Source organism: Phyllobates terribilis, unplaced genomic scaffold, assembly GCF_046119375.1.
Source record: "Phyllobates terribilis strain yellow unplaced genomic scaffold, ASM4611937v1 Scaffold_9__5_contigs__length_417890890, whole genome shotgun sequence".
Lineage (NCBI taxonomy): Eukaryota > Metazoa > Chordata > Amphibia > Anura > Dendrobatidae > Phyllobates > Phyllobates terribilis.
This window is the reverse complement of record NW_027362769.1, coordinates 227467410-227539498: the sequence shown is the minus strand read 5'-3', so window position 1 is coordinate 227539498 and position 72089 is coordinate 227467410.

The following is a 72089-nucleotide window of genomic DNA, read 5'->3' as shown; positions in this document are numbered from 1 at the left end:
TAAATGAGAAATCTTAGCGCATAAATTGGCCAATTCATGTGTACCTGACAGCCGCGGTAAGGCGTTTCTCGATGTCAGGACCTACCAATGTGAATACCTCTCTAAGAGACCTCCGTCTGCTTATGTGTGGGAAAGACAGATCCTGATGCATTTAAAACCACCTGCGGCATGGGGGTGGGGGTGGAGTGCTCAGTCAACGCTAAATCTAGTAACAAAGAGAATGACGGCACTTCCACTACAAAAACTAGGTGTGAACAGGTGCTTACTAAGAGCAGCTACCTCCATGTATAATGAACAAATAAAGTAGCACACTGTAACACTGAGTATATAGATGTGAAATATGAAATATGAATAGCATAACTGCTGTAAAAAATAGAAATAAATGAAAAATTTTTTGAAAAATTTTTTTAGCGCATGAAATATGAAGTATGGAAAATGAATAGCATTACTGCTGTAAATAAATGAGAAATCTTAGCGCATAAATTGGCCAATTCATGTGTACCTGACAGCCGCGGTAAGGCGTTTCTCGATGTCAGGACCTACCAATGTGAATACCTCTCTAAGAGACCTCCGTCTGCTTATGTGTGGGAAAGACAGATCCTGATGCATTTAAAACCACCTGCGGCATGGGGGTGGGGGTGGAGTGCTCAGTCAACGCTAAATCTAGTAACAAAGAGAATGACGGCACTTCCACTACAAAAACTAGGTGTGAACAGGTGCTTACTAAGAGCAGCTACCTCCATGTATAATGAACAAATAAAGTAGCACACTGTAACACTGAGTATATAGATGTGAAATATGAAATATGAATAGCATAACTGCTGTAAAAAATAGAAATAAATGAAAAATTTTTTGAAAAATTTTTTTAGCGCATGAAATATGAAGTATGGAAAATGAATAGCATTACTGCTGTAAATAAATGAGAAATCTTAGCGCATAAATTGGCCAATTCATGTGTACCTGACAGCCGCGGTAAGGCGTTTCTCGATGTCAGGACCTACCAATGTGAATACCTCTCTAAGAGACCTCCGTCTGCTTATGTGTGGGAAAGACAGATCCTGATGCATTTAAAACCACCTGCGGCATGGGGGTGGGGGTGGAGTGCTCAGTCAACGCTAAATCTAGTAACAAAGAGAATGACGGCACTTCCACTACAAAAACTAGGTGTGAACAGGTGCTTACTAAGAGCAGCTACCTCCATGTATAATGAACAAATAAAGTAGCACACTGTAACACTGAGTATATAGATGTGAAATATGAAATATGAATAGCATAACTGCTGTAAAAAATAGAAATAAATGAAAAATTTTTTGAAAAATTTTTTTAGCGCATGAAATATGAATATAATACCGCGGCTGTCAGGTACACATGAATTGGCCAATTTATGCGCTAAGATTTCTCATTTATTTACAGCAGTAATGCTATTCATTTTCCATACTTCATATTTCATGCGCTAAAAAAATTTTTCAAAAAATGTTTCATTTATTTCTATTTTTTACAGCAGTTATGCTATTCATATTTCATATTTCACATCTATATACTCAGTGTTACAGTGTGCTACTTTATTTGTTCATTATACATGGAGGTAGCTGCTCTTAGTAAGCACCTGATCACACCTAGTTTTTGTAGTGGAAGTGCCGTCATTCTCTTTGTTACTTGAAATTTTTGGTAGGCTTTGCACTCACTGCATGCCCTATAACTGTGTAGTCGAACCACTCCTTTTGGTACAGAAACATATCCTACAAGACATGGGTGGTTGACTGGCCTGATATTGATGTGAATGGTCCCTGTTCCATCTGCTCTTTCTCCTTTGCCACCACCTCATCCATCATTCATCACCTGAAGCTTTGTTTTAACGGGAGTCATAGAACTGGGATAGTAGCAGGAAAACATCCAGCAATCCTCAGAGGAGGTAGGATATGCGCCAAAACGCTGACCACCTTAGGCCTAGCCGCTACTACATACATGCGCTTGCATTCCAAGAAAACAAAGCAGATGCTAACTTCTGTCATCATCTTCATGCTCCTCACCTTGGCACTCTCAACTCCCCTGACGGAGAAGCCAGGGCCCACCAGAGAAGTCTGGTTGTTTGGTGGGCTCGTCCAATGCTGCCCTAAAGCAGGCCAGGCTAAGAAAAGTGTGGGGGAAGTTCCCAGGAGAAATACGGTCAGCTGGGGACCATTTATGGATATCCGGCCGCCCCCAGGCGGCTGGGAACCGTGTGTGGACACCCGGCCGCAGGGTGGCTAGGGACCGAGTATTGACACCCGGCCGCTCTCTAGCGGCTGGGGACCGAACGTGGACACCCGGCCGCCGGGCGGCTGGGGACTGAGTATGGATACCTCGCTGCCGAAGCAGCCATGAGGTAGTGGCCAGCTTCGGCCTCCTCAAAACTAAAAGGCCCCATTTCAAGTGCAAGCTAGCAGTATGGTATTGCAGCCTGGGGGTGGGTGGGTGGCAGGTTGCACACTTACGCTTGCATTCCAAGAAAACAAAGCAGATGCTAACTTCTATCATCATCATGCTCCTCACCTTGGCACTCTCAACTCCCCTGATGGAGAAGCCAGGGCCCACCAGACGAGTCTGGTTCTCTCGTGGGCTCGTCCAATGCTGCCCTAAAGCAGGCCAGGCTAAGAAAACTGTGGGGGAAGTTCCCAGGAGAAATAGGGGCGGCTGGGGACTGAGTATGGATACCTCGCTGCCGAAGCAGCCATGAGGTAGTGGCCAGCTTCGGCCTCCTCCAAACTAAAAGGCCCCATTTCAAGTACAAGCTAGCAGTATGGTATTGCAGCCTGGGGGTGGGTGGGTGGCAGGCTGCATACTTGCGCTTGCATTGCAAGGAATGGGGCTGGTACAATTGAACACTGCCCTGGGACAAGGACTTGCACGGGGATAGTTGCAAGTCTGTATCTTCTGATGCGGCAAGGATCACTTCTGATGGACACACTTTTAGGCAGTGACCTGGGTGTCAGAGATGCTTCCAGGGGTCTTCCCCATGCTGTTCCCATGTTTTTCAGCACTGTATGCATGTGTCACACAGCACATGGCCAGATAAGATTGTAAAATGTTAAAATGGCATTTCCCGGTGAATGCATTTGTCACGGTTGAAAGCAATACAAAAGTGCAAAAACGCATAAAAAATGCTACTTGTGAACATAGCCCAAGGTGTGGAGGAGTATTTTTGTTTTTGGTTATTTATTTTACCTTATACACAAGTCTTAACCCTGGAAAGGAAGTTCCTTAACATATTTCACAGGAAAGCACTTTCAATTTCGTTTTTGAACGTTTTATTGTGAGCCCGTAAAAGTGGCTTAATACCTCTGACCACGTTGTTGACAGCAGTGACCTGGGGGTCAGAAATGCTTCCTGGGGCGATGCCCATGCTGTCCCCATGTCTTTTGAGCACTGTCACTATCGTTTTGGGCACTTTTTAGGCTTTATACAGAGTGCCGGGGGTGCCGCCGCAAAAATGCTCTGGTCTCCCATAGACTAATATTGGGCTCGTTGCTCGGATCGGGCACCCGAGTATCACGGTGAGCTCGGCCCGAGCTTCAAGCACCCAAGCATTTTAGTGCTCGCTCAACACTACTCATCAGTAAACAAGACTATTTTAAAATTACTCTTCACGCATGTCTGGGCCCACTGCAACCATTTCTGGTTTTGAGGAATGTTTAGACGTGGCCCACTGCAACTTGAACATGAACTTCACAGGAACCTCACACTTTCTCTAACTCTTACTAACTAAAATCAGGAAATGCTTCCCTTTTTGATTGACCTTTATCTTTCCCATGCTGGGCTGATCCCAAACATTTAACTGTATCCTATACTGTACACTAATAAAGTCCACCACGTCCTTTTCTATCCTAATGTTGCTATCTATCACTAACTAAAAACTAAACTATGTTCTATACTTTTCCTACCCCTGGGCTGAGAGTACCAGGTTACCTTAGGGATTACCAATACAGTACCCACACAGCAGCACTAGTACTGATGACCCTCTATGCATTTTGCATTTTACCATAAAAAACACAATAAAACCCACATCAATATTCTGTCTTCAGGTGTAGGTATATGACAGTCTCTGTCACACCCTTACAACAGTATGATGAATTGACTTAAGTTTTCATGAAATAGCTAATGTTTTCATACCTTGTCCAAGATTTTGCACCATTTGACTCTTTTCAGCAACAAAGAAATCCTTTTTCTTTCCCACAGTGCTTAAAAACTGTGACCTTCTTAATATTGTGGAACATCCTTCTTAAGTAGTTTTCTTTTAATTGGACTCACCTGGCAAACTAATTATCACAGGTGTAGCAGATTGATTTCAGTGATACAAAGAGCCCTGAGGCACAAGACCATCCATGAGTTTGCATAAAAAAATTAAATATTTACAACACTTAAGTTCAATTTGCATAATAATTTGGAACGTGGTGTAGAGCCAACATCATGACAGACGTCAGAGCATCAATTCACCTTCCAAATAATTTTGGAAATTTATCTAGACACCCTTTTGCTTTGTATGTCTATTTAAATAGTAAACACATTATTTTCACTCGTGGAACCATACCCCTTTAAAGGGTCTTTTTAGATATTTCCAATTCCTTTTCATATAATATAACAAGATTTTTTATAAGCAAAACCTACAAAAGACAAAAATATATCTCATACCCTACCACCATTATATATACAGTACAGACCAAAAGTTTGGACACACCTTCTCATTTAAAGATTTTTCTGTATTTTCATGACTATGAAAATTGTACATTCACACTGAAGGCATCAAAACTATGAATTAACACATGTGGAATTATATACTTAACAAAAAAGTGTGAAACTACTGAAAATATGTCTTATATTTTAGGTTCTTCAAAGTAGCCAACTTTTGCTTTGATGACTGCTTTGCACACTCTTGGCATTCTCTTGATGAGCTTCAAGAGCTAGCCACCGGAAATGGTCTTCCAACAATCTTGAAGGAGTTCCCAGAGATGCTTAGCACTTGTTGGCCCTTTTGCCTTCACTCTGCGGTCCAGCTCACCCCAAACCATCTCAATTGGGTTCAGGTCTGGTGACTGTGGAGGCCATGTCATCTGGTGTAGCACCCCATCACTCTCCTGCTTGGTCAAATAGCCCTTGCACAGCCTGGAGGTGTGTTTGGGGTCATTGTCCTGTTGAAAAATAAATTATGGTCGAACTTAACGCAAATCGGATGAAATAGCATGCCGCTGCAAGATGCTGTGGTAGCCATGCTGGTTCAGTATGCCTTCAATTTTGAATAAGTCCCCAACAGTGTCACCAGCAAAGCACCCCCACACCATCACACCTCCTCCTCCATGCTTCACGGTGGGAACCAGGCATGTAGAGTCCATCTGTTCACCTTTTCTGCGTCGCACAAAGACACGGTGGTTGGGACCAAAGATCTCAAATTTGGACTCGTCAGACCAAAGCACAGAATTCCACTGGTCTAATGTCCATTCCTTGTGTTCTTTAGCCCAAAAAAGTCTATTCTGCTTGTTGCCTGTCCTTAGCAGTGGTTTCCTATCAGCTATTTTACCATGAAGGCCTGCTGCACAAAGTCTCCTCTTAACAGTTGTTGTAGAGATGTGTCTGCTGCTAGAACTCTGTGTGGCATTGACCTGGTCTCTAATCTGAGCTGCTGTTAACCTGCGATTTCTGAGGCTGGTGACTCGGATAAACTTATCCTCAGAAGCAGAGGTGACTCTTGGTCTTCCTTTCCTGGGGCGGTCCTCATATGAGCCAGTTTCTTTGTAGCGCTTGATGGTTTTTACAACTGCACTTGGGGACACTTTCAAAGTTTGCCCAATTTTTCGGACTGACTGACCTTCATTTCTTAAAGTAATGATGGTCACTCATTTTTCTTTACTTAGAATTTGTATTATGGCAAGAAAAAAGCAGCTAACAGTCTATTCAGTAGGACTATCAGCTGTGTATCCACCAGACTTCTGCACAACACAACTGATGGTCCCAACCCCATTTATAAGGCAAGAAATCCCACTTATTAAACCTGACAGGGCACACCTGTGAAGTGAAAACCATTTCCGGTGACTACCTTTTGAAGCTCATCAAGAGAATGCCAAGAGTGTGCAAAGCAGTTATCAAAGCAAAAGGTGGCTACTTTGAAGAACCTAGAATATAAGACATATTTTCAGTTGTTTCACACTTTTTTGTTAAGTATATAATTCCACATGTGTTAATTCATAGTTTTGATGCCTTCAGTGTGAATGTACAATTTTCATAGTCATGAAAATACAGAAAAATCTTTAAATGAGAAGGTGTGTCCAAACTTTTGGTCTGTACTGTAAATGTAAAGCAAAGTTGCATAATAAATATAGGGTACTTAGTGAACTATTTTTGATCAAAAAAAGTATACAAGCCGTCCCACCAGCGGCAAGGTGACCCTAAATTGGGACGGTACCTATACTGCCTATATTAAAAACCTTACTGTATATCAAAGTTGAAGTAATGCATATAAAAGGGTAGACAAATAGGACCGGGTCCCAACTCCAGACCACCTAGGCCCGTGGTAAGCTACATATATACTAATCAGCTCAACAAAGGGGATGCCACACCCTTAAATTGCACAGAATGCAAACAAGACAAAAAACCAAGCAATGTGAACTGAGGTCTAAGATGGTAGACATGCAAGAAATAGGAGCATGTTCACACTAGCAAAAAGAAGCAAAACCTACAAAAGACAAAAATATATCTCATACCCTACCACCATTATATATAAATGTAAAGCAAAGTTGCATAATAAATATAGGGTACTTAGTGAACTATTTTTGATCAAAAAAAGTATACAAGCCGTCCCACCAGCGGCAAGGTGACCCTAAATTGGGACGGTACCTATACTGCCTATATTAAAAACCTTACTGTATATCAAAGTTGAAGTAATGCATATAAAAGGGTAGACAAATAGGACCGGGTCCCAACTCCAGACCACCTAGGCCCGTGGTAAGCTACATATATACTAATCAGCTCAACAAAGGGGATGCCACACCCTTAAATTGCACAGAATGCAAACAAGACAAAAAACCAAGCAATGTGAACTGAGGTCTAAGATGGTAGACATGCAAGAAATAGGAGCATGTTCACACTAGCAAAAAGAAGCAAAACCTACAAAAGACAAAAATATATCTCATACCCTACCACCATTATATATAAATGTAAAGCAAAGTTGCATAATAAATATAGGGTACTTAGTGAACTATTTTTGATCAAAAAAAGTATACAAGCCGTCCCACCAGCGGCAAGGTGACCCTAAATTGGGACGGTACCTATACTGCCTATATTAAAAACCTTACTGTATATCAAAGTTGAAGTAATGCATATAAAAGGGTAGACAAATAGGACCGGGTCCCAACTCCAGACCACCTAGGCCCGTGGTAAGCTACATATATACTAATCAGCTCAACAAAGGGGATGCCACACCCTTAAATTGCACAGAATGCAAACAAGACAAAAAACCAAGCAATGTGAACTGAGGTCTAAGATGGTAGACATGCAAGAAATAGGAGCATGTTCACACTAGCAAAAAGAAGCAAAACCTACAAAAGACAAAAATATATCTCATACCCTACCACCATTATATATAAATGTAAAGCAAAGTTGCATAATAAATATAGGGTACTTAGTGAACTATTTTTGATCAAAAAAAGTATACAAGCCGTCCCACCAGCGGCAAGGTGACCCTAAATTGGGACGGTACCTATACTGCCTATATTAAAAACCTTACTGTATATCAAAGTTGAAGTAATGCATATAAAAGGGTAGACAAATAGGACCGGGTCCCAACTCCAGACCACCTAGGCCCGTGGTAAGCTACATATATACTAATCAGCTCAACAAAGGGGATGCCACACCCTTAAATTGCACAGAATGCAAACAAGACAAAAAACCAAGCAATGTGAACTGAGGTCTAAGATGGTAGACATGCAAGAAATAGGAGCATGTTCACACTAGCAAAAAGAAGCAAAACCTACAAAAGACAAAAATATATCTCATACCCTACCACCATTATATATAAATGTAAAGCAAAGTTGCATAATAAATATAGGGTACTTAGTGAACTATTTTTGATCAAAAAAAGTATACAAGCCGTCCCACCAGCGGCAAGGTGACCCTAAATTGGGACGGTACCTATACTGCCTATATTAAAAACCTTACTGTATATCAAAGTTGAGGTAATGCATATAAAAGGGTAGACAAATAGGACCGGGTCCCAACTCCAGACCACCTAGGCCCGTGGTAAGCTACATATATACTAATCAGCTCAACAAAGGGGATGCCACACCCTTAAATTGCACAGAATGCAAACAAGACAAAAAACCAAGCAATGTGAACTGAGGTCTAAGATGGTAGACATGCAAGAAATAGGAGCATGTTCACACTAGCAAAAAGAAGCAAAACCTACAAAAGACAAAAATATATCTCATACCCTACCACCATTATATATAAATGTAAAGCAAAGTTGCATAATAAATATAGGGTACTTAGTGAACTATTTTTGATCAAAAAAAGTATACAAGCCGTCCCACCAGCGGCAAGGTGACCCTAAATTGCGACGGTACCTATACTGCCTATATTAAAAACCTTACTGTATATCAAAGTTGAAGTAATGCATATAAAAGGGTAGACAAATAGGACCGGGTCCCAACTCCAGACCACCTAGGCCCGTGGTAAGCTACATATATACTAATCAGCTCAACAAAGGGGATGCCACACCCTTAAATTGCACAGAATGCAAACAAGACAAAAAACCAAGCAATGTGAACTGAGGTCTAAGATGGTAGACATGCAAGAAATAGGAGCATGTTCACACTAGCAAAAAGAAGCAAAACCTACAAAAGACAAAAATATATCTCATACCCTACCACCATTATATATAAATGTAAAGCAAAGTTGCATAATAAATATAGGGTACTTAGTGAACTATTTTTGATCAAAAAAAGTATACAAGCCGTCCCACCAGCGGCAAGGTGACCCTAAATTGGGACGGTACCTATACTGCCTATATTAAAAACCTTACTGTATATCAAAGTTGAAGTAATGCATATAAAAGGGTAGACAAATAGGACCGGTTCCCAACTCCAGACCACCTAGGCCTGTGGTAAGCTACATATATACTAATCAGCTCAACAAAGGGGATGCCACATCCTTAAATTGCACAGAATGCAAACAAGACAAAAAACCAAGCAATGTGAACTGAGGTCTAAGATGGTAGACATGCAAGAAATAGGAGCATGTTCACACTAGCAAAAAGAAGCAAAACCTACAAAAGACAAAAATATATCTCATACCCTACCACCATTATATATAAATGTAAAGCAAAGTTGCATAATAAATATAGGGTACTTAGTGAACTATTTTTGATCAAAAAAAGTATACAAGCCGTCCCACCAGCGGCAAGGTGACCCTAAATTGGGACGGTACCTATACTGCCTATATTAAAAACCTTACTGTATATCAAAGTTGAAGTAATGCATATAAAAGGGTAGACAAATAGGACCGGGTCCCAACTCCAGACCACCTAGGCCCGTGGTAAGCTACATATATACTAATCAGCTCAACAAAGGGGATGCCACACCCTTAAATTGCACAGAATGCAAACAAGACAAAAAACCAAGCAATGTGAACTGAGGTCTAAGATGGTAGACATGCAAGAAATAGGAGCATGTTCACACTAGCAAAAAGAAGCAAAACCTACAAAAGACAAAAATATATCTCATACCCTACCACCATTATATATAAATGTAAAGCAAAGTTGCATAATAAATATAGGGTACTTAGTGAACTATTTTTGATCAAAAAAAGTATACAAGCCGTCCCACCAGCGGCAAGGTGACCCTAAATTGGGACGGTACCTATACTGCCTATATTAAAAACCTTACTGTATATCAAAGTTGAAGTAATGCATATAAAAGGGTAGACAAATAGGACCGGGTCCCAACTCCAGACCACCTAGGCCCGTGGTAAGCTACATATATACTAATCAGCTCAACAAAGGGGATGCCACACCCTTAAATTGCACAGAATGCAAACAAGACAAAAAACCAAGCAATGTGAACTGAGGTCTAAGATGGTAGACATGCAAGAAATAGGAGCATGTTCACACTAGCAAAAAGAAGCAAAACCTACAAAAGACAAAAATATATCTCATACCCTACCACCATTATATATAAATGTAAAGCAAAGTTGCATAATAAATATAGGGTACTTAGTGAACTATTTTTGATCAAAAAAAGTATACAAGCCGTCCCACCAGCGGCAAGGTGACCCTAAATTGGGACGGTACCTATACTGCCTATATTAAAAACCTTACTGTATATCAAAGTTGAAGTAATGCATATAAAAGGGTAGACAAATAGGACCGGGTCCCAACTCCAGACCACCTAGGCCCGTGGTAAGCTACATATATACTAATCAGCTCAACAAAGGGGATGCCACACCCTTAAATTGCACAGAATGCAAACAAGACAAAAAACCAAGCAATGTGAACTGAGGTCTAAGATGGTAGACATGCAAGAAATAGGAGCATGTTCACACTAGCAAAAAGAAGCAAAACCTACAAAAGACAAAAATATATCTCATACCCTACCACCATTATATATAAATGTAAAACAAAGTTGCATAATAAATATAGGGTACTTAGTGAACTGGTGGGACGGCTTGTATACTTTTTTTGATCAAAAATAGTTCACTAAGTACCCTATATTTATTATGCAACTTTGCTTTACATTTATATATAATGGTGGTAGGGTATGAGATATATTTTTGTCTTTTGTAGGTTTTGCTTCTTTTTGCTAGTGTGAACATGCTCCTATTTCTTGCATGTCTACCATCTTAGACCTCAGTTCACATTGCTTGGTTTTTTGTCTTGTTTGCATTCTGTGCAATTTAAGGGTGTGGCATCCCCTTTGTTGAGCTGATTAGTATATATGTAGCTTACCACGGGCCTAGGTGGTCTGGAGTTGGGACCCGGTCCTATTTGTCTACCCTTTTATATGCATTACTTCAACTTTGATATACAGTAAGGTTTTTAATATAGGCAGTATAGGTACCGTCCCAATTTAGGGTCACCTTGCCGCTGGTGGGACGGCTTGTATACTTTTTTTGATCAAAAATAGTTCACTAAGTACCCTATATTTATTATGCAACTTTGCTTTACATTTATATATAATGGTGGTAGGGTATGAGATATATTTTTGTCTTTTGTAGGTTTTGCTTCTTTTTGCTAGTGTGAACATGCTCCTATTTCTTGCATGTCTACCATCTTAGACCTCAGTTCACATTGCTTGGTTTTTTGTCTTGTTTGCATTCTGTGCAATTTAAGGGTGTGGCATCCCCTTTGTTGAGCTGATTAGTATATATGTAGCTTACCACGGGCCTAGGTGGTCTGGAGTTGGGACCCGGTCCTATTTGTCTACCCTTTTATATGCATTACTTCAACTTTGATATACAGTAAGGTTTTTAATATAGGCAGTATAGGTACCGTCCCAATTTAGGGTCACCTTGCCGCTGGTGGGACGGCTTGTATACTTTTTTTGATCAAAAATAGTTCACTAAGTACCCTATATTTATTATGCAACTTTGCTTTACATTTATATATAATGGTGGTAGGGTATGAGATATATTTTTGTCTTTTGTAGGTTTTGCTTCTTTTTGCTAGTGTGAACATGCTCCTATTTCTTGCATGTCTACCATCTTAGACCTCAGTTCACATTGCTTGGTTTTTTGTCTTGTTTGCATTCTGTGCAATTTAAGGGTGTGGCATCCCCTTTGTTGAGCTGATTAGTATATATGTAGCTTACCACGGGCCTAGGTGGTCTGGAGTTGGGACCCGGTCCTATTTGTCTACCCTTTTATATGCATTACTTCAACTTTGATATACAGTAAGGTTTTTAATATAGGCAGTATAGGTACCGTCCCAATTTAGGGTCACCTTGCCGCTGGTGGGACGGCTTGTATACTTTTTTTGATCAAAAATAGTTCACTAAGTACCCTATATTTATTATGCAACTTTGCTTTACATTTATATATAATGGTGGTAGGGTATGAGATATATTTTTGTCTTTTGTAGGTTTTGCTTCTTTTTGCTAGTGTGAACATGCTCCTATTTCTTGCATGTCTACCATCTTAGACCTCAGTTCACATTGCTTGGTTTTTTGTCTTGTTTGCATTCTGTGCAATTTAAGGGTGTGGCATCCCCTTTGTTGAGCTGATTAGTATATATGTAGCTTACCACGGGCCTAGGTGGTCTGGAGTTGGGACCCGGTCCTATTTGTCTACCCTTTTATATGCATTACTTCAACTTTGATATACAGTAAGGTTTTTAATATAGGCAGTATAGGTACCGTCCCAATTTAGGGTCACCTTGCCGCTGGTGGGACGGCTTGTATACTTTTTTTGATCAAAAATAGTTCACTAAGTACCCTATATTTATTATGCAACTTTGCTTTACATTTATATATAATGGTGGTAGGGTATGAGATATATTTTTGTCTTTTGTAGGTTTTGCTTCTTTTTGCTAGTGTGAACATGCTCCTATTTCTTGCATGTCTACCATCTTAGACCTCAGTTCACATTGCTTGGTTTTTTGTCTTGTTTGCATTCTGTGCAATTTAAGGATGTGGCATCCCCTTTGTTGAGCTGATTAGTATATATGTAGCTTACCACAGGCCTAGGTGGTCTGGAGTTGGGACCCGGTCCTATTTGTCTACCCTTTTATATGCATTACTTCAACTTTGATATACAGTAAGGTTTTTAATATAGGCAGTATAGGTACCGTCGCAATTTAGGGTCACCTTGCCGCTGGTGGGACGGCTTGTATACTTTTTTTGATCAAAAATAGTTCACTAAGTACCCTATATTTATTATGCAACTTTGCTTTACATTTATATATAATGGTGGTAGGGTATGAGATATATTTTTGTCTTTTGTAGGTTTTGCTTCTTTTTGCTAGTGTGAACATGCTCCTATTTCTTGCATGTCTACCATCTTAGACCTCAGTTCACATTGCTTGGTTTTTTGTCTTGTTTGCATTCTGTGCAATTTAAGGGTGTGGCATCCCCTTTGTTGAGCTGATTAGTATATATGTAGCTTACCACGGGCCTAGGTGGTCTGGAGTTGGGACCCGGTCCTATTTGTCTACCCTTTTATATGCATTACCTCAACTTTGATATACAGTAAGGTTTTTAATATAGGCAGTATAGGTACCGTCCCAATTTAGGGTCACCTTGCCGCTGGTGGGACGGCTTGTATACTTTTTTTGATCAAAAATAGTTCACTAAGTACCCTATATTTATTATGCAACTTTGCTTTACATTTATATATAATGGTGGTAGGGTATGAGATATATTTTTGTCTTTTGTAGGTTTTGCTTCTTTTTGCTAGTGTGAACATGCTCCTATTTCTTGCATGTCTACCATCTTAGACCTCAGTTCACATTGCAAGATTTTTTATAAGCAGCGTTTTGCCACGTCTAGGTGGCTCATCAACAAGTCCAAATAGGCCGATCATAGGAATCAGATGCATAATTCTTGCAGCACTAACATGGGTCTTCATGAATTATAAAAATTATTGTCAGTAATTTTAAAATACTCTACAATCCCAAATCATATAAAACATTGTTCTAGCTGCTAATAGACACCTCTAATACCCTGTCCTAATTTGAAGTAAAGAATGGTGCTTTATTTTTAATATAAGTTCATCGGATAAAAGATCTAGCATACTGTAAGGTATGGAGGAATCCTTGCCATGCCCATGCCAATCTAAACTGAAAAGTTAAAGAAAACCTGTCACCAGGTGAGAAGTGCACAGTTTTTGTTGTTAAACTATTTTTATAATATTCAATTGTTTTGTTTTTAAATTCCGCTGTGCAGTTTCAGAGATTTAGACTTTTTTATTTAGTGCTGATTTTTATGGTCTTTACCAAAGGGGCAGGGGTTTTCACAAGTATCTCTATGGGTGTGTTTTTAGGCTGCCCCGCTTTATTACCCCGTGAATCATAAAGAGAAAACATCATAAAAATTAGCACATAAAAAAGGGTCCATATCTCTGGAACCATATGGTGGATTTAAAAACAAACAAATAAACAAAAAGCTGATTTTCAGGGGATCAGAAGGAACAAAATGAGAGCAAAAGCTGACAACTTATGACCCGGTGACAGCTCCTCTGTAATAACAATCCTATAGTGGTTAGAAAATGACTATCCTTGTTCTTTTAAGATAAAATCAGGTGAGTGACAAACTATAGAAAGGTGTAATATATGGTTGGGGATCAGGTAAGTTTCCATATTTACTATATAATATGATTTTTCTGTATTTGGTTGCTGTCTCTGTGATGTCACCTGCATTGTGATGTCATCCACATTGTGATGTCACCCGCATTGCGATGTCACTGCTGCGAGATCTCAAGGTTCTTTGCCACCAAGGTTCTTCAGTCACTTTCTGCACAGCGAGTGATTTGGTTGGTTGGATCTTACAACTTACTGCATTTTTTGGATTACATTTTGGATAAAAAAAAATGTTCTGGCTGGAAAGGTATATCCTTAGGTCAGCCATTGACATTTCTTCTGAGTATATTTGGATGAAGCTGAAAAGCCTCATTAATAACCAGGAATATAGAGACAAAGCAAAGCGGCACCGAGAAGAATATATCAGAAAGAAGAATGAATTCCTGGAAGTCCTCAGTGATGTGGCCTGCATGGACAGCGACGTGGAAGCAGTTCTTCATGTACTGTTATATCTGCTAAATTACCAATATCATCACCATCCACCAATGTGAGGAGGACGTCTTCTCCATGTGCCCTAAACAACTGTGAGAAATCCCACCTATCGTTATGACCGGACCTTGATAGGCACAATTATCACAGTTGTCATTACCATCATCATCATCATCTCCATTATCAGATATCTGCCTAACAAAAACATCTCCATCTATCAGCAAGTATGCCGAGTATCGGTTCCTCTTCACACCATATATGAGGCGTGAGGCTGAGATGTCAGCGAGTCCCCAGCACGGATGTGGCTGAGATGCCAGCGAGTCCCCAGCTCTGATGTGGCTGAGATGCCAGCGAGTCCCCAGCACGGATGTGGCTGAGATGATACCAGCGAGTCCCCAGCACGGATGTGGCTGAGATGCCAGCGAGTCCCCAGCACAGATGTGGCTGAGATGCCAGCGAGTCCCCAGCACAGATGTAGCTGAGATGCCAGCGACTCCCTAGTACGGATGTGGCTGAGATACCAGGCAGAGGTGATACTGTGAATTACCTGCAATGATAAAATACCAGTTACCTGCTGGAAATACATTTCCTTTCCTGGTCTTATGGCTCATCCCATACTCCCATACATTACCGGGAAGACCTCGCCATGCAGTGGAATATTCTTCCCCAGGATCCTTATCCGGGCCGTCTATGGGTTTCACAATGATTTAGTTGTGTTTGGAATAAATATAATAATGATAAATTCCAGTCCGGCTTATTGCGTCATTTCTATTGTCGTCACATATCATAGGGATGACGTGATGTAAATCTTTTACTCGACCTATTTTATTCAGTTTCCTAACTGGGTAACTAATAATAATTTCATGAATGATTATTTTCTGTAAAATGTATTAATGAAATGACAACTAGGTATCATCATGGATCTTTATTTACAGAACTTCGCATTCTTTGAAGTTTTCCATTCAGTGCCAACATCAGACTGTATATGAAATTAAGGCGAGCAGGCAGTAGCGTATCTACCAGGGGCAGCAGAGGGGGCTCACCTGAAGTGACCGCAGCCCTTAACTGTACATGGTCTCACTGCATTAACGCTCTCCGTTCTGTAGGCCACAGGTCACTTTAGGTTTCTGGTCTACAAAATAGCAAGGTGACGCATTGGACGAGGGCAAAATGACGTGATGACGTTATTGTGCAGGGACTCTGACATCCTGTGCGTGCCTTGGCGTGTAGTCTCTGCCAGTGCTGCACTCAATATTGCTGTACTTTTTGCATTAAACTACTTGAAATTAATCACCACACCACTGTTAAAGAAGTTGTCCACTACTTCGACAACTCCTTGTCACCCCCCATGCTTGGCCCCAATAAAATAATAAAGCTTATACCTCACGTGCTGGCGCCGTTCCCGCGGTGTAGGCACTCGCTCTCCCTGGGGCTCCCGTGCTGTTGTTATGACACGTGACCCCGGTGCCCAATAACACCTTCGTCACTGTCTCCACCTCCTGTCAAATTGAACATGAAGTGGAAGTCAGAGAGCAGCTGCAGCCCGGACTTCCTGTTCATGTTCGACTTGTCCGAAGGTGGGGACATTGACGCCAGCTCTGATTGAGTGCCGGGTTCACGTGTCACAACAACAGCACGAGAGCTCCGGGGCCGTGAATGCCGACACCACTGGAACACTGCCGGAACGGGAAGTGAGTATAAGGTTTTTTATTTTATTGGGGCCAAACATTTCGATCAAGAAGGGGTTGTCCTAGGAGTGGACAAACCCTTTAATTTGTGTTCATCTTATGACATGACAAGTTATTGTAAGTGGTGCCATACTCACTTTGTGCTCCTGTGCAGTGCCTGCTTCTGCTGCACCCAGTATTTTTGCACCTGTACAATGTCTGCTTTTGCAGCACCAAAATATTACTTTGTTTTGTTTGAAGGGAAAATTAGAACCTAAACTTTACAAGCAATGGAGATGAGAAATTATAAATTATTAGCTATGTTTTTTCAGTGGTGATGCCACAATTCCACGATGCGGCCAATTTAACATGCTAAAACTGGTGAAAGTTCCTTTTTAACAAGAATGTTTGTGTCATTCTGGGAAGACTCTTTTAACTGTTTATAAAACCTTATCCGTTTTTATGGGATGAAAGTAGTTCCTGTTGGAAAAAAAAAACCTTATAAACAAGCAGGAACACATAGGGTCCGATTTATCACGATCGGCATTGTCTAGATGAGAGGGCGCCTGTTGATGAATCTGGAGCGTCAGACGAGTGTCGTGCGTCTCTGTGCCCTTCGCCAAAGGCTTACTCCAATCAGGGACTAGAGTGAGATTTTTGGAATATGGATGTAACATGCCGGTGCGCAGGGCCGATTACATGGTCGGTGGTGGCTGTGCCCGACTCCTGGCGCTGCGGAGACACTTTATTAATATCGACACACGGCTGCAGGTGTGTGGGGGTTAAACATTGCTTCTATTGTCCACTCTCTGAATAGTGTACATGGTGTGGTCAACGTTCCTCTTGGTGTTTGGTGATGGGGTAGGAAGAGGTTGGAGAGAGAGAGATTAAGCCAGGAGACTTTGGTAACGGTAAAACAGATGGTAAGCTTTTACGTGTTCACAGCCCAGGGGGTTTAACAGCCAAAGAGGGTACAGTACAGGAAACACGTGCTGATGCCAACAGTTCCACTTTACAGACAGCATTTGGCAGTGGAGGCAGAGTGATGATTACAAATGAGGAGCGATATCAGTAAGTCCCTCCAGGTGTCTATGACTGGTCCAGTACTGACGTCATAGAGTTCTCATTCCACCCTTTAAGGGTCTTTAAGCAACATTTTGCACATTTTTTTTAAAGCTTTTATGCCAGAATTTTGTCAAGAAAATTTTGATGAATCGGGCCCCCAGTTTCTTATTAAATAATCATAAGACAGTGTGATTGTTTAAATATGAGAGTACAGTCTATAGTTATTTCATTTATTAGTTTTTAATAAGATATATTCATAGTATTTGACAGGGTATTTGAATTTTCCAATCAAGACCAGCAGTTCTGTGTTATAGAAAACAGCAAGTTACTCTTTACCATATTAAGTAAAAACATGACATGTACATTTGCATTGATAATTCTGAGAATAATATCACAGTATAGAAATAATTATTTCATAACCCTCTTTTTATATTTATAGAATTCTTTATTATTAATTTTGACATCTAGAGGAACATGCTTAAGGTGGAGTAGCTATAGCTTGGAAAGGCTGCTAACAATACATTCAAAGAGCCTACAAGGCTGTTAGTTCAGATCAGGAGACCTGTGGCTTTTTGGACATAACACCACCGTTACAGGCTTGTGTGAAGCTAGCCTATGCCTCTAAAAGTTTCGCTTAACTTTTCAGCACCAAATGACCAAAAATATTAGAAAAAATGTTTCCACATTTAGGTTGTCATCTTTTCATCTTTTTCTCTAAGACACATTGGAGTGTTGACTGATGTATTTTATTTGTTTCAGAGAAAACTTTGTGGAATGGTGACTTGAATCACAGTAATATTTTACTTTTCCAAAGTATGAACCCTGCAGCAAGTGTTATATGACTAGTAACTGCCAAGAGAAAAAAAAAACAACTTAAGTTCTCAGAAACACGTAGGGCTTGTGGTTTTTGAGAAGTAACATGAACTGAACTGTGTAAAAATAGTGGGCCTGTAATCCTACCAACACCTGCCTTATACCAACAAAATCTTCTTGTAGGGCATTAAGTTTAATAAGTAAAAATATATAGGTAGATGATTTGGCACTCAAATACAACAAAAGTTATATTTTATCTTACCAGGCCATCAATAATGTTTGAAGAGTCTATGTGGAAATTTTGAAGTCTCACATTTGCCCATCATGATGGACAATCAACACACGAGTTTGATTAATAGTAATGCAGCCATTTGTTTGCTGAGGGTAGGTGGAGTTCTGGCTGTGATGCATGTCGCAACGCGTGACTACTCCGATTTACATATTTTTGGGAAACCTGTTTTGTTACATGTTTGACTGTATTCTTGAAATACGACTTTAAACACTTTCACCATCTATCTAATACACCTTTATCAAATAAATGATGGTATGGATCATCCAAACATTTTTTTTCTACTAATGGAGTGTGCTTATAGCCACTGCTCACAGTATAGTGAACGATGATTGTAGCCGCGCTGCCATGCCTCAATGACTAAAAGCCGGCGGCTCCAGGGAGTTATAAAGTTTATGTTCTCCCGAGAGCAGCACTTCCACTATGGCAGGCGAACACTTACTAATGGTGGCTAACATTGGACATCATTCGAAAAAACATCACAGTAAAAGATAATGCCTTACCAACACCAAGTCAGATTGCTAATGCACTGCAGGATGCAGCAATCCTCCATAATACACTGTGTTCCAAATTATTATGCAAATAATATTTTCTCAGATTTTCCCAAATTACCTATATGAATTGCAGTCATTGTAATTTTCCAGTCAAATAACTATTAGAGTACAAGTGAAAGGTTTTTGTACAAACTGCCTATGATAACAGTATATTTTTTAAAAAATAAAACACTCAAACTGCCCTCAAAATGCATGTTCCAAATTATTATGCACAGCAGAGTTTTCATCCTTTTCATTTTAATAAAGAACAAAAAAATGGTCATTTTTGAAATTATAAGCATTAGCAGGTTATTACAAACTGAAATCAAACAGTTTTCAACTCAAAACTTTATTCTAGGTGATGTTACATTTACACATAGGACCCCTTGTTCGAAAGGAGCTTCTGAACTCTCTCGTCCATTGAATTTGTCAGGTTTTGGATGGTTTCTGCTTCAATTGTTTTGCATGAGGACAGAATACCCTCCCAGAGCTGTTGCTTAGATGTGAACTGCCTCCCGCCATCATAGACACTCCTTTTGATGATGCTCCAGAGGTTCTCAATGGGGTTGAGGTCAGGGGAGCATGGGTGCCACACCATAAGTTTGTCCCCTTTTATGCCCATAGCAGCCAGAGATGCAGATGTGTTATGTGCAGCATGAGACGAGGCAGCACATGTGCAGGATACTGATGCAGACAGCCACTCACTAACCTACCAATTCATGGAGGAGGTGGCTGTGTAGTATTATACATGCACACCAATAGAATTTGCTTAGGGCGCCAGTCACACAGATATGTGTGATGCACAGTGTCTGGCTTGCAGCCTATTGATGACGCCCATACTATTAGATCAGATTTTGCATGTTTTTTGCACATCTTTATGCAGGATGCGGCCAGGCCTCTTCACTGTTGGCTGGGTGAATTGGGGCGTCTGTCCTGTGGGGGTGCACGTATATAGTGCTGGGCAACCCGCCTGATGTAATAGTAAGGGTGTCATCAATAGGCTGCAAGCCAGACGCTGTGCATCACACATATCTGTGTGACTAGCGCCCTAAGCAAACTCTATTGGTGTGCATTATAATACTACACAGCCACCCCCTCCATGAATTGGTAGGTTAGTGAGTGGCTGTCTGCATCAGTATCCTGCACATGTGCTGCCCCCGCCTTTATTATGGAGGCTTGCTGCATCCTGAAGTGCATTAGCAATCTGACTTGGTGTTGGTAAGGCATTATCTTTTACTGTGATGTTTTTTTTAAACACTTACTAATGCTATTTACCTACAGATTAACATTATACTTGCAGGTAAATAGCGTTATCCGAGGTGCCATGGACTGCACTGACTGCACTGACTTCAGGGTCAGTGGGTGCTCTCATCCTCTGGCCTGGCTGCCTTTATATAGACAGAATGGGCCAGGGCTCATACCGTACTCCTTTTCTGTGGACAGAACACTACTCAAACAACACAGGGTGAGGGTACCACACTCCGGTAGGACTTTATTTTATCACCAACAGTCATTAACATATAGTACATTCCCAGCAAATACACAAGACAGTGGAAGTGACAGAGTCTCACCCTTCCACTGGCTTGCCGGGGATTAGAACCTCCACAACTTTGGAGCATCCAGGGCTAACTACCCCAAACAGCAGCATCCCACTTTTGGTGGGCACCCACAGAGAAAAGGTAGCGCAAGCTTAGGAAGCTGACTGAATGTGGCGCCCCTGAGGGTTCGGTCGCCACAAGGGGGGATACTGCAGCCTGTCAGCAGGTGTAGTGTCTCCTCACCCAGGTAAGGAAGGTGTACTAATCAGGACCCTGAATCTACATTCAACACTACACACTCCTGACCTATGGGAGGCAAGTATGCACCATAGTGCTGCCTCAGCAGGATCACGAGTGGGGGAACCAAAAGTTAGGGGAACCATGTAGTGGGTGGAGGGTGTAGAACACACTTTTAGTTTGCACACATAATTTTCATACTTAATACTCAGCCATCTTGGGCTGAAGGTCCTTGGATTGTGAACTTCAACACTGAATGTGGATCCTGCGTAGACCTGCAGTGGATGGGGACACGGCCCTCGTGCCCTGGCCTTGGGGCGAGGGGCAGATTGGAGTTAACCTATGTCTCCACCTGGTCAGGGACCATCACCAAAAAGGCCCGGAATTCAGGAGTAGAGCTCCACAAGCAAAAGGATCCCAGGGAGCACGGACGGAGCGGCCTATGCCACCTGTACTCTCCATACTGGCCCAGCCAGAGGGACTCCTGCTGCAAGAGGGGTACCGGCCCCCGACATCTGACTTTGCCACTTCACATCTCTGTCAGAGAAGCCCGGTAGGCTACAGTGGATCCCGTCGGGTGACAGGCGGAACGGAATTGCCGCCTTACCCTATATCTGTGCATAGTCCAGAGGGAGACCCAGCCTTTGCACGTACACGGACAGGAGAGGTTCAAAGGGGACAGTTAGGAACACTCTGAGGGTCCTGATCCAGGCACCTGAAGCACCTGGGTGCGCTGAGCCCTCATCCCTGGTGGCCGCAGTGATCCGTGAGGAGCAGGGAGAAGCCTTGCGGCTGTGCTAAAACAACTGTGAGTAAAAACCCTGGAAGACTATCCCAATGGCCTCCGGACTCGTTATTCCCACACTGCACTATAGAATCATAGAATGGTAGAGTTGGAAGGGACCGCCTGGGTCATCTGGTCCAACCCCCTGCTCAAAGCAGGATTCACTAGATCATCTCAGACAGATGTCTGTCCAGCCTCTGTTTGAAGACGTCCATTGAAGGGGAACTCACCACCTCTCGTGGCAGCCTGTTCCACTCATTAATCACCCTAACTGTCAAAAAGTTTTTTCTAATATCTAATCTGTGTCTCCTCCCATTTAGTTTCATCCCATTGCTTCTAGTCTTTCCTTGTGCAAATGAGAATAAAGATGATCCTTCTACAATGTGACAGCCCTTGACATATTTGTAGACAGCTATTAAGTCTCCTCTCAGTCTTCTTTTTTGCAAGCTAAACATTCCCAAATCCTGCAACCGTTTCTCATAGGACATGGTTTGCAGACCAGTCACCATTCTGGTCGCTCTTCTCTGAACTTGCTCCAGTTTGTCTATGTCTTTTTTAAAATGTGGTGCCCAAAACTGTACACAGTATTCCAGATGAGGTCTGACCAAAGAGGAGTAAAGACCGATAATGACTTCACGTGATCTAGACTGTATGCTTCTGTTAATACATCCCAGAATTGTATTTGCCTTTTTTGCTGCTGCATCACACTGTTGACTCATGTTCAGTCTATGATCTATTAGTATACCTAAGTCTTTTTCACATGTACTGTTGCTTAGCTCTATTCCTCCCATTCTGTATATGCTTTTTTCATTTTTATTGCCCAGATGTAGTACTTTGCATTTTTCCCTGTTAAAAACCATTCTGTTGGTTGCTGCCCACTGCTCCAGTTTATTTAGGTCTTTTTGAATCCTCTCTCTCTCTTCTCTAGTATTAGCTATCCCTCCTAGCTTTGTGTCATCAGCAAATTTAATCAGTTTACCCTCAATTCCTTCATCTAAATCATTGATAAAGATGTTGAACAATACAGGTCCCAGGACGGAGCCCTGTGGTACCCCACTTGAGACATTCATCCAGCTGGATGTGAAGCCATTTACAACCACCCTTTGAGTCCGATCACTAAGCCAGTTATGAATCCACCTAACAGTTGCCTGGTCCATTGCATACTTGGTCATTTTTTCAATAAGGATGGTGTGAGATACTTTGTCAAATGCTTTGCTGAAGTCAAGATATACTATATCTACAGCATTTCCCTGATCCACCCAGTCAGTGATTCTGTCATAGAAGGAAATTAAGTTAGTCTGACATGACTTGTTAGTTACAAACCCATGCTGACTCTGGTTAATCACTTCATTCTTATCCATGTACTTACATACATGTTGTTTAATAATTTGTTCAAAGATCTTTCCTGGTATAGAAGTCAGACTCACCGGCCTATAGTTCCCTGGGTCCACCTTCTTCCCCTTTTTGAAGATAGGAACAACATTTGCTCTTCTCCAGTCTTCTGGGACTTCTCCTGTTCTCCAAGAATTTTCAAAGATTATGGAGAGTGGTTCTAAAATTTCTTCTACGATCTCCTTCAGTACTCTGGGGTGTAATTCATCTGGACCTGGAGACTTGAACTCATTTATGTTAGCTAAATATTCCCTCACAATCTTTCTGTTTACAGATAACTTGGATTCCTCTATTCCTTTAAAAGGACAGTGAAGATCAGTTGATGTTACATTTTCTTTCTGAGAGAAAACAGATGCAAAATAGGAATTAAAAAGTTCGGCCTTCTCAACATCCTCTCTTACCATTTCTCCATTTTCATCCTGTAAAAATCCTATAGCATCTTTGACTTTTCTTTTACTTTTGACATACCCCCAAAATCCTTTTTTATTGCTTTTGACATCTCTTGCAAGCCTTAATTCATTGTCAGCTTTAGCTAACCTGATACGTGCCCTGCAGGATCTGCAGACTGCATTATAATCTTCTTTAGATATGCCTCCCTCTTTCCATTTAATAAACATTTCTTTCTTTCTTTTTAGCATGTGTTTAAGTTCTGTGTTCATCCATCCTGGTTTCCTTAAATGCTTCCCATTCTTCCTACTTTTCGGGATTGTTAACGATTGTGCTTTGAGAATCTCATTTTTAAAAATTTCCCATCCTTCCTGGACATTTTTGTCCTTAAGGACATCCAGCCATTGGATCCCTCCTATTCTCTTTCTGAGTCTCTTAAAATCTGCCTTTCTAAAATCTAACAATGAAGTTTGAGTCTTCACATGTCTTCCTCCTCTAGTTATCCAAAATTCTATAATAGCATGATCGCTGCCTCCTAGGGTCCCAGCCACCTTTACCTCCTCAACCATTTCCTCCCTGTTTATAAGGATTAGATCCAAAGTAGCAGATCCCCTTGTTTTCTCCCCTACCTTTTGGAAGATAAAGTTGTCAGCAAGAGAGGATAAGAATTTGCTTGACCTGTTAGTTTTACTTGAGAGAGATTCCCAACAAATGTCTGGATAGTTGAAATCTCCCATGACCACTACGTCATATTTTTTGGAGAACTTGGTCATTTGATACATAAAGAGTTCATCCATATCTTCAGCTTGCCCAGGTGGCCTGTAGTAAATGCCTACAATGGTGTCCTTTCCGTTGTTCTCTCCTTGTATTCTTACCCAAACAGTTTCCACAGAACTCCCAGTCTCTGAAGCTTCAATCTCTGTGCAGATATACGCTTTTCTAACATACAATGCAACACCTCCTCCTCGTTTATCAAGTCTGTTTCTTGCAAATAAGTTGTATCCTTTTAGCCTTTTATTCCAATCATGTGTATCGTCCCACCAAGTTTCAGTGATTCCAATGACATCATATTCCTTTTCCTGCATTAGTAGTTCCAATTCTCCTTGTTTGTTGCCCATGCTTTGTGCATTTGTATAAAAACATTTTAGTTTGTGATTGGTTTCTCTTCCTCCCATATTTTTATTATTTAAATTGTTTTGTCTTTGTTCTTCCTTTCCACTTCCAGTAGCAGAGATCTCAATAGTATTTGTCAGCTGTATGGCTTTTTCTGGCCTTTTGTTTCCCTTCCCACATTGTTCTAGTTTAAAGCTTTTCTGATGAGTGTAGCAAGGCGACTTCCAAATACATGTTTTCCAGTCTTCGTAAGGTGCACCCCATCTCTAGCAAGTAGTCCATCATATAGGTAATTCATTCCGTGATCCAGAAATCCAAATCCTTGTTGACGGCACCATCGACGTAGCCAGTTGTTCACCTGTAGAATCTTATTCCACCTCATTGTTCCATGGCCATCCACTGGGAGGATGGATGAGAAGACCACCTGCGCTCCCAATTCTTTCACTTTCTTGCCTAAGTCTTCAAAGTCACTGCAGATGGTTTCCAGGTCCTTTCTTGCGGTGTCATTTGTCCCCACATGTATTAGCAGGAATGGGTAGTGATCTGTAGGTCTGAAGAGTCTTGATATCCTGTCAGACACATCTTTAATTTTTGCTCCTGGAAGACAGCACATTTCTCTTGAGGTTATGTCTGGTCTGCAGATAGCGGCCTCTGTTCCTCTTAACAGGGAATCCCCCATGACCACCACTCTCCGTTTTTTCTTCACAACATTCTTCTTTCTCCATCCAGGAGGATTCTGAGGGCTTACAAGGTTATTCATTACTGGCAAAGTCTTATTTTGCTGTATTTCTTCATGGTTCTCCTGCGTGAGAGCCTGGTACTGGTTCCTGAGCAGTATGGGTGCTGACTGCCTCTCGATCCTCCTGCTTCTGTGGGTCACATGCTTCCATTCCTCTGTTTCGTCAGGTGCAGTTCGAATTTCTTCTCTTACTGAATCGTGAAGAGATAATTCTGCTCTGTCTAAGAACTCTTCACCTTCCTTAATGATTTTCAAGGTAGTTAACCTCTCTTCTAGATTTCGCAACTTTTCCTCCAACAGGGACACAAGCTTGCATTTCTGGCATGTGAAGTTTGGCTTTTCCACTGGCAAGTCTGTGAACATGTAGCAGGATATGCAGCTCACCAAATGGCTCCTGGACTCTTCCATGTTCTTATTGTTAATGTTCTGAAAACAGTGAAAAAAGCTTAAAAAAAAAAAGAAGCTTCAAAATGCGCGCACCGGTAGGCGCGCGGTTTACCGATGTCCTCTTTTCAGCTCCAACAGCCAAAATCCAGTGTTCTTTGAGCTCGCGGAGACTCTTCACTTACCCCAAAATGCAGTGGGAATATGCAAATTATCTCCTCAGGACTCCTCCCCTGGTTTGCCGATGTCCTCTTTTCGGCTCCAACAGCCAAAATCCAGTGTTCTTTGAGCTCGCGGAGACTCTTCACTTACCCCAAAATGCAGTGGGAATATGTAAATTATCTCCTCAGGACTCCTCCCCTGGTTTGCCGATGTCCTCTTTTCAGCTCCAACAGCCAAAATCCAGTGTTCTTTGAGCTCGCGGAGACTCTTCACTTACCCCAAAATGCAGTGGGAATATGCAAATTATCTCCTCAGGACTCCTCCCCTGGTTTGCCGATGTCCTCTTTTCAGCTCCAACAGCCAAAATCCAGTGTTCTTTGAGCTCGCGGAGACTCTTCACTTACCCCAAAATGCAGTGGGAATATGCAAATTATCTCCTCAGGACTCCTCCCCACTACACAGCACCTGAGTGACCCAGGACTACTCTCCACATCCTCCTGTCCCATCTGCCCTGAGACACAGCTCCGCCTGTGGGGAGTTATAACATCGCCTGCTGCCACTACATCCAGCCTCAGAGGACTGCTAGCAGCGCTGGTGGCGCATCACCAGACACCACAGGTGGCGTAGTCGTTAAAACCACTCAAGCCTGAATGCCCTAACATCATTTTTAATGTGACGGCCCTGGGCACGGGATGGGTCCGGTCCACGACTGCATCCCCCCTAACATCTGACCCGGTTCCGAGTACCCCCCACCATCTCTTCCCAGGGCAGGGCTGCGAGCCTCACATGAGCATAGCGAGGTATGTGGCCAGGTGACCTGATTGTCCCACCTTGGGTTATAAAAAATGACTTTGTGGGCTCACTGTTGAGCAGTGGAGCAGATCTGTATTCCACCAGATAGAACCATGGTCCCTGAGCTGATGTCCTGTAGAATCACAGAACAGGAGCAGGGCCCTTTTATAACCCTCAGCTCCCATTTCAGGGCATTGTCCAACCGGATTGGGAAAAGGTAGTCATGGCTGTTCCCTCATTGTCCAATTGTTCAATTAGTCTGCAGAATTGTCCTCCAAGTGGTGCAGACTAGTACACCACAGGGAGCTGATGCAATATGTAATCAGCAGGCATTCCACATATTAGCATACAAAATGGGTCATCAGACAGTCTCATATGAAACAATGGCTCATGTCCCTTGACTTACTGAACTAAGAAATAGTATGTCTGACATAATTAAGAATAATTCACCCCCGCACCATTGGGCAGATTGATGCTGAGTCATCACACCATGTTCCCTTTAAACTTTGGTATGGAGAGATCAAGATCTCTGCAGAAATGTTCACTAGCCAACTGATACATCTTTTTATAAATCACAGTATGGATTACCCAGATATATATTTTTCTGCTACTGAATTCTTTTACAGCAGAATCTGAATTACTATTAGTACTTTTCCATTAGAAGCACCACTAACGCCAAACCTCCCTCACTAAATGTCTATTTAGCCCATGCACAATGCTTATTGACCTGTCATATTTTGGCTTGACTGGGGAGAGTGGTGTTGGCATCCAGATATGGCAGTGTAATCCACATAATGGAAAAGCACCTTGACATCATTATTCTATCATTCTACAAGAAATAAAAGATTTTGAATTTTTATGGGTATTTTTTTGGTTTTCCAAGACAAAGGTAAAATCATTCCAATGACCGTTTTCATGGTTGAACAAGATGTTGAATATTTGATGATGATCGAAGAGGGAGGTGTAATGCTAAATTTATTTTTGCAAATAAGTAGCTTTTACTATTGAGTTGCATTTTCTAATAAATCTGTAAGTAATCTGCAAGAAACTTAGCACATAGTCCATCTTTGAATTAACTGAGTAAGCTGATACCAAAGTTAAACACCTGCTAAGATCACTGGACTTTTCGCGAGATGATGATGCAAGCAGACAAATCCGTAGGTTGAGCCATAGTATAATGCACATTAGACAGCTTTAATTTCTAGTATTTCCATTCTAGACAGTTGGATTAGACTAAAAAATAAGTTTTTTTTGTAAATAGAGACTGATCCCTAGACGTTCCTAACAGACAACTGTCTACTTTGGATCTACCCAATTTTACTGCTTTTAAATTCCATCAAGCAGACAAAAAGTGGATAGTGTTTTCTTGTTACAACAATAAGCCATAAGAATTCAACAATAAGCCATGAACTGAAGCGTGTCCAATGCACATGAACACAAAAGACTTGCCTGTGGCAACATCATGGAAGGTCAACAGTTGTGTTTATATAGTTGTATAATAAGACAGTGATCAGTGTTTAGGTCTGTAGCTATGCTATTGTCCAACAGATCTAGTGCATGGACCTTTCCCAATGATCCTCCCACACAATTTCTGGGCTTGTCTCCAATAATTCACGCAGTGGGCTCTGGAATGTTAAAGGACCACTATATCTAAAAAGCAAGTCATTCGTTATGAAAGCGCTACTGTGCGGGTAACATTGAAAAACATATGTGCAAACATTTTAGGAAACTGTCAAAACTAAAGACATTCAAGGTAACCTTGATTTGTGGAGGAAGGAATGTTTTCCATATACCACATTTCTTGTGCATATCTATAGACATGGAGGCCTAATGACAAGATCCTATTTAAAGATCATACTTTCCCAAACATAGTGCAGTTGAAGTTGACTCAAGTCAAAGTGTTCCATCCCATTTGGGATTTTAGAAAAAATAAGTATGTATGGTTTAAGAAATTACATAGTTTATACATACTAAATCAAAAAATAGTTATTGCCAATGTTAGAATGAAATGATACAGTCCTGCCATGTGTCTTGGAACAGAAAGCTTTCACTATTACGGGGGTTCTCCAGGAATAGAACAAAAAAAGAAATATCATTAGAAGTAAATTCCCAACAACTTTTAATTAGCAAATCACATTTTTTTGTCTAGATAGATGATCACTGTAGAATTAAGATGGTGGCAGTTTTGTTACACAAACAGAAACCTGTTCTAAAATGTTAGGATAGGGACTTGTGAGCATGTGCAGTAGAAATCTCCACTCCTGTGACCTGGACACATATTGACCGGCTATATCCAGGCCACAGCAGCTGCTCAGCATTTAGAGAGACAGGGTGGACATCAGTGTGAGCAGCCTCTGCTTGCCTCAGCTCAGCACCCCTGGTATCTCTAATATTAAATCAGAGAGAAGGTGGACAGCAGTGTGAGCAGCCTCTTCTTTCCTCATCAGCCCTGGTATTTCCAGTATTAAATCAGACAAACATGGTGGACAGTAGTGTGGGTAGCCTCTTCTTACCTCAGCACCCTGGTATCTCTAGTATTATATCACATAGACAGGGTGGACAGCAGTGTAAGCAGCTTCTTCTTATCTTAGCACCTCTAGTATTTCCAGAAGTAGATCAGGTAGACAGAGAGGACAAAAGTGTGAGCAGCCTCTTCTTACCTCATCACTCCTGTTATCTCCAGTATTAGATCGGATAGACAGGCTGGACAGCAGGGTGAGCAGCATCTTCTTTCCTCAGCACCCCTGGTATCTCTAGTAATAGATTAGTAAGACAGATTGGACATTAGTGTGAGCAGCCTTTTCATCCTTCAGCACCCTGGTTTCTCTAGTACTGTATTTGATCAGATAGACAGAATAGACAGAAATGTGAGCGGCCTCTTCCTACCTCACCACTCCTGATATCTCCAGTATTAGATGAGATGCACAGGCTGGACAGCAGGGTGAGCAGCATCTTCTTACCTCATCAATCCTGGTATTTCCAGTATTAAAACAGACAAACATGGTGGACAGGGGTGTGGGTAGCTTTATCTTACCTCAGCACCCTGGTATCTCTAGTATTATATCACATAGACAGGGTGGACAACAGTGTGAGCAGCCTCTTCTTATCTTATCACCTCTAGTATTTCCAGAAGTAGGTCAGGTAGACAGGGAGGAGAAAAGTGTGATCAGCCTCTTCTTACCTCATCACTCCTATTATCTCCAGTTTTAAATCAGATAGACAGGCTGGACAGCAGGGTGAGCAGCATCTTCTTTCCTCAGCACCCCTAGTATCTCTAGTAATAGATTAGTAAGACAGGGTGGACAGCAGTGTGAGCAGCCTCTTCTTACTTCAGCACCCTGGTAGTACTCTATATGATCAGCTAGACAGGATAGACAGAAGTGTGAGCAGCCTTTTCTTACCTCACCACTCCTGGTAGCTCCAGTATTAGATCAGATAGATAGGGTGGACAATAGTGTGATCAGCACCTTCTTTCCTCAGCACCCTTGGTATCTCCAGTATTAGATCAGATAGACAGGGTGGACAACAGTGTGTGCTGCCTCCTCTTACCTCAGCACTCCTAGTATTTCCTGCATTAGATCAGGTAGACAGAGTGGATAGCAGTGTGAGCGGCCTTTTGTTAACCCAAAACACTCTTGGTTTCTCCAGTATTACATCAGAATATCCATAGGGAGAACATCTTCCTACAAATAAAGAAACGGGGCTGAGCTTATTACTGCACATGCTCACAGAAACCTTTTTAAACCTTATTACACATTTTGGCAGTGTAAAATATGGCACTCAATTTAATTCTACAGTGATTACCTCCCTAAAGGAAATGAATGTGATTTGTTAGTTAAAGGTATTTAAGAATTTATGCATAATTACATTTTTTTCTATTCCAAGAGAAGCCCTTTGATAATATTATCTGCAGAGTGTAAGTAGGAAGTCCATACTTGCCAATTGCCTGGCAGACTTCTGGATAAAGGGTAGACCTCCTGCATTCCCAGAAGAGTTCGGCGAATAAGCCTCCTTACCTTGACGTGCCAGAGCCGGTATGTCACTCTCCATAAGGAGAAACATTACCCCTTAGACCTCAGTCCAAAGCCTCTCACCTAGCCAAATCAGACCTCATACTTTGCACTGACGAGGGCCAACAGCCCGAAACACCGTGTCTGCAAATTGAGATTCTGATTTGGCTTTTATCCTAAGTCATATTGCACGACTCGTTAAAGGGTTGATTGTGACTTGTAGGATTTCTGCTTCCAATAGGTGGCGCTATAGAGTTCAAGTCCTCTTTTTCTCTGAAGAGGCAATTTGCATATTAGATTTATACAAATGTTTAGAAACCTCCTTGAAAGTAGCTATGCAGGAAAGTTTCTTGTGAGTATTCTGTGAATGAGATGGCACCCAATCATACATTCAGGGAGCGACAAGGTTAGAATTTCTGTTAAGATATTTGGCCTGCACATAGATCATGTACCATTTTTCTTCTTAGCTCCAATCATACTCCTGTTGGAAAGCCATCAGTCAAAGTCAGCAAAAACTAGAGAGCCGATGGAATGAGGCAATGGCTGTTTTTGACTACCTACCTCGTATATTGTACAAACTAATTTGGAAAGTAGCATTTTAAAAGCCATAGTAAAATAATTCTTGGACTTGGTAAAATAAATTATACTAATAGAACCATTTTACTAATTGTGAAAATGTAAATCACTTTTATTATAAATGAGTTACTTTTTTCAGTTTTTGCTCCTCATTTTTAAATAGGCTTAAAGGCATAATGGGATAGTTCTGGCATTCTTTAAGAAGGAAACAACAAGGATAGGGGCTATCATAGTGTGGAAAGAATGCAGTATATAGACATGAAGGCTTCCTGCAGGATGGCCAATGGCTTTTTCCAAAAGTTTACTTAGTAAAAATAAACATTAATCACCTAGATATTTAACCTTAACTCCTATATACTGAAGTGATGACCATCTTGCTCTCTACTGCTCTGCAGAAGAGCTGATGCCAGACCATGCAATACATTTTGTAGTTGTGATCCTTTAAGTGGGTTACCTGGTTTTTATATACCTCTGGTAATGAATTCGGAGTTAAGTTAAAGGGAATACCCTTTGCATAAGGGGTGCATCTGTATCACATGCCCGCAGTCACTATGGAAACAACAGAGCCGCAGTATTCTGGCAGTATTCGAGAACATTCAGCCGCCACTGATGACAGATGATTTGTGGGTGTGTAAACATCCCCACCAATCAGATATTGATGGCTTATCCCAAGCATAAGCCATCAATAAAAAAAAGTAGCGGCCAAACCCTTTAAATAAGTGGCTTCTCTTCATCAGTATTCTGCAAGCACTATAGGTGCTGGAACTTCATTCATCTAACTTCCCGATGTCTAGTGGCTTGCCTGAATCCAACTGAAAGCCCATCAATTTTTTTAATCCTGTATGCAGTTTGACAGAAGAGAAGAAGTAATGATACAAAGTCCTATGCCCATTTCCTGTAACCTGTCTCAACAGATAGATAACACCTGACAATAGTCAGTGGACAGAAAGTTAGACAGCAGGGAAACACCAAGTGGTGACACTTTGGAGTGATTTTTGGAAATGTGGGAAAATTATTTTTAAATAAATGGATTTGCAGATTATGTATTTATTAATCAAAAGATTATATTTTCATTAAAAAATACCTTTTTTTTTTAAAAAAAAGACTCCATTTTATTTTCTCAAAATCAGTCAAAAGCTGATGACTTGCATAGATGCAGCAATTATAAGGTTAAAATCTAACAAAATAAGGAAAAATCACCATGAAATCTGTACAACTTCTACACAGCGCTTTAAAAGTTACTTATTCAAAGGAGACAGAGAAGTAAGAAAGATGTTTCATGGATGACTGCTTTCATTTTCTTGTACTTCCAAATCGCATTGCCAATTGGCCCTGCTGTACATAAGTGAGACACAATCTTGGATGGTGGCCCAAGTCACGCTTGTTAAAAGTAGAATATTATCTGAGTTTTGTCAGGTCACCTCTTCTTTAGAAAACATACAATGAAATACACTTTGCTGTGTACAAGTCTCGCCTACTTCTCCTGGCAGATCTCAAGTAAATAATTTGTTTTAAAAAAAGACAAATTAGAATCAAAGGAGCAAGCGATAAAATATTTATTAGGAGAATGTAGTGTTTGCTGCTGTTTTGAAAAGTAATTATTTATCTATTTCACTTTCAACAAAAGAACCACATGGGAATTTTGGAAACGTTTTTTTTTTGTTTCTAGCAGTCTCAATACAAAAAGTTGTTATTTAAAATCAAGAATTTGGTGAACTGGAAATGAAAAGTCACACATAATAACTGTAAAAAAAAAACTACAGAGCCTCTAACTATTAACACAATTCTTCGGAAAACCACAAGGAAACCTTTCATGAAGGGCTTTACAGGAACAGCAAAGACTGATTGATCATGCCTGAGATGTTGTTGCTGCGGTGGGCACTTAGGAACTTCTCTGAAATGAGAGTAGTTCCTAAAGGGAACCTCTCATTGGATTAATGCACCCTAAAACACGAGCAGCATGAATCAGATACTTGCGGTGTGATTGCAGCCGTGTAGGTTTTGATAAAAAAAAAAAACACTGCAGCATTTCATGGGCCCTGACTCATGACAGTGTTTCACAGTTTTCTATTGCATAACACTTTAAAATAGTATATTCATGCCAATCCCAGCCAGCTTCACCAAAACAGGCCCATGGACAAGAGCTGCCCTATTTTTGAAGAAAAAAAAAACAGACCTCCTGTTATGATGTTGGTGGAGCACAGCTAGAATCCAATGGGCGGAGGAGCAAGAGCGGGACACAACAAGAGGTAGCTAAAGTTCTTGTGAATAGGACTAGAAATAGTAGGAAAATTATGGAGAGGAGAGGGAACTGTTTGGGTGAGACGGTTCTCAGGAGCTGGAATTAGACTAAAAAATGCTCAAGCAGTGAGTCAGAGTTCCATGTGGTCTTAAGTAGGCCCAAATAAGATAAAAGATGGCTTCCACAGGTTCAACATCAGTCATCTTACTAAAGAGCAATTGCAAATAAACAATAACAGCCTCCACTGGTCATGAATGGAAAAGCAGCACAATTTTTCAAGGTGAAAAATAGCGGCCACTAGAGGTCAATCCTCAGAAGGACAACAGAATTCTGACACCTCTTTTCCTTTAAAGAATATCAAGATCAGGTAGTGTAGTCTAGTGCAAAGACAATATAGTACTAAGTATATCATTATTGGTGTACTTAGAGGAGAGGAGCCTCTTTAGCAAAGATAAAAATGGTCTCACCATTACGGTGCCAGTTTGCTAACAATGAGCCTACTTTGCAGAGTGTAGCATTGGCATCTCTGCCCCCTGCCAGGCAGAGACGCCGTCCCCCTTACCGCCGTGGTCCTGCTCCGGCGTCTTCCAGCCTCCCTGCTGCGGCTGCTGGTACACGCAGCTTCCCTGGCTCTGTGCTTAGGGCCCGCGCGCGCTCCCTCCCTCTTAAAGGGGCCGCGTGCGCCGTCCTAAAAGTCCCCAGCCAAATGGCCGGAGGACTTTCTCTATAAAAGGCACCTCCTCCCATATGGAGGTGCCCGTGCAAGGTTGTTGCTCTGTGATACTTACTGTGCTTCAGCCCTCAGGTCCTCTGCAAGTCAGTCCTATCCGCCAGTCTGATCTTCAGTCCAGTACGCCAGCCTGACTACTTTCCAGCCCGACAGTCTGTCCTTCAGTCCAGTCCGCCAGTCTGTCTATGAGCTCTGCTCACCTGCTTACCTGGAAGCACCTGCCTGTTACCTGCCATGCTTGCCAGCCTGCTTATCTGGAAGCACCTGCTTGTTGCCTGCCGTGCCCGCCAGCCTGCTTACCTGGAAGCACCTGCTTGTTACCTGCCGTGCCCACTAGCCTGCTTACCTGGAAGCACCTGCCTGTTACCTGCCGTGCCCGCTTGCCTGCTTACCTGGAAGCACCTGCCTGTTACCTGTTGTGCCCGCCAGCTTGCCTACCCGGAGCACCCGTCAGCCTGCCTGCCCTGCCCATCCGCTGTACCGGTCTCTTCCAGCCTTCTGACCCGTGAGAGTCACCTGCTCTCATACAAGGTCGGTTCCAAAGTGGCACCTGGTCCCTCTGCTCGGTCCTTCCCTGGTTCACGGAGTCGACTGAGCCACCGTGCGACCTTGGTCAGGCCGACTAGATACTTAGTCACGCCCATCTGGTCCCTCCTTTCACCGCAGTACAGAGGTTCCAACACCCGGATCCGTAACACAGAGGGACGTACTACACAGGTTCATGCCACCTACTTACACTAGGAGGTTAGGCTACCAGGGCTCTTTTGACGTGACCCATAAGAGCCACATGAATCAAAGATAATAAAGGTAAAAATTTGACCTACTGTAGACAGATCAATGTTATGTAGACGGGCTGTTAGCTCTCTATACCATGATCAAATGGCACAGGCCATGTTAGAAAATTAACCCTTTGGAGTCCCTGTCTTCCCCCTTTAACATCTTCACTGAAAGCAGGAACAAATTCATTGAATTCAAATCTCCACCTGGGACATACCAGTAGGCTATGGTGCAGTTAAGGAAAGTCTGATGTTAAGCCCCTACCAGAGAGCAAGTGAGGCAAGATAATAGGCACTGCCAAAGGCTGAGATAGAAAGTCAGCAGCCAAAGCGTCACAGCCAGGGGTAAGTGCAGAAAACAGAAGAAGAGAAGTGTCTAAGCCAGGAATATACAAGCATATGACAAATCAGAACAGAGCAAGAAAATGCCAATGAGCACAATGAACACAGGCCATAATTGTGTGGAAAAACATGATTCATATGCCCTGCCAGGGCTATCAGTTGTCACAGTAATATGATGTTCTGGCAGTTCTGAGGAGGACACCAAGGATAGACTAACACAAAGTGGTTGCAAATAATGTAAAATGACTGTCCAGTGTGTCAATGATGGGATCAGAAGAAGCCCTAACTCTGAGTCATTAGAAACAGCCCTAAAAAATTATAAAAGATAATATGTGTTGATTTTTGCTTACCTGTTGATAACTTTCCACTAAGTTTCAGTCTGCAATCTTCATTCCTTCATTCATTTTCCAAACTCGCCGATATGCCATTTGTAGCCAGATACAATTATTTTTTCTTGCGTTAGTGTCTCTCCTAGTAATATAGGCTAGATTTCAGGTCTGTGTGTATCTATGTATCTTTAGTGCTACTATCTTCACTTGATGCAGTATATGTTATACTATACCAGTGGCATGTAAAAGTTTGGGCACCACTGGTCAAAATTACCGTTATTGTGAACAGTTAAGCAAACTGAAGCTGAAATGATTTCTAAAAGGCCTAAAGTTAAAGATGACTCATTTCATTTGTATTTTAGGCAAAAAAATATACTGGTAATAGTAAGTTTGGAAGGCGCTACCGGCTAAACACTAGCAAGGCAGCGAATTAGTGGACAGGGAACCACCGGTGTCCAGGTAAAAGTCAGGTTAATGTAATAGGTGTAAATTCACGCTAGTGGTAGTGGGTTTGGAGAAAGGAAGCCAGAGGTAGATAATTTAAAAATATTTATTGAGAAGATATAAAAAGCAAATAAAATATAAGATATAAAATGTATGAGGGTGAGGACAAGGATATAAAAAGGTGATAGGTATCACTCAGATTAATGGACCAATAGCTTTAGAGTGCACCAAGCTAATTATATGAGGAGATGGAACATCAATAAAGTAATAAATACAAATTAAAAATAGATAAGAGATCTTCCTTCTCAGATGTGACGGGTAGATAGGATCGGCTGGGCCTGTTTATAGGTAGGGACTCTCGTAATGCCTATAGCAAGAGAAGGGGAGAAGGAGTATTATTATAGTGGGTGGGGTCCCACTAGGTAAATGGTTATGAATTTATAAAATTATAGTTATAGGATGAAAAACTGTAAAAATACCTGCTATAGATGTGGCATTCAGCAGGTAGTAGAGGGTACGCAAGGTATCCAGTGGGGTTGTTGATGGAAGTGGATCTAGGAGGGACAATAAAGGAGATGTAAAAATAGAGGAATAATGGGTGATGCCCGAAAAAAATATACTGTCATCTTTTACATTTTAAAAATTTCAAAAAGGAAAATGGGCCGATGCAAAAGTTTGGGCATCCATGGAGATTTGTGTGCCCAGATAACTCTGACCAAGGTTTCACACCTTAACACCTTTACCTCTGAAGGCTGTTTGCACCTTAATGACCAGACCAATTTTTACAATTCTGACCACTGTCTGTTTATGTGGTAATAACGCTGGAGTGCTTCAATGGATCCCACTAATTCTGAGATTTTTTTTCCTGATATAATGTGACGGGCCCCTGGGCCGTGGGGTACTCGGTAGCCGGGCCGGTCGTTGCTAGAGGAGATGTCACAGTGGCGGTGACCCGGTCCGTGACCCAGGGCGGTCAATAAAAGGAGTGATTTATAGGAGTTTTATAGTTTTTATATAAAGTGTTCGTGACGCCACCTGTGGTATGCGGCTATATGGAGCCACCGCTGCGGAGCAGATCCTCTGGAGCTGATGTTACTGTAATGCAGCAGAGTTGATTCAGCTCTCCACAGGTAGAGCTAATGTGACACCCCAGGGGTCTGGTTGCCACAGTGATAGAGATATTACGTCTGAGAGCAGGTGGGAGGTCTCTTGGTCAGGGATCCTATGCATGCCACACCTCCTGCCCAGTCCTGGGAGGGGAAGAACTTCCCCTATATAAACCTAGGGCTGAGGCAGGGTTAGTGAGTATAGAAGAAGTAGAGAAGAGAAGCAGCATAGGAAGAAACAACAGGAGCTCTGTGGGAGCAGTGCTACAAGAAGTCAGGGGCTGGCAGCTGCAGAGCTCGCCCTGACTGAGAAGTTATCACCGGACCCGGAGTCCGAGGCTGTGGGGATTAACTCCTATCCAGCAGCAGAAACCGACCGGCAGGGGATTGCAGGTCCTCTGGCCCAGAAACCCGAAGGCACGGTCACACGTGTGGGACCAGCACCGCCGTCGTGGAGCGAAAGCTACTAGAAGGCCCCGAGTCACCGGCCATATGGGTGAGCACCACACGGTACACTCAGGGACGTGGGCTACTTATACCCGCCTCTAGCAAGGTAGCCAGAAGAGTATCGTTAGTTTGGGAGGCCTACAACTCCGCCTGGCCAGGGGAGATCCCATCTGCTCAAGGACTGACCAGGCCCCAATCGCTAGCCAGTACTCCGGGAGGGTCTATCTTTGTCACCAGTAAAGACCCTGAACTACACCGTACCGTCTCCGAGTGGTTCCTGCTACCCCCATCATCCACGTCGGCTGCCCTGAGGCCATACCCCTCCCGTTGGGGGTTATACTATCACGCTGCACAATCCTACCACCGGCCTCAGCGGTCTGCCCTGCAGCAGCAGCTCCTTAGCTGTACTCAACGGGTGGCGTAGTCGTCCAACATCTACCGCTGATACAGCGCCACTTAGTCTGACTCCATGGGCACGGACCGGATCACCGCCACGAGACTACAACCCTCAACAGATCCGGCTCCGGGTAAGCTCCCGCGTGCGCAACGCTGCGCGACACAGGCCCAGGGGCGCGTCAACTTTTGGCGTAGTCAGCAGGATCTCGTGCCCGCAACCACCGGGTACTGCGTGCCTGAAAAAGACTGTTCAAACTTACCTGTGGTGAAGATTCCCGCCATCCGGCGCCATCTTCCGCTTCCTTCCCATCATCGGTGGAGTTTTCCCGCCATCCGGCGCCATCTTCAGCCTTCTTCCCGCCACACGTGGAGTTTTCCCGCCATTGGACGCCATCTTGAGGACGCCGCGCGGGAAGAAGAGGGGCGTGGACTCCGAAAGCGCGCGAGAACTGAAGCCCCGCCTCACGTCCGGACGTTGCGTAAGGTCCTGGAAGGAGCCCAGCAGACGCCGACGACACAGGAGCGCGACGGAAGGTCCTCAACCCTGACAATCCACTGTGGAGCCGCGGCCTACGGAAGAGGATCATCGCAAGGTAGGCCACGGTCCACTAGGGGGGAGAAGGATGTCGGATACGGAGGAGAGCTTCACCGCTTCAACCCCCGCCAGCGCCACCGCTGTTGCGGTCATGCCTTTCACCATGCCCTATATCCCGGGGGCAGCCTGGCTACCCCAGTACTCAGGGGAGTCACATACCCTGCATGACTTTAGAGAAAAGCTGGATAGCCTCTTCCAGGTGTACCCCCTCACAGAGGAGCAAAAAGTGAGCATCCTGGTGGCCCAATTAACCGGGGCAGCCCAAAGGGAGGTAAAGTCCTGGCCACCTGGGGGGAGGACTGTCGCAGGGATACTAACCCGGCTGAGGGACACCTTTGATACCCGCACCTCAGCCGAGATCAAGCTTAGATTCTACGGGTGCAAACAGCGGGCACATGAGAGTATAAGGGACTATGCCCTGAACCTACAAGAGGCCCTGAGAGCCATTAAGCAGACTGACCCTGACGGCGTGGGAGACGAGGACAGGCTGTTGACTGAACAATTTATAGAGGGTTTATATTGCAATGCCCACCGAACCCAGTTGCGGGCAATGGCCTTACAGGACCCTCATCTGGGATTTGCACAGTTCAAGGACAGAGCCATCCGGGTGCTTCGAGAACCGGCACCAGGTGGCGTTGTGACCCACAGACGCCCCACTACCACTTACCACCAGGAGGCGGCGCCCTTGTCGGCAGGGCCTGTGGGAGCTGATGCGCAGGCTTTGAACAATGACCCGGCTCCAGACCTGCACCATCAGGTCCAAGAGCTAGCTAAAAGCGTTGCTGCGCTAACCCGAACTGTGCAGTCTTTACAGGTTTCCACTCCAGGGAAGATCCAGCTGGCATCCGGACCGGAGGACATCCCGTGGCGTCGACCAAGGAGGACCCCACCGGCCAGAGGAAGATCCAGCGACCGATACAACGAGGACGGACGACCCATCTGCCGCCGCTGCAATCAACCCGGACATATGGCAAGGTACTGTCCTTTAAAATGGCACAACCTGGGGTAGAGGGCCAACCCCCAGGAAAAAGATCACCAGGCCCATCGAACTGGCGCGACAAATATGTGGGAGGACGTCCAGTCTTACCCGTGGTACTGGATGGTATTCCTATGAGTGCCCTACTGGACACCGGGTCACAGGTCACCACCATCCCGTACGTGCTCTTCAAGCAGTACTGGAATGACTCGGATATCACCCGCTACCCTGACGACGACTTGAGTATCATCGCCAGCAATGGTCAGCCCGTGCCACAGATTGGATTTAAAGAGGTGACCATTAAAATCGGTAGAGTCGTATTGGCAGCACAGGGACTGATCATTGTAGACATTGACAAACACGAGAGTCACCCAAAGATAACTCTAGGAACTAATGTAATTGAAAATTGTCTTGCAGAGGTGATTTTCCTTTTACAGCAGGTTGCCAAGAACGCCAGCTCCGGCCAGCAGCGAGTGCTCCAGAAAGAGATCCGGGCACTGATGCGACGGCAACAGCTAGAACTCTCCGGTGGTGAGATTGGTAGCGTGCGAATGTGTGACCCTTTCCCTATTGCCATGCCCCCGAAAAGTGAAATGATGATTTGGTGCCGGGCAGCTATTGGTCTGAGAGGTAGAGATTACCAGGCAATGGTAGAACCAGTTTACTCAGACAGTAGGCCCACCATTTTGACAGCACGGGGGGTGGTCAATGTACGCCATGGGAGGGTGCCCGTTCGCATAATAAATATCGGGAAGAGGGAAGTGTACCTGCCCCGGTATGCCACGCTAGCCAAATTGTATACCATCAATCAAGATTCCATACAGTCCGTAGAACCCTTGCCTCCATCTTCCCCGGAGGAAGGTAACGGCTCTAAGAAAACAATGGAGGACTGGTGTCAGCAACTACATTTGGGTACTGACTCCACTCCCTCACACCAGAAACAGGGAGTCTATCGGGTGGTTCAAGAGTACGAGAGAGTGTTTAGTAAACACCCGTTAGACTTCGGGCGAGTCAAGGGGGTAGAACACCACATCCCCACGGGAGACCATCCTCCCATAAAAGAGAGGTATCGACCCGTACCCCCTGCACACTACCAACACGCCAAGGGGATGCTTAGAGACATGAAGGAGGCTGGGGTGATCAGGGATAGCTGTAGCCCCTGGGCAGCTCCACTAGTCTTAGTCAAAAAGAAAGACAACACCATGAGGATGTGTGTAGATTACCGGAAAATCAACCGTATCACACACAAGGATGCGTACCCCTTACCAAGGATAGAGGAGTCTTTGGCTGCTTTAAGATCTGCTAACTTCTTCTCTACCTTGGATCTCACTAGTGGGTACTGGCAGGTTCCTGTAGCAGAGGCGGACCGGGAGAAGACCGCATTCACCACCCCGATGGGACTTAGCGAGTTTACCTGCATGCCGTTCGGACTCTGCAACGCACCAGGAACCTTCCAACGATTAATGGAGTGCTGTCTGGGCCACAGAAACTTCGAGACGGTCTTGTTGTACCTGGACGATGTCATCGTATATTCCAAGACGTATGAGGACCACCTGAAACACCTGGCGGAAGTGTTCGAAGCTCTGGCAAGCTACGGCCTAAAGGTGAAACCCTCCAAGTGTCACCTCCTGAAACCAAAGGTGCAGTACCTGGGACACGTGGTGAGCACTGATGGAGTGGCTCCCGACCCTGATAAGATCACCGCAATTAAGGAATGGCCAAGTCCCTCCAGTGTAAAGGAAGTGCGGCAGTTCCTCGGGTTGGTAGGCTATTACCGCAGATTCATCCCCGGTTTCACCAAAAAGACAGCTCCTATGCAGGACCTCCTGATAGGCCAGTCCCGGAAGGCCAAGAACCAGAAGCCACCCTTCAGATGGGAGAAGTTAGAAGAAGAGTCCTTCCGCCTGCTGAAGATGGCCCTCACGGGGGATGAAATCCTGGCGTACCCTGATTACAGCCAGCCCTTTATCCTCTACACCGACGCAAGTAACATCGGGCTAGGAGCCGTGCTGTCCCAGATCCAGCAGGGGAAAGAACGAGTAATCGCTTACGCCAGCCGAAAACTGCGACCCACCGAGAGAAACCCTGAGAATTACAGCTCATTTAAGCTAGAGTTCCTGGCAGTGGTGTGGGCAGTCACCGAACGCTTTAAGCACTACCTCGCTTCTTCCCGGTTTACCGTGTACACGGATAACAACCCGTTGACACACCTGGACACGGCAAGACTCGGTGCCCTAGAGCAGAGATGGATGGCCCGTCTGTCCAACTACGAATTCACAATCAAATACCGGGCAGGACGCTCCAATACCAACGCGGACGCCCTGTCCAGGATGCCAAACCTACTGGACGTAGGAGAAGATCCAGAGGGACTGGAAGAAGTTGAACTCCCCGCGTTCCACCGTCATGGGACTATCCAGTATTCCCATCGGGTAAGGAGTAAGCAAGCCGCTACGTTTAACCCCTTGCCTCACTACAACTGGGAGGAAACGCAAGACAGTGACCCTGCCGTCCGACTGGTGAAGGAGATGCTGACTCGGCCAGAGGCTCGCCTTGACCCAGACGCTCCGGAGGAAGCCAAGCAACTGTGGGCTGAGAAGAGTCGACTGTTCCTTTACAAGGGGAAGTTGTGCCGCAGAATGGTTAACTCCCGGACGCATGAACTAATCTGGCAAGTAGTGGTGCCACGGAGAGACGCAGCTATGGTGATGGAGGCATACCACAACGGGGCTGGACACTTCGGATGGAAGAAGCTGGAGTTCCTGCTGCGCGGGCGGTTCCACTGGGTAGGCATGAGGGGAACCATCGAGAGGTGGTGCAGAGACTGTGGCCCGTGCAACCTAAGAAGGAAGGACCGTGCCAGCCAGAAGACTCCCCTGCAGTCCATCGTCACCCGGCAGCCGTTGGAACTGGTAGCCTTGGATCATGTAAAACTGACCCCAAGCAGAAGTGGCTACGTTTACGCACTAACCATCGTGGATCACTACTCCCGGTTCTTGGTTGTCGTCCCCGTCAAGGACTTAACAGCTCGAACAGCAGCTAGAGCCTTCCAGCAGCACTTCTGCCATCCACACGGGTACCCGGACCAAGTGCTGACGGACCAGGGACCTGCCTTTGAAGCGGAGGTCTTCCAGGAATTCTGCAATCTGTATGGCTGCCGGAAGATAAGGACGACACCCTATCATCCGCAAACTAATGGACTTTGTGAGAAAATGAACCAGGTGGTAATGGATCTTCTGAAAACGTTGCCCCTGGAAGAACGCAGTCTGTGGCCTGAGAAGCTGCCCGATCTGGTGGACCTATACAACCACATCCCGGTAGGTTCCACCAACTGTACCCCGGCTTACCTGATGAGGGCAAGGCCTGGTAAGCTACCTGTTGACCTGGAGATGGGAGTCCTGACACCCGAGGACACTTCACCAGAAGCAGACTGGGACACAGAGAGGCAGCAGCAGTACCGGAAAGTACAGGAGAGCGTGGAGCGAAGTCTCTGTCAAGCTAGGGAAAGACAAGAGAAAACTTACAACCAGTATGCTCCCGCTGTTCCCCTGGTACCCAGAGAGCAGGTCTTGAAGAGGAAAAGGCGGCTCCACAAGTTGGACGACCAGTCGGAGAAGGACCCGTACATCATACTGCCCTCAAGCCACGACAACCCAAAGGTCTGTACCATCAGTAAAGACGGAGGGGAAACCACAACCATTGTATCCCGGGATCACCTGAAGAAGTGTCCCGAACAGCTACGGAACCCTGAAGAGGAACAAGAAGACCCTCGACCCGTAGAGGAAAGGGAAGACATGGTTAGTACTGTGCTCGGAGACTTCCCTCGGTCTTGGACTCAAGTCAATGGCGCAGTTGTGGTACCCGTACTCACCTTCCTCCAACCAGCATCCCAAGCACCTACGGAGCAACAGTTAGAGCTGGAAGAACAGCCGGTCCAGGAGGCAGAAGACTCCACACAAGCAGAACAGGAGGATCAACCCTCTGCTTATAGTGAGCCTGCCGTACCCCTAGTGAGCCAAAGAGCCGGTAGACAGCTGCCCAATTTACCCTTGACAGCTCCTACACCCTGTAGTTCAGGGCTAGACAGTCAGCTCCGTAGGTCCACTAGGGCCACTAGAGGCCAGTTACCCGCACGTTGGAGGATTTGAAATGTATAAATTGTTTTATTTGTGGTTACCTGTTTTTCTTGTTGCTTGTAAATAATTATGTGTTTCTAGTTATTTTTAGGAGTCCTTGGTGGATTTACCGGGAATCCTTGTACAATTAGTTGGAGCGTAACCCAGGATGGACTAAAAGACTGATAAGGACTCGGGGCAGGACAGACCCCTACCTGGTTACGTCTCCCTGTTTTGGTGAAATGGACACCTTTGTTTTCTTCAAAACTGCACCCGGTTGCGGACACGCCGTAACCATCTTTATGTGTTTTTCTTATTGTATTATTATTGTTTATACCTTGTTATGTTTTTCTAAAAATATGTTTAGTCCCGGAGTACTAAATTTCACTAGGGGGGAATGTGACACCCCAGGGGTCTGGTTGCCACAGTGATAGAGATATTACGTCTGAGAGCAGGTGGGAGGTCTCTTGGTCAGGGATCCTATGCATGCCACACCTCCTGCCCAGTCCTGGGAGGGGAAGAACTTCCCCTATATAAACCTAGGGCTGAGGCAGGGTTAGTGAGTAGAGAAGAAGTAGAGAAGAGAAGCAGCATAGGAAGAAACAACAGGAGCTCTGTGGGAGCAGTGCTACAAGGAGTCAGGGGCTGGCAGCTGCAGAGCTCGCCCTGACTGAGAAGTTATCACCGGACCCGGAGTCCGAGGCTGTGGGGATTAACTCCTATCCAGCAGCAGAAACCGACCGGCAGGGGATTGCAGGTCCTCTGGCCCAGAAACCTGAAGGCACGGTCACACGCGTGGGACCAGCACCGCCGTCGTGGAGCGAAAGCTACTAGAAGGCCCCGAGTCACCAGCCATACGGGTGAGCACCACACGGTACACTCAGGGACGTGGGCTACTTATACCCTCCTCTAGCAAGGTAGCCAGAAGAGTATCGTTAGTTTGGGAGGCCTACAACTCCGCCTGGCCAGGGGAGATCCCATCTGCTCAAGGACTGACCAGGCCCCAATCGCTAGCCAGTACTCCGGGAGGGTCTATCTTTGTCACCAGTAAAGACCCTGAACTACACCGTACCGTCTCCGAGTGGTTCCTGCTACCCCCATCATCCACGTCGGCTGCCCTGAGGCCATACCCCTCCCGTTGGGGGTTATACTATCACGCTGCACAATCCTACCACCGGCCTCAGCGGTCTGCCCTGCAGCAGCAGCTCCTTAGCTGTACTCAACGGGTGGCGTAGTCGTCCAACATCTACCGCTGATACAGCGCCACTTAGTCTGACTCCCTGGGCACGGACCGGATCACCGCCACGAGACTACAACCCTCAACAGATCCGGCTCCGGGTAAGCTCCCGCGTGCGCAACGCTGCGCGACACAGGCCCAGGGGCGGGTCACTAAGCCCCGGGGCTGTGCTGAGATGTTATAGATGTTGATGTGGCGGTTGTGGTGCAGTGTAGTGCAGGGGGTGATGGCGCAGCAGTAATAATTCACAGAGACAGTGGGGTGCAGTCTTCCGGATTTACTCACAGTTCTCACTTTGCTCCTTGTTACAACAGCAGATCATAACTTCCCACGTCGTGCTGCGCTCACCGGTCAGGGGTTCAGCAATCCCTCAAGTATTTCAAGAGTGCCTGACAGGACCCCGTTCTATATGCCCTTCTCAGCCGTCTTCCTGCGCTGGCTCTCACCCTTCCTGCCCTGCGCCTCACACACAGTGTCCCAAGTCGGTATCCTCAGACCTTTCTGGGCAACCTGGAGTTCCTTGGATCCTATGTGGTTACCTTTTTGGCGACTTGAGTGCAGATGTGGCAACTGCACCCTGAAAGTACAGAAGCCTCCGGTTTCTAGTTGAACTTTGTAATTCTCACTAGTTAGGGGCCGGTCCCCTCTCTGCGGCTCGATCCCTCCACCGCCTGGTAGATTCGGGCGTACGGGTGGCCTCCAGCACTGCCCGTACCCCTGGGATTCCTTCTTCACTCCTGAAGCCTTCCCTCTGCTCCCGCTTCTTCCTCTTCTCCTTCTCCTGGGCCTCATCACTCAGGCCCGCGCTTCCCTGAGCAGAGCTCCTGCAGAGCTCCTGCTCCCAACTCTTCCTCTGACTCAATCTCCTCAGACTCAGACTCCCTCTAGAATGTTCCACCCTATCTTTTATATCGCTTCGTACTGAGCTCCCCTGAACTACTTCCTCCACCCATACCCACTACATGGTTCCCCCTACTTTGGTTCCCCCCTCTCCAGCCAGGGACAGGGCTCAGCAGAGGAGCAGCGCATCTTGCCCCTCCTGCTGGTCTGGAGTAGTGTAGTGTTGGATGCAGGTGTTTGGGTCCCGGGCAGCACTCTATCCTTTCCTGAGAGTGAGATACCACACCTCTGGGTGAGATGCAGTACCTCTGTGTCGACTGAACCCGCAGGGGCGTCACAAATGTACTTCATGATAGTGATAAAATTTCTTCTATATAACTTGCGTTTATTTGTGAAAGAAACAGATATTTCCCACATGTCTACTTTACATCAGCACAATTTTTGAAACAACATTTTTTTTGTTTGTTAGGAAGATATAAGGGTTAAAAGTTGACCAGCGATTTCTCATTTTTCCAACAAAATTTACAAAACCATTTTTTTTAGGGACCACATCACATTTGAAGTGACTTTGAGGGGCCTTTATGACAGAAAATACCCAAAAGTGACACCATTCTAAAAACTGAACCCCTCAAGGTGCTCAAAATCACACTCAGGAATTTTATTAACCCTTCAGGTGCTTCACAGGAATTTTTGGAATGTGGAAGAAAAAAATGAACATTTACAGTAACTTTTTTTTCACAAAAATGTTACTTTAGACCCAAATGTTTTTATTTTCACAAGTGTACAAGGAAAAAATGGACCCCAAAATTTGCAGATACCCCATATGTGGGGGAAAACCACTGTTTGGGCACACGGCAGGACTCAGAAGGGAAGGAGTGCTGCTTGACTTTTTGAATGCAAAATTTGCTAGAATAATTAGCCGGCGCCATGTTGCGCTTGTACAGCCCTTGATGTGCCTTAAACAGTGGAGACCACACCACAAGTGACACTATTTTGGAAACTAGACCCCTCAGGGAAATCATCTAGAAGTGTGGTGAGCACCTTGAACCCCCAGATGCTTCACAGAAGTTTATAACATTGAGACGTGAAAATAAAAATTTCACTTATTTCCCACAAAAATGTTTTTTAGCTCCAAATTTTGCATTTTCATAAGGGGAACAGGAGAAATTGCAAAGTACAATTTGTTGTGCAATTTCTCCTGAGTACCTATTTTTACAAGGGTAACAGGTGAAAATGGAAAACAAAATTTGTTGTGAAATTTCTCCTGAGTATGCAGATACCCCATATTGGGGGGTAAATTATTGTTTGGGCACATGGCAGAGCTAAAAAAAGAAGAAGTGGCGGTTTAGAACGCAGACTTTGATGGAATGGTCTGTAAGTGTCATGTCGCATTTGGAGAGCCCCTTATGTGTTGTGAGGCAGTGAACGGGATTGTGTACGAGGGATGTTATATATCCCCCAGAATGTGTACAGAAACCTATTTAATCCATTGGAGTGCATTGCAGTCACAAACTCACCTGCGGCTGCAATGCAGGAATGAAGGTGAGCATTGACCTGGTCAGGATATCTGGCTAAGGCAGATTAAGTAAAACCCGGCAGGGCCTTCATTTCTTGGGGGAGGCTATGGGAAGGCAGTGGGGCGGCCTCCTCCCTCCAACCCAGGTTTTCCAGTGGCTCTTGCCACAGGTCCTATAAAAGCCCTGCACTAAGGAATAGTGTTGTTCAGTGTTGGCACCTGCTAGGAGGATAGCAGGAAACTCCGCAGGACTGTGTATAGCTGAACCCACACCTGGGAAGGCTCTGAGCGGCCCAGCGCGGCCGTTACCCACGGCAACCATTGTGTATGGACTTCTGTTAACCCGGCTGCGTACCGGAGGACTTTCTGTTAACCCGTGAGTTGCTGAAATAAAAGCTGTTTATGTTGGACTTGCTTGGGTCACTGCCTCAGTTACTGCACCGTGTGAACACCGCCGCCTTACAGTGTCTAAACAATGGAAACCCCCCCCCCCCACAAGTGACACCATTTTGGAAACCAGACCCCTTAGGGAACTTATCTAGATGTGTGGTCAGCACCTTGAACCCACAGGTGCTTCACAGAAATTTACAAATTTGATCTGTGAAAATGAAAAAATATATTTTATTCCCACAAATACAGTACAGACCAAAAGTTTGGAAACACCTTCTCATTTAAAGATTTTTCTGTATTTTCTTGACTATGAAAATTGTACATTCACACTGAAGGCATCAAAACTATGAATTAACACATGTGGAATTATATACTTAACAAAAAAGTGTGAAACAACTGAAAATATGTCTTATATTCTAGATTCTTCAAAGTAGCCACCTTTTGCTTTGATGACTGCTTTGCACGCTCTTGGCATTCTCTTGATGAGCTTCAAGAGGTAGTCATCGGAAATGGTCTTCCAACAATCTTGAAGGAGTTCCCAGAGATGCTTAGCACTTGTTGGCCCTTTTGCCTTTAGTCTGCGGTCCAGCTCACCCCAAACCATCTCGATTGGGTTCAGGTCTGGTGACCTGTATGTTACAGTAGCCTGTACGTTATGCCCAGCTCATGCTTCTGGTGACATGCACCTGTAAATTAGGCGAGCTCTCATCGCTACAGAAACGCCAAACATGTGGATGCTAACTATAGTTTAGGCACACTATGGGGCTTAAAAGGGAGAGGGGAATGTGGATTTGGGAGCACAGAATTTGCTGAATATCTTTTGGGGGGAAAAGGCCATTTTGCTTTTCCAGAGCCTTTGTGCTACTAGTAACACGGAAGTCCCCTATATTTCTGATAACAGATGACGGACCTGAGTGGGGACTTGCATGTTTTGGATTGAGTCAAAGCTTTTATTGTGATCCAAAATGTTATGTAAAATGTTATATTTTATATCGAGGTTTCCATTTACATCTCTGCGTGACGTAATTCAGAGGAAACCCCCTAGGGATTAGTGATGAGCGAGCACTAAAATGCTCGGGTACTTGTTGCTCGGGTCGAGCAAATTGGAATACTCGGGTGCTCGACCCGAGCAACGAGCCCAATGTAAGTCTATGGGAAACCCGAGCTCCCCCCGGCCATCTGCAGAGGGCCTAAAAATTGCCCAAATCGATGGGAACAGTGTGCAAATGACATGGGAACAGTATGGGGAAGACCCCTGGAAGCATTTCTGACTCCCAGGTCACTGCTGTCAACAACGTTGTCAGAGTATTACGCCACTTTTACGGATTCACAATAAAGCATACAAAAACATAACCAAAATGGATTTTCCTGGGAAATATATTAAGGAACATCCTTTCCAGGGTAATGACTTGTATATAAGGCAAAATAAATAACCAAAACCAAAAATACTCCTCCACACCTTGGGCTATGTTCACATGTAGCGTTTTTGATTCGTTTTTGCACTTTTGCATTGCTTTCAACAAAGACAAATGCATTCACTGGGAAATGTAATTTTAACATTTTACAACCTTATCTGGCCATGTGGTGTGTGACACATCATCAGACACATACATACAGTGCTGAAAAGACATGGGAACAGCATGGGGAAGACCTCTGGAAGCATTTCTGACTCCCAGGTCACTGCCTAAAAGTGTGCCCATCATAAGTGATCCTTGGCGAATGCGAAGATGCCTCCCGCCATGCACCTGTTGTTGCAAACTTGCAACAATCACCGTCCACGTCCTTGTACCAGTGCAGCGTTTAGTTGTCCCTACCCCATTCCTTGGAATGCAAGTGCAAGTATGCAGCCAGCCACCCACCCACCCACAGGTTGCAATACTATACTGCCAAATTTTTGACAGCTACTTGCACTTGCCGGGTGTCCATACTCGGTCCCCAGCCGCCACTATTTCTCTTGGTATCGTCTCCGCCTTCCAAAAGCACGGGTCCCACAGCATTACCCGTGCCCTCCCCAGTGCACTTACTGGAAAGGACCGCCTAACCACAAACACATGGACAGGTGAATGTGGCCAGGGACGGTACGGAGCCAGTCCACAACTTTTTTTGCTGAGAGTTGTATTTAGCTCAGTGAAAGGACTGGCATAGAGGGAAACCGACAAATGACTGAGTTTGGAGCGAACTTATATGTGATCTGTGTGATGGAGAAAACAGAGTTTTAAATACCTGCCCTGTAGGTAAGTAGTTTGAACAGCAAATTGCTTCACTGACACACTGAAAGAAATTTTTAATGGAGGCCAGAAATGGCAGTATTTTCTGACAACGTATATGTGATCAGTGTGACGGAGAAAACAGAGTTTTAAATACCTGGCCTGTAGGTAAGTAGTTTGAACAGCAAACTGGTGTGAATTGCTTCACTGACACACTAAAGGAAATTTTTAATGGAGGCCTGAAATGGCAGTATTTTCTGACAACGTATATGTGGTGGCCCTGTGGGTTCAGTCACCACAGGGGTACTGCATCTCAGGTAAGGCTGGAGTACTGTCCGGGACCCAAACACCTGCATCCAACACTACACTACTCCAGACCAGCAGGAGGGGCAAGATGCACTGCTGCGCTGCTGAGCCCTGTCCCTAGCTGGAGTGGGGGGAAACAAGAGAGGGGGAACCATGTAGTGGGTGTGGGTGGAGGAAGAAGATCAGGGGAGCACTTGAGAAGGAGGATATAAAAAGCGAAGCCATCTTGAAAGGACAAATCAGTCTGAGAAGAGAAGTAGTGGAAGCAGGAGCTCTGCAGGAGCTCTGCTCAGGAGGAGCGGGCCTGAGTGAGAGAGGCCCAGGAGGTGAGACTGAAGAGAGGAGAGGAGCAGGAACGAAGGCTCCAGAAGGAAAGAAAGGATCCTAGGGGTACGGGAAGAGCTGGAGGCCACCCGTACGCCCGAATCTACCAGGAGTGGAAGGATCAGGCCGCAGAGGGGACCGGCCACTAACTAGTCAGAATTGCAATATTCAACTAGAAACCGGAGGCTTCTACATTTCCAGGGTGTAGTTGCCACAGCCGCAATTAATCACCAAAAAGGTAGCCACACAGGATCCAGGGAACTCCAGGTTGCCCGCCAAGATCTGAGGTTACCGGCTTGGGACACTGTTTGCGAGGCGCAGGGCAGGAGGGTGAGAGCCAGCGCAGGAAGACGACCAGGAGGGACACAAAAAAAGGGGTCCCTCTAAGTGCTCTTGAATTAACTGAGGGTTTGCTGAACCCCTCCCTGAGTAAACACCGGGCGACGTGGGTGGTTATGAACGGCAGTTGTAACCAGGAGCAAAGGACCTGCTCCGCAGCGGCGGCTCCATATAGCCGCATACCACAGGTGGCGTCACGAACACTAAACATAAAAACTATAATCCTTTTCTTTAAAACCTCTTTTATTGACCGCCCTGGGTCATGGACGGGGTCACCGCCCCTGTGACTTCTCCCCTAGCAACGACCGGCCCGGCTACCGAGTATCCCACGGCCCAGGGGGTGCGTCATATATGTGAACCATGTGACGGAGAAAACAGAGTTTTAAATACCTGGCCTGAAGGTAAGTAGTTTAAACAGCAAACTGGTGTGAATTGCTTCACTGACACACTAAAGGAAATATTTAATGGAGGCCAGAAATGGCAGTATTTTCTGATCCGTTTGACGGAGAAAACACAGTTTTAAATAGCTGGATTTCTAGCGCTGTAATATGGAAAGGACCTGGCAGTATTCTGCATTGCCAACAAGCAAATGGAGCAGAAAAACCGTGTTCTCTGGATTGCTTTTTAAGCAAATTATGAGGATTAAGATCCAAAAAAAAGTATTCCTGGCCCCTGAGACCTGGGCCTTTGTATAGAAATATCTAGCAGCAGCAGAAGGCAGAATTGGAATGGAGCCTCTTGTGCTATATGCACTGCAGTCTGCTATATACCCTGCCTGCCTGCATATATACACTGCCTGCCTGATATCTCTGCAGATGGATTAGTTAGTCCTCAAAAGGACTGTTTGTTAAGATGGATATGTGTAATGTATGTTTTTTCTCCCTACACTACCTAATGCACAAGCAAATCTCTCCCTGACGCAGCAGCACCTCTCCCTACACTGTCTGATTCCGGAGTGACTGTGATGAGCATGGGGGCGCCAGGTCTGATATAGACCTGATGACACTGTGCAGCCAGCCAATCACTGTAGTGCCACAACCAATATGGCTACGGCATTACACTGAGTAGCAGGCAATCCCTGCATGTTGATTGGCGCTCTAAAGAGCGCCAAACATGCAGGGAGGGGACGCGAGCTCCCGCCGAGTTACCCCGGAAATACTCGGCGAGCGCCGAGCATCTCGAGCAGTGAGATGCTCAGGCGAGCACTGAGCAGTAGGGAGCATGCTCGCTCATCACTATTAGGGATCCATTCACTATAATGAAGCAGTAAAGTTACTCTGGACTCCGTCTGGCCTCTGTTCAGCGGTGTCCTTTTTTTCAGAGGTGCACAAAACTGCGACCGATGGCGCTTTTATGCACGCCTAAAAGGACGGACACTGCCAGATCATATGACAGATGGCGTCCGCAGTGTCTCCATCTGCCTCATTATAGGGAATCTTTCTCCTGGGGTTGCGTCTGAAGATTCAGAGACTTACACGGAAACACCAATATAAGCGCTCAGTGCAGGATAAATGTGAGCCTAGCCTCACTGCAATCTTTGGGAGGCAGAATGAACAAATCAACCGTAGGTGAATAATTGGTTTTATTTATTTTTTACGCTGCTCCTCGTGCAGTATAAGTGATTAGGCGACTTTATTCTTCAGGTTGGTGTGATTACAGCGATACCAGATTTATATCAGGTTTTTATGTTTGGCAGCTGTCACACACTAAAAGACGCTTTTTTAGTTGCAAAAATTGTTTTTTGCATCGCCATGTTATGAGAGCTATAATTTTTCCATATTTCTGCCGACAGAGTCATGTGAGGTCTTATTTTTTGCAGGATGGGTTGACGTTTTTTTTTCGTACCATTTTCGGGGACGTGACATTTTTTGATCGCTTTCTTTTCCGATTTTTGGGAGGCAGAATAAACAAAAAACAACAATTCGGGAAATGTTTTTTGTTTGCTTTTTATACTGTTCTGCGTGTGGTAAAATTGATAAGGCAGCTTTATTCTTTGGTCAGTACATTCACAGTGATACTACATTTGTATCTTTTTTTTATGCTTTGGCGCTTTTACACAATAAAAACTATTTTGTAAAAAAAATATATTATTGCATCGCTTTATTCTGAGAGCTATAACTTTTTTACTCTTCTGTTGATGAAGCTGTATGGTGGCTTTTTTTTTGCGGGACAAGATGATGTTTTCAGCTATACCATTTTTATTTATATTCGTCTTTTTGATCGCGTTTTATTACACTTTTTGTTCAGCAGTATGATGATAAAGCATAGTTTTTTCCTCGTTTTTGTAATTGTTTTTTGCAGTGTTCATTAAAGGGGTTAACTAGTGGGACAGTTTTATAGGTCAGGTTGTTCCAGATGCGGTGATACCAAATATAAGTACTTTTATTTTGTATATATATATTTTTCATAATAATATTTATTTCTGGGTACAATATGTACAGTATATATATATATATTTATTTTTTTATTTACTATTTTCTGATTTTTTAAAAAATATATTTTTACAATTTTTTTTCACTTTGTCCCACAATGGGACTTTCACTTTTAACAGTTTGATCACAGTTATAACGTATAACCGTGCAAGATTACTGCTATACTTCATAACTGTCACCTCTACACTGACACAAGTAAGTTAAATCATGCACTGCGCATGATCTAACTAACTTACTAGTGCCTCGTGACCCGGATGTCATCATGACATGTCAGGTCACCGTTCCAATGATCGTGACCCCACGATGACCTTGCAGGGTCTCCTATCCAAGAGCAGAGGGGCTTCTGTCCCTCTGCTTGCTCGCTAAATGCTGCGATTGCAGCTATCGCAGCATTTAGGGGGCTAAAATGCCAGGAGCGGTGTGGGTAGTGTGGGCACCGCTCCTGGCACTGAGTGCTGGGTGTCAGCTGTCAGAATCAGCTGACACCTGCCGGCGATCATGCACGCACAGCCTCTGTGCATGCAAAATCTCCAGGATGTTCCCATACGTCTCATGTCGGTAAGTACCAGGCCACAGGCATACGTCCCATGTCAGAAAGGGGTTAGTTAGCCTGTTAGTGTTATGGCTTGTTCACTATCATCGTTAGGAAAGGCCAGGTGATGCAAATTTACCAGCTTTATAAAAACCCAGCCTTCTCTATCCTTGTGGCAAAAAAACAGCAGCCATGGGTTCTTCTAAGCAGCTGCCTAGCACTATAAAAATGGTGGAAGCCCACAAAGCAGGAGAAGGCTATAAGTTTCAACTTTCAAGTTGCCCTTTCCTCAGTTTGAAATGTAATTAAGAAATGGCAGTTACCAGGAACAGTAGAGGTCAAGATAAAGTCAGGAAGGCCAACAAAATTTCAGTGAGAGCTGCTCGTAGGATTGCTAGAGAGGCAAATCAGAACCCCCATTTGGCTGCAAAAGACCTTCAGAAAGATTTAGCAGACTCTGGAGCTGTGGTGCATTGTTCTACTGTTCAGAGACACCTGCACAAATATGGCCTTCACGAAAGAGTCATCAGAAGAAAACCTCTCCTGCGTCCTCACAATAAAATTCAGCTTATTCAGAAGTATGCAAAAAAAAACATCTAAACAAGCCTGATGCATTTTGGAAACCGATGACGTTAAAGTAGAACTCTTTGGTCACAATGCTCAAAGGTATGTGTGGAGAAAAAAGGTCACAGAACTTCAGGAAAAGAACATTTCGCCCACCATTAAGCATGAGGGTGGATTAATCATGCTTTGGGGTTGTGTTGCAGCCATTGGCATGGGGAAGAATGGATTCAATTAAATTTCAACAAATTCTTGATGCAAACATAACACCATCTGTAACAAAACTGAAGTTGATAACAGGATGGATTCTACAAATGGATAATGATTCTAAACACGTGTCAAAATCCAAAATAGACTACTTCAAAAGGCACAAGCTGAAGGTTTTATAATGGCCCTCATAGTCCTCTGATCTTAACATCATTGAAAATCTGTGGCTAGACCTCAAAATAGCAGTGCATGCAAGACGACTCAGGAATCTCACAGAACTGGAAGAATTTTCCGAGGAAGAATGGATGAAAATCCCTGAGACAAGAATTGAAAGACTCTTGTCTGGCTACAAAAAGTGTTCATAAGCTGTAATACTTGCAAAAGGGGGTGCTACTAGGTACTAACCATGCAGCGTGCCCAAACTTTTGCATTGGCCCATTTTCCTTTTTGTAATTTTTAAAATGTAAAAGATAAAAAAATATATATATTTGCCTAAAATACAAAGGAAATGTGTCATCTTTAACTTTAGGCCTTTTAGAGATCATTTCACCTTCAACTTGCTTAATTTGTCACAATAACAGTAATTTTGAAGAGGGGTGCCCAAACTTTTACATGCCACTGTACTTGTAGGAAAGTGGAGAGAACAGGATGGATTTGTAGCAGTTTGCAAAATGAAGACTATTTAGAAATTTGGTTTACTTTGCATTTAGGACACAACTACCCAATAAACCAGCCTTTTAATGAAAAAAATGTGCATAGCCTTTAATGTAAGTACATGTGTCTAATATGCTGAATACATCATATACCTTTTATATGATATTGATACATTTTGTATAACTTCGTACGTTTTCAGCAACCCACATGCATTCATCCTACTGCACTGTTGAAAGCCTCTTCTGTTGTGTGCAATTCCTGATATATACAGTATCTATAGAGATACACACACCTGTAATTATTGTATCGGTTTTACTCACTTGGGTGCGACGAGAGGAAAACAGGAAGCATGATCTTTTAAGAGTCCATGTCGGTTTATTGCTCCATAAACCAACAAGCAAAAAAAAAAACAAACAACCTTTAGTTCAGGCAAGCAAAGTAAAGTGTCCTTTAAGCAAGTCTCTGCTTAGGCAGTCCTTTGGGCACACAGGCTGCGTCACGTCCAGTATCCTGGCTCGGTCTGGAGACAGCCACACACAGGAGGCCTTCTCCCTCCAAACACACAGACCATGTGCCAAACAACAGCCTCCATTATATAGGCTGTTAACCTCACCTAGAGGTGAGGTATGTGGGTAGCTAGACCCTCCCATCTCTCTAAACTACCCGTAACTCGGTCCCAGGTGCACCAAACAATCCTCTTAGTGCTTACATGGACTAGAGAAACACCATGGGTTACATCACAGAGGCCAGCCATCTCTGTGACACATACCACCCATCGACTATGCGACCATTAGCCACCTTACATTATACAAAGAGCTTTTATTTAAAGGGTACCTGTCACCAGGTTTTCCCATTATAAAGTATGACCACCACCTCTTTTACAGCAGTTAAGCAACCTGTATAAAAGTCCCCAATCCCCTCTGCATATCCCAAAAAATACTTTTCATAATCACCCATTTGGCACAGTCCACTCCGATGGGCATCGCTGGTCTTGCTTCGGTGTCTCCTCTCTCTTTGCAATCACCGTCCTCCTTCCTTGCTTTAAGTGGATGACGCATCCTACAACATCATCCACACGGTGCCCACAATTTCACTCCTGTGCAGGTGTTCTTCTCTCTGTCCTGCTGAGGACTGAGGAAAGTCCTGTAATGGGTATGCACCGGAAGCCGGAAGAGGCCAAAGAGCGGCGATGACCTGGAAGTAAAGAGGGCATGCGTGCTACAGAATGTTACTTTGTCCTCAGCAGGTAAGAGAGAAGTTTGCCTGGACAGGTGCGAGTTTGGGGATACTGTGTGGATGATGTAGGATGCGTCATCAACATGAAGCAGGGAAGGAAGATGACGATCGCAGGGATAGAGGAGGCGCCAAAGCAAGATCAGCGACACCCATAGGACCGGATTGCGCCATATGGGGATTATAAAAGTTTTTGTTGGGGGATATGCAGATGGGGTTGGTGACTTACAGTGTATGCAGCTTTCTAGACTGCTGTAAAAGAGGCATTAAAGGTGGTGGCTTTAGTTTATATTGTGAAAACCTGGTGACAGGTTCCCTTTAATAAACAGTGCTTATTGTTTATACTTTAGATATTATAACCAGATATAATGTATTCATAAGTTTTATGTTGTTATTTGGTTATCTTAAATTGCTGGATTTTTTGGAGTCCCAATACTCCATAAATAGGGATGAGTAAACCCGTGTAAATTTGGGTTCTGGTACACAACCCGAACTTTAGTCCAAAGTTTGGTTCGGGTACCAGAACTCTACCCAAATTTGAACCAGAACCCAAACCCCATCGAAAACAATGTGGACTCAAACTTTGAAGCAGGAAAATTCTCTCTCTCTCACCCGGACTTCCCCCGGAAATCCAAATATTAAAATTGACTTCCGGGAGAAGTCTGTGTTCTGTGTTTGTCCAGTACGATAAGTTTGGGTTTGCTCATCTCTATTTATAAATGATGTTGCATGTTCTGTGTTTGGAGTTGTCAGGTCTTCTTGGACCGGCTACTCGTCATATTTACTTAGAAAATCTCTTACTGTCCTCTTCAGTGCTATTTACAATGGAAGTAAATGTGGTCATCTCACAGTGTATACAGCATGTTCAGGCACAGTGTTTGTTTCATTTTTATAATTAATGAGACTTTTGATCCAACTTCTGTCTATGATGTTGAGTCACCATATCCTTGTAAAGTTTGAACAAGAAATATGGAAATTGGATGCCGTATAACTGGTTTCTTATAATTTAATGTACCTCTTTAATCAAGGTTTGACAAAGGGAGGTGTCAGAGGAGTAAAATGAGCGACAGAGGAAATTCAAAACAAATTTCGTGTGTGCGTTTCATTGAACAAAAATTTCATAGAAATGAATCAAGTGGCCAATGACAACCACTTCTTACAGGCAAGTTTTAATTCATCCAGTGCCAGCACAGTTCATCTAACTAATTCCATATGCACAGTTATATTTGCTGATGTTACTAGCAGAAATTATACCACATATGTGATAGGATCAATTTTGAGTCTGAGTTCTTAACAGAGCTTAGCTATTACAGGTGCATCTCACTAAATTAGAATATGATCAAAAAGTTAATTTATTTCAGTTCTTCAATACAAAAAGTGAAACTCATATATTTTATAGAGTCATTACAAAGAGAGTGATCTATTTCAAGTCTTTATTTCTGTTAATGTTGATGATTATGGCTTACAGCCAACGAAAACACAACAGTCATTATCTCAGTAAATTAGAATACTTTATAACAACAGCTTGAAAAATGTTTTTAAAATCTGAAATCTTAACCTACTGAAATGTATGTTCAGTAAATGCACTCAATACTTGGTTGGGGCTCCTTTTGCATCAATTACTGCATCAATGCGGCGTGGCATGGAGGTGATCAGCCTGTGGCACTGCTGAGGTGTTATGGAAGTCCAGGTGGCTTTGATAGCAGCCTTCAGCTTGTCTGCATTGTTGGGTCTGGTGTCTCCCATCTTCCTCTTGACAATACCCCATAGATTCTCTATGGGGTTAAGGTCAGGCGAGTTTGCTGGCCAATCAAGCACAGTGATGCTGTTGTTTGTAAACCAGATATTGGTACTTTTGGCAGTGTGGACAGGTGCCAAGTCCTGCTGGAGAATGAAATTTCTATCTCCAAAAAGCTTGTTGGCAGAGGGAAGCATGAAGTGCTCTAAAATTTCCTGGTAGACGGCTGCGCTGACTTTGGTCTTGATAAAACACAGTGGACCTGCACCAGCAGATGACATGGCTCCCCGAACCATCACTGATTGTGGAAACTTCACACTAGACCTCAAGCAGCTTGGATTGTGGCCTCTCCACTCTTCCTCCAGACTCTGGGACCTTGATTTCCAAATGAAAATTGGAACTCTGGGACCTTGCAGAGTGTGTCAGTGACTGCCCTCTGGACATCTGTCAAGTCAGCAGTCTTCCCCATGATTGTGGAGCCTACTGAAACAGACTAAGGGACCTCTCTAAATGCTTAGGAAGCCTTTGCAGGTGTTTTTTGTTAATTATTTTAATTTGTAATGTGTAATGACTCTATGTAATATATGAGTTTCACTTTTTGTATTGAAGAACTGAAATAAATTAACTTTTTGATGATATTCTAATTTAGTGAGATGCACCTGTATGTGTCCATCTAGTCACAGGTATATAGAAATTTTCTTCCTCTTAAGAACATACGGTACTTGCTAACATTTGGAATGACAAATTTTGGGGTCATTTACGCAACTCAAAAAATACCAACTTTTGGGCATTGTTTTGCTAAATCAGATCCCTTTAAGGTTAAAAAATATAAGAAAGACTAAAGAAAAAACAATAAATAAAATTATATACAGTACAGACCAAAAGTTTGGACACACCTTCTCATTTAAAGATTTTTCTGTATATTCATGACTATGAAAATTGTACATTCACACTGAAGGCATCAAAACTATGAATTAACACATGTGGAATTATATACTTAACAAAAAAGTGTGAAACAACTGAAACTATGTCGTATATTCTAGGTTCTTCAAAGTAGCCACCTTTTGCTTTGATGACTGCTATGCACACTCTTGGCATTCTCTTGATGAGCTTCAAGAGGTAGTCACCGGAAATGGTTTTCACTTCACAGGTGTGCCCTGTCAGGTTTAATAAGTGGGATTTCTTTCCTTATAAATGGGATTGGAACCATCAGTTGTGTTGTGCAGAAGTCTGGTGGATACACAGCTGATAGTCCTACTGAATAGACTGTTAGAATTTGTATTATGGCAAGAAAAAAGCAGCTAAGTAGAGAAAAACGAGTGCCCATCATTACTTTTAGAAATGAAGGTCAGTCAGTCCGAAAAATTGGGCAAACTTTTAATGTGTCCCCAAGTGCAGTTGCAAAAACCATCAAGCGCTACAAAGAAACTGGCTCACATGAGGACCGCCCCAGGAAAGGAATACCAAGAGTCACCTCTTTTATCCATTGTTCCGAGTCACCAGCCTCAGAAATCGCAGGTTAACAGCAGTTCAGATTAGAAACCAGGTCAATGCCACACAGAGTTCTAGCAGCAGACACATCTCTTCAACAACCGGTAAGAGGAGACTTTGTGCAGCAGGCCTTCATGGTAAAATAGCTGCTAGGAAACCACTGCTAAGGACAGGCAACAAGCAGAAGAGACTTGTTTGGGCTAAAGAACACAAGGAATGGACATTAGACCAGTGGAAATCTGTGCTTTGGTCTGATGAGTCCAAATTTGAGATCTTTGGTTCCAACCACCGTGTCTTTGTGCGATGCAGAAAATGTGAACATATGGACTCTACATGCCTGGTTCCCACCGTGAAGCATGGAGGAGGAGGTGTGATGGTGTGGGGGTGCTTTGCTGGTGACACTGTAAGGGATTTATTAAAAATTGAAGGCATACTGAACCAGCATGGCTACCACAGCATCTTGCAGCGGCATGCTATTCCATCCGGTTCGTGTTTAGTTGGACCATCATTTATTTTTCAACAGGACAATGACCCCAAACACACCTCCAGGCTGTGTAAGGGCTATTTGACCAAGAAGGAGAGTGATGGGGTGCTACGCCAGATGACCTGGCCTCCACAGTTACCAGACCTGAACCCAATCGAGATGGTTTGGGGTGAGCTGGACCGCAGAGTGAAGGCAAAAGGGCCAACAAGTGCTATGCATCTCTGGGAACTCTTTCAAGATTGTTGGAAGACCATTTCCGGTGACTACCTCTTGAAGCTCATCAAGAGAATGCCAAGAATTTGCAAAGCAGTCATCAAAGCAAAAGGCAGCTACTTTGAAGGACCTAGAATATAAGACATATTTTCAGTTGTTTCACACTTTTTTGTTAAGTATATAATTCCACATGTGTTAATTCATAGTTTTGATGCCTTCAGTGTGAATGTACAATTTTCAGTCATGAAAATACAGAAAAATCTTTAAATGAGAAGGTGTGTCCAAACTTTTGGTCTGTACTGTATGTATGTGTATAAGTATACTTATTTATTTATATATATACGCCGCATGCAGAATTATTAGGCAAATGCGTATTTTGATCACTTTGATACTTTTTATACATGTTGTCCTACTCCAAGCTGCATAGGCTTGAGAACCAACTAACAATTAAGTAAATCTGGTGATGTGCATCTCTGTAATGAGGAGGGGTGTTGACTAATGACATCAACACCCTATATAAGGTGTGCTTAATTATTAGGCAACTTCCTTTCCTTTGGCAAAATGGGTCAGAAGAGAGATTTGACGGGCTCTGAAAAGTCCAAAATTGTGAGATGTCTTGCAGAGGGATGCAGCAGTCTTGAAATTTCCAAACTTTTGAAGCGTGATCACCGAACAATCAAGCGTTTCATGGCAAATAGCCAACAGGGTCGCAAGAAGCGTGTTGGCCAAAAAAGGCGCAAAATAACTGCCCATGAATTGAGGAAAATCAAGCGTGAAGCTGCCAAGATGCCATTCGCCACCAGTTTTGCCATATTTCAGAGCTGCAACGTTACTGGAGTATCAAAAAGCACAAGGTGTGCGATACTCAGGGACATGGCCAAGGTAAGGAAGGCTGAAAAATTACCACCTTTGAACAAGAAACATAAGATAAAATGTCAAGAATGGGTCAAGAAATATCTTAAGACTGATTTTTCAAAGGTTTTATGGACTGATGAAATGAGCGTGACTCTTGATGGGCCAGATGGATGGGCCAAAGGCAGGATCAGTAAAGGGCAGAGAGCTCCACTCCGACTCAGACGCCAGCAAGGTGGAGGTGGGGTACTGGTATGGGCTGGTATCATTAAAGATGAACTTGTGGGACCTTTTCGGGTTGAGGATGGAGTGAAGCTCAACTCCCAGACCTACTGCCAGTTTCTGGAAGACAACTTCTTCAAGCAGTGGTACAGGAAGAAGTCGGTATTGTTCAAGAAAAACATGATTTTCATGCAGGACAATGCTCCATCACATGCATCCAACTACTGCACAGCGTGGCTGGCCTGTAAAGGTCTAAAAGAAGAAAAAATAATGACATGGCCCCTTTGTTCACCTGATCTGAACCCCATACAGAACCTGTGGTCCATCATAAAATGTGAGATCTACAGGGAGGGAAAACAGTACACCTCTTGGAACAGTGTCTGTGAGGCTGTGGTGACTACTGCACGCAATGTTGATCGAAAACAGATCAAGCAACTGACAGAATCTATGGATGGAAGGCTGTTGAGTGTCATCATAAAGAAAGGTGGCTATATTGATCACAAATTTTTTTGGTTTTTGCTTTTGCATGTCAGAAATGTTTATTTCTAAATTTTGTGCACTGATATTGGTTTACCTGGTGAAAATAAACGAGTGAGATGGGATTATATTTGATTTTTATTAAGTTGCCTAATAATTCTGCACAGTAATAATTAACTGCACAAACAGATATCCTTCTAAGATAGCCAAATGTAAAAAAAAACACTCCAACTTCCAAAAATATTAAGCTTGGATATTTATAAGTCTTTTCTGTTGATTGAGAACATAGTTGTTGATCAATAATAAAAATAATCCTCTAAAATACAACTTGCCTAATAATTCTGCACACAGTGTAAATAAATAAAATGGATATATATCCGCTAGTGAGGCATGGCAAGTAAAAATACCCATCACCAAGAAAACTCATGCACAGAACCATTTTGCATCATACAAATATTAAATTAAATATCAAATTAAAAACACAGACCAAAATGTTGTATCTTGAAACATGAAAAGAGGAATTCACATAGAGAAACATGTGGTGGGCAAATTTGGTACCTCAGTAAGTCTCTTAAAGAGCACTACAATAGTGTTCACAAGAACAATACAAGAATGTGCATCAAAGGTCAGGTTTCGAAACAGGTGAAAATAGAAACAGAAATAAAATAACTTTCACATATTTATTCATTTATTTATTTAGTTATGGCTAAGTAGCCCAAAACGCCATTTCACAATGGCAGCCTTAAAGGGACCTTTCACATGAAACACTATTAACCTGCAGATATGGGGTTGATCTGCAAGGTAATAGCGCTCTGAACCTGCCAGCGCAGGCACTTAGAGCTGTGTTGCCGGGAGAAAATGAACTTTATTCCACTCGCTAGCATTCTGCTCTCAGTCATAGAGGTGGCGCTGGTGAAGGTTCAGCCACCGCTCTATGTATAGAGAACAGATGCTAGAACCACGCACCTGGCCCTGACTGACAGCAGCTCAGCATTAGGGCCGGCTGTTTATTATTCTGAAACACTACCACTTTTATCAATGTTCTAACATTGAACATTAAAGGGGTTGTCCAGGATTAGAATAATATGGCTGCTTTCTTGAAGAGAACAGCGCTACCCCTGACTATTGGTTGTACATGGTATTGCAACTCAGCCTGTATTTTTTTTCTAATTCTGGACAACCACCTTTACATGAGTAGGGCTATAATCATACAAACCTTTTGAACTATAGATGTGATTATACAAAAGAACCATATAACTCAGCACAAGACAAGCAAATTATCTCAGAATCTTTGTAGGTTTTCATTCTGTAATATTATAAAAAATATACTTAAAACCTCCAATTACCATTTAAAGGGAACCAGTCTTGTCCAGAAACTCTATTTACCTGCAGGAATAAGGTTAATCTATGGGTAAACAGTGTTTAAATAATTTTAGACAGGTTTTCTGGAGCAGAAGCTACAGGGAGAAAATGAACTTATTTCCTCCCTGCAGCTGCTCGTTTCCAGTCATTGGGGTGGTATAAGGAGATGTTTTAGTCACCCAGGGACGGACAGCTGGGGCCCCTCTTCAAGAAGCATGTCTATGTCCTTCTCCCTTTATGGTGATAAAGACATCATATGTAATATATATGTGTACCTTGTGACGCGCCCCCTGGGCCGTGGGGTACTCGGTAGCCGGGCCCGTCCTGTATTGGGGTAGTCACGGTGGCGGTGACCCTGTCCGTGACCCAGGGCGATCAATTAAAGTAGCAATCAATTTGGGAATTAAAGATTTGGCGATAATGTTCATGACGCCACCCGTGGTATGCGGCTATATGGGGCCGCCGCTGCAGTGCAGATCCTCTGGAGCTGATGGTGACGCGGCAAAGATAGTTCAGCTCTCCATGGGCAGAGCTAAGCTCCAGAGCAGTATATGGTGATTTTGTAGATGTTGCAGGCGTAGTGCAAGGCAGGTGATGGGCCAGCAATCATTCAAGGTCACAGCAGGGTGCAGTCTTCAGGTTTTACTCACAGTTGTTAAGTTCTCCAGGTTACAATTACCGGTCTGTAACCACCCACGTTGTCCTTTGTCCTCCGGGGAAGTGATCCAGCCAACTCTCAGATATTTTAGAAGCACTTGAACGGGACCCCTTTTTTATGTACCTTCTCCGGTAGTCTCTCTGCGCTGGCTTTCGCCCTCCTGCCCTGCGCCTCACACACAGTGTCCCATGCCAGTGGCCGCGGGCCTTGTTGGGCGACGTCCTCTGAGACCCCTTGGTCCTATATGGCCACCTTTTCAGCGTTTGTGTGTGGAATTTGGTTACAGCACCTGCTGCGGCCTGATCTGTGGCACTACTGCGGCCTGATCCTTCCACGGTCAGCGTGAACTCGGGCGCATGGGTGGACTCTGCACTCGCCGTGCCCCTAGAATCCCCTCTATATCTGGAGCCTTTCCACAGCTCCTGTCCTCTCTCCAACTCTCCTCCTGCGCCTCTCTCACTGGGCAGGACTGAACTGAACTGCTCCTAAGCAGAACTCCCCTCAGAACTCCTTCTAGATCTTTCCACCCTTCTTTTTATATGCTTCTCTCAGTGCTCCCCTAAACTCCTTCCTCCACCCACACCCACTACATGGTTCCCTCTCTCTTGGCTCCCCCTTCCAGCCAAGGACAGGGCTCAGCAGTGACCAAGTGCATCTTGCTCCTCCTGCTGGTCTGGAGTGGTGTAGTGTTGGATGTAGGTGTGTGGGTCCCGGGTAGTGCTTCCTCCTTACCTGAGAGTGGGGTACCACACGTCTGGATGAGATGCAGTACCTCTGTGGCAACTGGACCCGTAGGGGTGCCACACGTGCTTAGCATAAATGAGTACACCCCATCAGATTTGTCAAAAAACCTTTAGTTTCCTTTCAGAATCAACATTTCTATGGAATACCAAACCACGAAATACTCCCACAAATGTGGGCAATTGATTGCAAACTAAATTTGTTATTTTACGCCTCCAAAAACAGTCATTTTCTTAACAAATTAATTCAAGACTATGTTGCAGAAATAAGTACACCCCAATGAAAGTCACAAATGATAATGTAGAGCTGGCTGCAAATCATTATGTTGGAGCCATTACAGCGCATTCACTGTATAGTGTGAAGTGACTGTAAGGCCACGTACATGCGTGGAGTATTTTGTGAGTTTTCTACCCAAATATTTCTAAGCCAAAACCAGGAGTGGGCAAAAAATGCACACGTGGTGATGTGTTTCTATTATATTTTTCCTTTGATTGTTCCACTCCTGATTTTGGCTTACAAATATTGATGTAAAAAACTCACCAAAGTGTGAACGTGGCCTAACAGCTCCTTGCACCACCCCAATGACTTGAAACAAGCAGCCGCAGGGAGGATATAAGTTAATTTTCTCGCTGCTCCAGTTAAGCCTCACGTTATTTTTAACACTATTTACCTGCAGATTAACCCTATATCTGCTGGTAAATAGCATTTCTGGACAAGTTTTCCATAACACAAAAACACCCACAAACATAAATCCGGTGATATTTCTTTTTCTGGTTATATTTTACATGTAGTTACTTTGACAACGTGTTATTCACTACACCATCCAAGCTTTATATGGTATTGTGCTTTGAACATCAAAAAAAACATATACAAAGGGAAAGTGTAGGAATGATTCAGCCCTATAATAACAATAGGGGGCACATAATAGAATTCAGGTTCCTGTATTTGTATTTTGCTTCTGTGAAGTGCACGCATAAGTTATGTTTCAGAATGAGCTGTGTATCTGTGTTGTTTGGAGGAAAAATCACCTGTCAAACGCCAGCTCCACAGCGAGTTCAAAGACTTGCAGGTTCTTGTTTGAAGTTTTGATAAGAGATAAGCAGTCACAACCACAAGGTCTACAGCAGTTTCATATTTCACACCTGACAGTTGCTTTTTCATTTGCAAGCTCCCGATGCATTTACGATAGAATATTTTCAGACCTACCATGGACTGTATTATATTTGTATAAACAGACAGACATCCAGTGACCGCACATTCTTAGAAATGGTACTTTCATCAAAGACATTCCTTACCTATCTTATATCTATCTTTAAAAAAAATCAGGCTTTCACGAAAGTGGAGGTATCAAAAATGTTAATTTATTTACTTTTAAGTTAGGAATAAAGGGATGATGCAAACTATTGATAAGGGGAGAAAATGAACTTTATTCCTCCAAAGGGGCTACCAGCTTTCAGTCATAGAGGCCGGCGCAATAACAGTCACCACTCAGTACACAGTGAGCATCAGCTGTAAGCATGGCCCCACGCTTTGATTGATGGGCTGGAGTCAGATGCTCCTAATTTTGTCTCTTCGTGATTCAGGAGTGCTAAATAAGTGTCGTGCACTTTCGTATGGACCTCGCCACAAATCCTACTCTAGTCACTGCTGAAGTAATATTTGTGTTGTAGCAAACACCGCCAAGTAGCGGTCCACACACCATCGTTCCACGCCATCTCTGCCTACTTTGTCAGAGCTGGGTGAAAATGGCATGAGAACACCAAAAGTCATGTAGCACCCTGAGGACTCGGCTGCTACAGGGGTATTACACCTCAAGCCAGAGGTGTGGTATTCCACTCCCGGGTAAGGATGGAGTGTGGGACTGAGCTCAGATAGCTGCATACACTACATACATCCCATTTCCGGGGGACAGATCGACGGTACTCCCACCAATATATGTGCAGGTACGATTGTGTCTGTCCCTGGCTGGAGTGGGAGGGGGGTGGAACATCCCAGTAGTGTAGGGGCAGATAGGGGGAGCAGTCTGGGTAATGCTAGGAGCTCATTGGGTGCTGGTCACCTGAGCTCACACATAGAGGGAGTATATAAGGTGGGCACCATCTTAGGACAGGGTCTTTTGTAGAGTGAGTCAGTCTGTCAGAGTTTAGTCAGAGGAGCAGAGCAGAGAAGCTCAGCCAGAAGGGCTGACAGGGAGTTGTGGTTCCGGCTGGGCCCAGCTCCAAGGCCAAGTCTGAGAGAGAGAGAGAGGAGTCAGAAGGACCCAGAGAGAAGAAGAAGGAACCCCAAGACCCCAGAATACAAACAGCAGGGTGAAGGGTTGGCACCCAGGGTACCGGATCCCAAGCTGGCAGAGAGAAAAGCACACCTTAGCCAGAGACCGGAGGTTGTGGGCAGGATCTGCCACGACCCTCACTAAATCCACTAGGAAAGCATACCAAGTATAGGGTCAGGGAACCCAGAAGAGGTGTACCCACCAAGAGACCCGAGGGAGCCGGACATAAGTGGATCCCTAGTGAGAACGGCCAGAAGAGAGGGAAAGTCAGACAGGAGCTCAGGACCACGCTCCAGAATTGCTTGGGGGTTGGCCGAGTCCAGGACCTGGTGGACGCAGCACGGCTCGGGTGATCGCTTCAGGCCAGAGTGACCATAAGAACACCCGTAAGTAAAAACCCCTGAACTGCACAGCCCGACTCTGAGTCTTCTTGCTTGATCATCCTGCACCTTCACAACCACCATCCTCTACATCTGACCCCCTGAGGCTATACCCCTCCCGTTGGGGGTTATACTACCACAGCTGCACACATACCACCAGCCTCAGCGGACCCTTCTGCGGCGGCGGCCTTTTGACCGCAAATCAACGGGTGGCGTAGTCGACACTAAGAACATCAATAACATCTATCAAGACTGCCACACACTGAGTTTGACACCCTGGGCACGGACCGGGTCGCCGCCACTCGGAGACTACAACCCCCATCTGATCCGGTTCCGGGTATCCCCAAACAGCACTGGCCCAGGGGGCGCGTCAGTCACATAGAGCAGTAGCCACTTGAGCCAAAATTATGCAACTTTTCAAACCCTTTAAAGCCAGAATGAAGCATTGTCTATCAGGCCCTAAATCTATAGATATTAATATGGAGTTGGTCACCCCGTTTCAGCTAAAACAGTTTCCATTCTTCTGGGAAGGATGCCTACAAGATTTTGCCTATTTATCCAGAACAGGATTTGTGGGGTCAGACACTGTGGTCTGACTTCTCCACAAAACCTTACAGTTGACACTATGCAGTAACGTTCTCTTGGCATTCGCCAAACCCCGACTCATCCAACGGATAGAGAAGAGTGATTTGCTGCTCCACGGTACATCCTGCAGCTCCGCAGCTACCGTTTATTGTAGACAGCTAGGGGCTGGATGCTACACACTGAGGTAATGAGACTGAATGAAAAACCTGAATTCAATGAATTATAGGTTTGGCCCAATACTTTTGCCCATGTGTATCATCTAATTTATCTATACATGGGTTTTAGTTACAGCTATATCTGTTCATTTTTTGTTTAGGCTTTACATGTTTTGCCATTTCTCCCTTTTTTTTTGATCAGTCACATCAAATGAAAATCTGCTATTCTGACGGGACAAAGTCTTTGTAGAAGTATGTCAAGAATGTCAATGATACCTTGTACCACGAAGGTCATGCACCATGATAATACCTGCCAAGTTTGGATATGTTGTTTCTGTTATTTTATGGCGTATAATATATATATACAGTACAGACCAAAAGTTTGGACACACCTTCTCATTTAAAGATTTTTCTGTATTTTCATGACTATGAAAATTGTACATTCACACTGAAGGCATCAAAACTATGAATTAACACATGTGGAATTATATACTTAACAAAAAAGTGTGAAACTACTGAAAATATGTCTTATATTTTAGGTTCTTCAAAGTAGCCAACTTTTGCTTTGATGACTGCTTTGCACACTCTTGGCATTCTCTTGATGAGCTTCAAGAGGTAGCCACCGGAAATGGTCTTCCAACAATCTTGAAGGTGTTCCCAGAGATGCTTAGCACTTGTTGGCCCTTTTGCCTTCACTCTGCGGTCCAGCTCACCCCAAACCATCTCAATTGGGTTCAGGTCTGGTGACTGTGGAGGCCATGTCATCTGGTGTAGCACCCCATCACTCTCCTGCTTGGTCAAATAGCCCTTGCACAGCCTGGAGGTGTGTTTGGGGTCATTGTCCTGTTGAAAAATAAATTATGGTCGAACTTAACGCAAATCGGATGAAATAGCATGCCACTGCAAGATGCTGTGGTAGCCATGCTGGTTCAGTATGCCTTCAATTTTGAATAAGTCCCCAACAGTGTCACCAGCAAAGCACCCCCACACCATCACACCTCCTCCTCCATGCTTCACGGTGGGAACCAGGCATGTAGAGTCCATCTGTTCACCTTTTCTGCGTCGCACAAAGACACGGTGGTTGGGACCAAAGATCTCAAATTTGGACTCGTCAGACCAAAGCACAGAATTCCACTGGTCTAATGTCCATTCCTTGTGTTCTTTAGCCCAAAAAAGTCTATTCTGCTTGTTGCCTGTCCTTAGCAGTGGTTTCCTAGCAGCTATTTTACCATGAAGGCCTGCTGCACAAAGTCTCCTCTTAACAGTTGTTGTAGAGATGTGTCTGCTGCTAGAACTCTGTGTGGCATTGACCTGGTCTCTAATCTGAGCTGCTGTTAACCTGCGATTTCTGAGGCTGGTGACTCGGATAAACTTATCCTCAGAAGCAGAGGTGACTCTTGGTCTTCCTTTCCTGGGGCGGTCCTCATATGAGCCAGTTTCTTTGTAGCGCTTGATGGTTTTTGCAACTGCACTTGGGGACACTTTCAAAGTTTGCCCAATTTTTCGGACTGACTGACCTTCATTTCTTAAAGTAATGATGGTCACTCATTTTTCTTTACTTAGAATTTGTATTATGGCAAGAAAAAAGCAGCTAACAGTCTATTCAGTAGGACTATCAGCTGTGTATCCACCAGACTTCTGCACAACACAACTGATGGTCCCAACCCCATTTATAAGGCAAGAAATCCCACTTATTAAACCTGACAGGGCACACCTGTGAAGTGAAAACCATTTCCGGTGACTACCTTTTGAAGCTCATCAAGAGAATGCCAAGAGTGTGCAAAGCAGTTATCAAAGCAAAAGGTGGCTACTTTGAAGAACCTAGAATATAAGACATATTTTCAGTTGTTTCACACTTTTTTGTTAAGTATATAATTCCACATGTGTTAATTCATAGTTTTGATGCCTTCAGTGTGAATGTACAATTTTCATAGTCATGAAAATACAGAAAAATCTTTAAATGAGAAGGTGTGTCCAAACTTTTGGTCTGTACTGTATATATATATATATATATATATATATATATATATATACATATATATACCTTAATTTCTTAACATTTTTTGTCTCTGGACAAGCTCCATACGTTCCACTGAAATTTTAAATACATTTTGGTGTGAAGGACAATAATTATGTTTAAATGTAAAATGTACATATTTAAAGTACTGTATATTGCTCTCCGTGTTTATCCACTTTAATACGTATTGCTATCTTTGTTCAACAAGACATAAATTCTAAATATTAAAGAGGTTGTCCAATACTTTAGCATTGATGACCTATCCTTGGGATAGGTCATCAATGTCTGATCGGCCAGGGTCCGACACCCGGCACCCCCATCGATCAGCTGTTATAGTCGGTGGTAGCCGCCGCCGTCCGAAAGTGCTCGCTTGCAGAGCTGGCCGTCTTCTGATGATTCTATTGATTTGAATAGGAGGCAGATGTGCCTCCGCCGCCACCGATAACAGCTGATCGGCGGGGGTGCCGGGTGTTGGACTATCCTAGAGATAGATCATCAGTGCTAAAGTAGTAGACAACCTCTTTAAAGGTGTTGTCTCAAGTTCATAATTGGATAAAATTGCAATGTGCTTGTGAAAAATAGCAACCCTGCAATTTACCCCTTACTAAAATCCTCTTCATTTTCTAGAACGGAGGGATTTTTACTTTTCTAGTGTACAGCTCATTGCCTGGGTCAGCAGCACCCCTGCAGTCCCAGAATGGCTGGTTACTTGGGTAAGGAGTGTGCAGCGCAAGCAGTCTCAATGCTTTGTAGCAGAGGTATACAATCAAGACAAACAAGTGCATAAATAGGATACTAGAAGACAAGCTAACTAAGAACCAATGTTCAGGCAAAGAGTGGTGGGAGGAGTTGCCTAATAAACCCCCTGCTGCCTAGGAATAGACTGAGGAAGTTAAACACTGCAGGGTTAAGTTCATGCAGGATCTAGCCGTGCCTCCCTACAGCCAGGTGTAGACAGCGGGGATATGCAGCAGAGTTGCAAGAGCAACATGAGGACTCAGCGTGGCGACCTGACACAGGAAGGAGCAGAGCGGCAAACTCAGTGAGTAAAAAAATGCTGAGAATGTGTGCGCGTTACCACTGTGACAGTGACTCTTTTAAATGTTCATCACTGCAGCCTGTGAATTAAAACAGAGGGATTGTTGCTACTTATATTCATTTTAATCTCCCCATACTCATAGAATAAAAGAAATCCATGCAACCATACTACATGATTCGATGTAGTATGCACAATTTTAAACAAATTTTGGTATGGTGATGAGTGGTGGACATGCCATTGGTTCACCCTGGGCAGCCGCACAGAGGCCAAAGAGGAAAGGATTCCACTAGTGTGGCACCCTGCTGTTCACAGGTACCACAGGACCAAGGGTGCATGGATGGACTTCTCCACAAGAGGCCCTCATTACATACAAACACCTCCACCCTTCCACCTCACACCACCAGAGGGAACCCGTTAGGGATATATATATGGAGGGTGGAGCCAGGCAGTTCAGTTAGTAGTTCAGACAGAGCCAGAGAGTCTGAGAGCGTGCTGACGCTGAGAGAAGCGAAGACGCAGCACGTCTGCTGCTGAGTTCTGAGGGCCCTGAGTGTGGCCAAAGGCAAGAGGAGAAAGGAGAGAGGAGTTGAGGGGGTAGAGGAGCATCATAGGCTCACCCCGATATACAAACCAGACACCGGGTCCGCGCCTGCAGGGTCCCTTTATACCCAGTAGGGATCACCGGCATTCCAGGAGGACTACAAGTCCCTGGCCGACCTGAAGCTAGACCCATTACAGGACCAGGAACCACGAAGGCTCCAGCGCCCAGGGATAGTGGTTGCCAGCAGAAGGTCGTACTACCGAGCAACAGGTGAAGGAACAGCACGACACATAAGCTAGGCCCAGTTGCAGGCTAGCCAGGAGGATACAGAGAGTCAGACACAGACCAGGAGGCCTTATACCTGCTCA